This window comes from Quercus lobata, chromosome 6 (assembly GCF_001633185.2).
Source record: "Quercus lobata isolate SW786 chromosome 6, ValleyOak3.0 Primary Assembly, whole genome shotgun sequence".
Taxonomy (NCBI): Eukaryota; Viridiplantae; Streptophyta; class Magnoliopsida; order Fagales; family Fagaceae; genus Quercus; species Quercus lobata.
Window position 1 is genome coordinate 39,242,583 of NC_044909.1, and position 72,089 is coordinate 39,314,671.

Here is a 72,089-nt window from a genome sequence, read left to right on the forward strand (position 1 = left end):
CTACATATTTATGTGCTTTTTGCCATGTTTATGCCTAGATCCGCATGTTTATAGGCTCCTTGCCATGTCTATGCCTAGATCTTTATCTTTGAGTGCTCTATTTCTTGTTCATGTGTCTATATCTACATGTTGGTTGCTATGTCATGTGCTTCTAAAGCCTTTCTATCTCTTATTATCTCCTTTTACTTGTGTTATGGCCCTTTAGGTAGGGCGTAGATTTAGATCTTGTGGTCTAGGCCTACATCTATGCACCTAGGCCTATATCAAATGGTTTGGATCATTTCCTTTATGCATGTCTATGTTTGCTTGCTTGCTTCTATGCTTTATATCCATGTTTTCCTATCTAGATCTAGGCTTTGCCATGCTTTGTTCCCCCCATAGGATTGTATTTGTCAGTCTTTGAGGCCACTTGCTCATGTGGTTGCATTCGTCCTTGTTATGGATAGGTACTACTTGTGAGATACACCTTCGTGGTGTGGGTGTGCTTGATACACCCCTTTCTCCACCCTATACGGTGTTGATATGCTTGCTTGCTCACCTTGTGCCATCCATTTGGCTTTCTTTGCTTCTTTGCATCTTTGCACGCTTGCCTACATGTTCATGCATGAGTCTATGTGTCGTCCATACTCCAATTCAATGGAACTATGGATACTCGATCCAAACCTACATTTGTCCTCTTAGGACACCCTCTTTTATTTGATAACAGGCTTGTTTGCCCTTGTTTGGCATCTTTTGCTAGCTTTTCTTTTAGCATGCTTTCCTTCTATTTTGTTTCTTTGCTTGTCTACTGGGTTGTTTCTTTTGTCATTGCATGTACACGCATGGAGGATGGACACTTGGAGCAAAAGTGCGACCTCCTAGGCGCAAGCAAAAGGGAAAGGATGCAAGTAAGAGGACACAAGCCCACAAAAGGCAACATTCAGTAGATTATGGGGCCTAGCCCTTCTTAAGTGGTCTTCTCTCTCTCTCTCTCTTTATAAGCCTCTTCTTTTGAGAATGTATTAGGGTTCCCCCTTTCCTTGTACCATTTACTTTTCCTACTCTTTGCTTGGGTCGCATTCCCTGAGTATGGCAATGTCTGTTTTATATTTCCTGTACCTTGCTGGGCTATACCTTTAGAACGTTGGCAATGTCTATTTCACTTTCTTGCCCTGTGCGACGGCATTGTGCCTAATGTATGTATGTATGTATATATATATATATATATATGCCTGCGTGTGTGGGGTGATCATGTATTTTGTATAATGGACTCTCATGGTTATATGAGTGACCCTCTTTGGCCATGAGTGCACTTTGACCTTATGACATAAGTATGTGCTCAAGAAGATTGTTGTAGGTGCATATTCATGTCATACTGTGTGCATAGTCACCGTGGTGTGACCCTCTCGATCCATGTCATCAAGTGACATTAGTTTCCCCATGTATGTGACATGTATCAATGTGCTTAATGCTTTGAGGGGCTTCGGCTCGTTCTAACACGAGCTTGTTGGCACACACCATATACACAGGCATGGAACCCCGCCGATGCGCCATAGCGCACCAAACGCGAAACTCTATCGGATTTTCACCGTAAAAATGAGGCATCCCCATTGCCGTATTCTCACATCGAAAGCTTGGTGAGAATAGTGTGCTATGACGCATCTACGGCGAAGCGTTGCCAGATTTTTGCCACGAAAATAAGGCAAAATGCTACCGGATTTTCACATGGATATTTGGCAATGATCTAAAACACACTTGGGAAGCATTAATCGAGACCATACCCTTTTTGATTTCAAACCTCAAAGCCCAATTCGCTTAAAGCCCCGTAAGCTAATGCCAATAGCTTGCTTTCAACTGCCAATGTCTAAAAATTATAATTTTATTGAAACAAAGGATTGTCTACGGACAGGCGTTGTGGGGTGCCTAACACCTTCCCTACATGTAACTAGACTTTCGAATTCAAGAAGCAAGATTTTTTACCCATCCAAAATAGATTAGGAAAAAAAACATTTTTTTTCTTAGCCTAGGATTGGTAACAAAATCAAATAGAGTCAAATGATCAATCACACCTAAAAATACCCAATGATTGGTGGCGACTTCGCTTAGCCATGTACAGACATTGTTTTGGGTTTTTGATTCTTCATTGATTTCATGATTTAGTTATTAAAATAAATAAATAAAAAAATAAAAAATAAAAAAACCCAAAATAGTAGAATGGAAATGGATAATACTTTTAAAAATAGTTCAATTTTTAAGGAGAACAAATTATTTTCAATAATTTTTAGAGAATAAATTACACATTATACCACATTAGAAAATAATTATATATTTTCATGCATTGTGTGAGTCTGCGACTAGTTTAAATAATATGAAGATAATATCAATAACCATTACAATAAAAATACAAAACAGATCCAAAACAAACCCCCCCCCCCCAACCCCCACAAAAAAAAAAAAAGAAAAAAAAAGAAAAGAAAAAGAAAACCCCAATTACGCATTCAAAAATCCAAAAACTAGAATACGTAGGCATAAGCAAACACCAGTTATGCACATTACTACAAATTAGGGGTTGGCATATTAAGAATAAGAAATAGCTGGAGATGGAGGGACAGCTATATCCATTGTCCCCTCCAACATCAAGATTACATTCTTCATTGGAGGACGCAAAGCTGGATCTTCTTGAATGCACCACAAGCCCACCTTCACCATTCTTTCAAGTGTCTTCATGTCTACATTTTCCTCTTCCACAAGCTTATCTAACTCTCCAACCACAAAGCAATTATATACCCAGCTAGAAAGAAGTATTTCATCTGCTGTTGAAACATTTACTTCTATGTTGCTTCTGCAACATACAATCTCCAAAAGCATAACACCGAAACTGTAAATGTCAGCTTTGACTGATATTAGGGATTTTTTTTGCCATTCAGGTGCGGAGTACCCACTTGTCCCTTCAATGCCCATTGTAGTTCTTGTTTGATTAGGCACTGATAGCCTTGCCAATCCGAAATCTGAGATTTTTGCAGTCCAAGTATCATCCATGAGTATATTTTCGGGTTTAAGATTGCAATGGATGATATGGACTTCACACTCTTGATGTAGATAGTATATCCCTCTGGCCACTTCTAGTGCAATTCTCACTCTTTCTTTCCAAAGAGGGCGCTTCTTAGCCTTGAAGAGAAGGTCTGCAAGTGAACCATTGGTCATGTAATCATAAACAAGAAGCTTCCTCGTTCCCTCAATACAGAAACCAAGCAGCTGAACTAAGTTTTTGTGGTGAGTTCGTCCAATGGCAGTCATTTCACCTTGAAACTTCCTTTCCCCTTCTTCCTCAAATTTCTCTAGCCTCTTAACAGCAATAGTTCTGTCAGTCACAGATCCAATAGAGAGAGACCCTTTATAAACTGATCCAAAAGAACCCGTACTTAATGCTTGACTGAAGCCATCTGTTGCGCTCTCAAGCTCATTGTAAGAAAATGAACGCAAGGTAAAATCATTAGCAAATCCCACATTCACATTTTCCGACAGCTTTCTGTACCAATGAACTTGACGCCTATACTGGAAGAAACAAGATATAGCTATTACAGAACACAAGCATGCAATGGAACCCAAACTTAGAGAGAGAATCAAAATTATCTTTTTTTTGCCATCCATCAAGATTTTTGGATTTGAACGGTGATGGTCACCATTTCTCCGATCCTTAAAGAAAGCTATAGCTGATAAATTTTGACTTCTACCATATCTAAGTGGAAGCTTATATTTATTGCAAGTACCATTCATGTACAAAGCAGCCCCACAATTACAGTCATCAAGGCAAGAGCTTTCACAGTTTTCTTGCTTTGTACGTACCATTGAATAAGGGTAATCACCCCAGGATATGTTCGGTAAAGCAGTACTGTAGTGTGGTATCATCGGACCATTACTGCTGCTGCAACCATCGACACTGAATTTGTCGTTGCATCCCAAAAACTTATTTTTGTGGTTCACGAAATGAAATCCCGGAAAACAGAGACATTCAGCTAGGAAGCCCATGCCTAGGCAGTAACTGTTGAAGCCACAGAAACCTTTGACATCACATTGATCAACCAAAGATGACCACTCCATGATCATTTCTGAGCTTTTATTTCCGAAAAATCGGTGTGAATACAACTTTAAAATTCCATCAGAATCAAGTATCGCACGATAGATGATAGTAGTTTCTTTGTCGCCAGAGTAAGAATTATTCACCAAAACTGATATTATGGAGCTGTTACAATCTATTAAGCTTAGAAGACCCCTTTGGTTAAGACTGAGCCTTATAGAACCGCCACTAGTACCGCGACTCCCACCATAACCACCAGGTCTACCACAAGATCTAGTATACGAATTACTGCAGCCACCTCTTCCAACAGCTCCCCTTTCATAAGGGTCCGTAGTGACAGCGGCAACATTATCTGATATTTTATTCGCCGAACAATGTACCCCAGAGGCAAAATTATCTGATATTATAGTTGCCGAGGACCAATAAGCATTTTCTGAATTATCTGTATTGTTTACAGGGTAGGAAACAAGGTTTCCATCGCTCTGCATCCTGAGATAAAAACGACCACTTGAGTGGTCTGATCCAGACACGCTTGACACCAAATCCTTGCCATAAGACACATTCTGACCTCCTAAGATGGTGTCAGTTGGGTATTCAAAACTCTCCCAAATAACATCAGAAGAGTTATCATAGAGCACAAAATTACCAGAATCAAGCATAGAAGCTGAAGCTGCTGACACATCAGCTACAGGATTTTCTTCACCTTCCTCCGTGCGAAAGAGCAGCTTTCCATCCCTTGTTAAGTCCAATGTAGCTTTTGAGGTGACTGGTGAGTTATTTCGATATGCAGTCCAGACAATTGTGTTTTGTGGTTGATCAACCAGCCATATTCCAATAGCGAAGCCGTTGCCTTGTGGGTAGAAACCAAAGGCAAAAAGACCAGAAGGTGAGAGCCATGAAGTACGGTTAGCACTAGGGGAGAGCGAAGAACCTAAGGGTATCATCACATTAATGGAATTGTTTGGTTGGGCTTTTACATCAACGGCAAGTAGAAACGTGGATAGTAGGAAGAGAACATTTATAGATTCCATGGGAGAGTGAGGGAATTGAGATATGAAATAGAAATACCAAGCAATCTTACTTTCGGAATTAGAAAAAAAAAAAAAAAAAAAAAAAATCTCCCAAGTTCAAGTAGAATGAAAGAAATTTCCAAGCAACTTCATTAAATTAGTTACAGCAGCCCAATTATTACTCACTTTAGGAAAAAAAAAAAAGACTTTGACCTGGTCTCAGCGGTGTCAATGTCTCACAAAAGAACAAGCTAGTGGTGGTGGACCCAAATCGGATGGAAAGGAGAGAGACTTCGGAGTAAGGGGTTGAAGGTAAAAAAAACAATAATAAAATGGCTAATTTGTAATTACATTCTCTTCCTACATTATCAGATTTTCTGTTCATCCGGCCAGAAAGATAAAGCGGCAAGATGAGCTGGTCTCAGCGGTGTCAGTGTCTCGCAAAAGAACAAGCTAGTGGGGGTGGACCCAAATCTGATAGCAAGGAAAGAGCTAGCACTTCGAATTAAGAGCATCCACAATAAAAAATGCTATCACATTCTATTTTACTATTTCAAAAATTTACTTTATTAATTATATAATATCATTTTACAATACATCTAGCATCCCAATTTTTATTTTACTATTCTACATATTAAAATAATATAAAAATATTTATCACTTCTCTATGATCTCTATTTCTCTTACTCTCTCAACCACCCACCACCACCACCACCACCACCACCATCCAGCTTCTCAGTCACACCACCCACCTCCGCTAAGCAACATAGTTATGCCATCCACCCACCCACCCACCCACCTACCTAGAATCCTAGTCTCGTCACTCAACCAAAATCCATAGCAAAATCACCACCACCATGCCAACAAACCAAAATTAGAAAACCACCAATCACCAACAAACCAAACTCCAAAATCTAGAGAGAGAGAGAGAGAGAGAGGGTCATGCTTCATCGATGGCGACCAAGCCACTAGGCCCACGCCACCACAATCCCTTGCCCTTGCCACCGCTGCACCACCTGACCCACGACCACATCAATCACAAACCCATAATCCCTGCCGAATCTGTCTCAAAATTTTACCCAAAAAGACACGGAAGCTTGAGCTTGCACTGAATTAGGCTCTAGGCCCACGCCACCACAATCCCTTGCCCTTGCCACTGCTGCACCACCTGACCCACGACCACATCAATCACAAACCCATAATCCCTGCCGAATCTGTCTCAAAATTTTACCCAAAAAGACACGGAAGCTTGAGCTTGCACTGAATTAGGCTCTCTGAAGCTTGAGCTTGCACCGAAGCTTTGAGGTTGCTATCTAGTGTTTTGTCTCTGATGTGATTTTGTTTAGGTTTGATCATTGATGTGTGATGTTGGATTTAGGAGGAGGATGGTGTTTGGGTCTATAGAGAGGAGAGAGCAGACGAGAAAGAGAGAAGGTAGAGAGAGAAGAGAAGAGAAATAATGAGAGAGAGGAGAGAGAAATTTCGGAATAAAAAAATAATATCCGTACATACCATAGTGCTATAGTACCATCATATATTTACGATGGTACTGTAGCACTATGGCAAAAAATTTTACAAGTTTACATGTTTAACATTTGGGCTATTGAGCTATTTGGGCCAACTATGCTAAAATTTTCTTACATTTGGAATTTGACAGTTTCATTGTGGATGCTCTAAGGGGTTGAAGGTAAAATAATAATAATAATAATAATAAAATGGCTTAATTTTTTTTTTTATTTTTTTTTTTTGCTAAATAAGGCAATATATTAACACAAAAAAGAGAGCGTAGAAACAAATAGAAGCAAGAGAAGGGGAGAGATTTAGCCTACCCCTCTTGGTTTGATATGGTTGATGAACATGAATATGCAAGTTTGATATGGTTGATGAACATGAATATGCTTGGTTGATTGCCATGTGTTTAACGCTTGGATGTTTAGACATGCTTATCCTAATCTGCCTTGTAATGTTTCTGCCCTCGGAGATGTATGCTTACATGCCATGATAGATGAATGATTAGGTTTAGGATGATTATGCCATGTTGATTGCTTTAGATGCATGTTTGTGTGTGTGTGAAAGAGTTAGAATAACATGTTAAACATGCCTTTATTAAGATTAAGATCTGGAACACAATGAGTGGAAGCCGACCCATGGGTCGGGTGGGGTTGGGTGCCTAACACCTTCCCATCCCTATACCTAAATTACGGACACGTGCTCTGATAAAGATCAGTCCTTCCACTAACCTTCCCCGAAGGGTGCTATATTTATGGTTCTTAGACCTAAACTTGGTGGCAACTCCATTTACACCATTCACCGTGGCCCACCCTACGCCAAGGCATACTTACCCAAATGTGAGGATGACACCACCGTCATGGGTGCTTGCACCCACAATGTCCTTTTGAAAGAAAAAAAAAAAAAAAAAAAAAAAAAAAAAAAAAAAAGCCTTGGGGCCTTTTATAATGTTCAGAAAGGGGTACAAGGCTCTTCCTAAGCGATGTGGCGTTAGCTCTGCACACGTTTCTGTCAAAAAAATTTCCTTACATGGCTTTTACAAACCCTATATGTATATGCATGCATGAGAGTGCATATGTATGGTTGGTGCATGTGTACGCTAATAGTGTACCAGCACATACATGCTTAGGGTTTATGGAAGTTTTTTCTCTTCCAAAACATCCTTCAAGTTAAAAAGTTTCCTTAGTTAAGCCCTAGACCAGTCATAGACTATGATCATTGGAGAATAAGTCGTAAGGGGCACAAAATAAGGTGTTTACATAGGTTAATGCAATTTTCCCATAAATAGGCATACTTATCTTTTAAAAAAACTACTTATCATATGAAATAAAAATATTTTCAAAAGTACAAGTTTTTAAAAATTAAAAGTATAAAAGATATATCAAACATTTTCCATATTATACATGTAAAAAAATACTTTTAATTGACTAAATTTCAAAACGTCTATTGATGGTCTAATTATTTATTTTGTTATGGTATGTCGTTATACACCATGAAATTATTAAAACAAGTAAATTAGTAATGTAAGGACGCGATTCGTGGCGGACCGTAACAGTGTCGGGTTCGCACGTAAAAAGGCTCCTAACAATATCATTTGTAGAGCGTGGGTTTGGAAGGCTAGGCCCTGGTTGACAGGCGGTGGGTTTTTCACGGTGTTCGTACAAGTTTAAGTTTTCCTTCACCCCTGGAGTCTTTCTCCTGGAGGTGGGCTGGGAGGCTCTGGTTTTTGGCCATTTTTCCCAACCCCCTCTTTAGGTTACTTGTTTCTCCTTTTATCTTTTTCTGTGTTCATTGTCCTTCGTCCACGTATATGATCAACCTTTCCAAGATTGATACTTGTCCCATCAGCCCATATTCAAAGTCATTGGGGGTGGTTGTAAAAGCCAAAGAATGCGGCTCTGTCAGGTTCAGAGCATTGAATGGCAGTAAGGGCAGCTTTCCCTGGATATTTTAGATCTTTCTTCCTAGTTTCAGTCCTATACCGTTTTTACCCTTCTTTCAGGGGGGACTTTGGGTCTGCCGAGGACTGAGCTGTCCTCGGCGGTATCCAAAGGCTATTTTGTCGAGCTTGGGCCATAGCCCTCCTTGGCTTGGGCCTTCGGATTCTCCCCGGGTAGATGGGCCTGGCCCATAAATCATTTGGGCCCCACAAGTAATTATAAAAAAATCAATATTTGAGTTCTATGTTTTACTGTTTATATTAAACATTATATTTTAATTATAATTTATATAATTTGAATTTTTAGATTTTATTTCATGATTATATATATATATATATATATATATAAGATAAATATGTACATACATATATTTAATATATGTATGTATTAGATTTTGATTGAAAAATAAATAAATATTAAATTATAATAATGTGAGATGATAAATAACTTTTAATAATTTGTTATCTTTTTTCCTAAATAAATGTATGAAGGAATATGCATTAAACATGAAGTTTGGAATTCCATTCTGGAGACTATTTTAGATTGGTTACCAAAACATAATATTTCAATTCTAATATGTACCAGTGTACTATTTCGGGATTATACTACATATTAGTCACAAACTTGTGTTACGCATGGAATAGTTTAGCAAGCATTCTGGGAAAATTAAACAATTTTATATCAATTATCTCAAAAAATTGTAGAAGAATAAAAATTAACTCTATAATAGTAGTTGATTAACCATTCAATGCAAGAGAAAGTTTAAAGTAGTATAATTTTGCTTTTATTTTTTTGATTAAATATGAAATATGATCATTATTAATAGAAATTTATTATTATTATTATTATTATTATTATTATTATTATTATTATTATATTCTAAAATAAGTAACCATATTTATTTTATATATATATAATAAAAAATAAACAAACTAAAATCTAGGCTTTTTTTTTTTGGTAAATAAACTAACGAATAATACTACAATCACAAATTATTTTACAATATTTTTATAAATTATTTATATGATCAACTTCATACTAGTTTCCATCTAAATTTACTAATAACATTATTTTTTATTTACGAATTATTTATCCCTATCATTCTTCATAAACTAGCACGTTGGGCATTTGGAATGTAGGAAACTTTCAAAGATTCCTTTCAACTCACTTTTCCTATTCCCCACTCCCGCCCACGTGATTTCACTTTCTCATTTCTTTTTTTTTCTTTTTTTTTTGGGGTGGGGGAGGGGGATAAACAAAAAGCGTTTAGGAGGGTATAGTGACACCCATAGTTTTAAAAATCGGACCGGACCGGCCGGTTCGACCGGTTCAATCGGGAACTGGAGAGTAATCCGGTCCGGTTATGCTTAAAAACCGAAAATGGAAGAAAAACCGGATTTAACCGGTAACCGTTGGTTCAACCGGAAAAATCGGAAACCGAAAAGGTTAAACCGGTTTTACAAAATTGATGAAAGAGATCTGAAATGGAGCTTTATTTTGCAGAAAAATCTTTTTTTTTTTCTCAGATCTGTCGGTATAAGTGTGTAAGGACAGATTTTTTGCTCAAAAAATCTTCTTTTTTCTCAGATCTGCTAGGCTTGAGAGAGTGAGAAAATTACTGAATGCTCATGCTTGGGGTTGAAACCAGCCTTTTGGACTGGTATGAGGTACCCACGGCTCTTCGGTGAGACTGAATGAGAGGATTTTGTCTAACTTACAGAGAGAGAGGGGGACGGATGGAGGTACTGCCTGGAGGACAAAAGAGTGAAAGACAAAACACAAAACACTGAGAAGTGAGAACTGAAAAAATAAGACTTCTGAATCTTTTGATGGTAAACCGTGTGGGGTGGTAGATTTATGAGGGGAAAAAAAAAAAAAAAAGATTCTTAAAGAAAGGTAAACGTGTGGCTGGGAGTGAGATGGTGGGTGGAAAGGAGATAGATATGTCAGTGAGTTGTCTAATCACTTGACTTTGAGAGATTTTTTTATTTTTTATTATTTTAAATAGATGAATAGGTAAAGTTAAATTATTATTTATAAAAATAAATATATGAAACCTTACTGATAGATTATTCTTTTTTCTTTTTTTGTCAATAATTATTGACCAGAAAAAAAAAGGTAGTATGCAAAAAAAGAAAAAAAAATTCTATATTTTATATTTTCTTAAAATAAGTGATTAAAATTCAAAATTCATATAAAAATTATTTAAATATTTAAATTATATTAATTATGACATCATCGGTTCGACCATCGGTCCGATCCCGGTCCGACCATAAAACCGATAATCAACCTCTTTTTCGGTTCTTTGTCCGTTCCGGTTTTTAAAACCATGGTGACACCCACTACAATTTTTGGACCAAAATATAAACTTTTCTTGGAACACTAGAATCTTACCTTTTAACGCTGCCGCTAGTACAGGTTGGCATTTGGAGTGAGATGGAACATGGGAGGTTCTTTGCAGTTTGCACTGGTCTAAGCCCTAAAATAGAAAATTTCAGCCGAAATGAAACAACGTTCAAAACATTGGACTTGGTTTAGGTTCGTTGTATTCATTGCATTGGTCCTGGTTAAATGGTGGCACATGTCTAAAAGTGAACATATGTCACAATCTCAATAAATTCAGTATTACTGGATATTGGACCCAAGTTTGATCCCAAAATATTGATTAAACATCATCTATTTCATTTGCTTATTATATATATTTTTTTCTTTTTCAAAAACAAATAAAATTGAAAAAAAAAATCAAAATATTAAATCCTAAACTAGTTGATTATTTTTATAACATCTTATAAAATTATATTAAGATAGAATAAGTATACTACTAAATTGGAATAAAAAATAAATAAAAAATGAACATATATAACTGTTCTTTTAATCCCAACTTTCTTATTTAAAATCTTAATTTACGGATGTTTATGTCTATTTGTTTTTTAATACCTTTCTTATAACGAATCGAATAAAATGTGTACGTATTCTATATCATATATATATTTTGTCTTGTATATTACAAGAAAAATGGATATGAACTATCCAAAAAATAAATAAAAAATTATGAAAACAAAAAAATGTTATAGGGTCCTTTTGTATACCTTTGGCAAATTTTGAAAAATTTTAGACAACAAAAATCTTTTTTTTTTTTTAAATCATCATTCTCGTCAAACAAAGATTCCTTTTTAGTTTACAATTTTGCAAAAAAAAAAAAAAATATATATATATATATATATATATGCAGGGACAAGTTTTGCAGCCCAAGCCCAAGATGTATGGGATCTTAGCCTAGTGAGCCCAGTACAATAAATTTATAGAGAATGGGTCGAAGAACTAGGCCCTAATGAATTTGACAATGGCTAGTATGGATTTAAAAAATGATTAAGTAAGAACAAGGAAAATAGAGCTAAATGAATTCACTGTCTGAGAAGGAATTTTGTCATACAAATCAATAACAGTTTGATACAAATACAATTTTGATTGCTACAGTCTTCTTTATCTTGTTTTTCTGATCCCTTCCTCATGGAAGGTCCCTTACATTATATAATTCCCTTTGGATCATCTTGATCCTACACTTGTTAGTCATCTAAACCCTTACTTGAGTACCTGTCCCATCAGAAACTTTCTTTGGCTTTCTGTGAATTGTGGTGGCCAAGATAGCATTGTTCAGGGGTCTTCTCCACGTAAATGCAGCTAAAAAAGTAGCTACAGTGCATTCAATGCGGAGGTAGTAGCTTTCCCTTAGATATTTTTGGGTTCCCCTCCTTTTCGTATGTTCATGATGCATATCCCTATCAATGAAGATTCTTGAAAAGTCACCCTGATTATTGGAATACATATTTGAGTTGTACTTATTGTATCCGAGGAGTTATTCCTCCTCGGACCAACTTCCCATTCGTCTCTTGCTCTTTAAATCCTGAGCCTAAATCATTCATTACCATTTGTTCCTCCTTGGACTGCTCATGTTCTCGGCCAAGGCCCAAGGCCCAAGGCCCAATATATAATTCGCCCCCTTAACCCTACAATATATATATATATATATATAAAGAAGTTTTGTGACCTTATTAGATATGATGCATTTTCAAAATGCACTTAAAAAAAAAAAATTTAACCTCAAAATTCACCGAATTGATTCCCTTTATTTTTTGCCTATAATAATAAATTGTATAAAATAATGTTTCACCATAATCATCAAGAAAGGGAAAAAAAAAATTTTAAATCATTGTCTCTTTCATTCTACCATGATCAAAATCTAGATTTCCTCTTTGTGATATTCCTTTGTGTTAGAATCTCATTCTCTCTTTCTTGTGTGTATGTATGTATATATGTATGTTTTATTTATTTATTTATTTATTTATTTTTAACTTAATGGCTATATATATATATTTTTTTTTCTAAGGAACGATGTTAGGGATATTACCAAATTTTGCTATATTAGTTTTACAAATTAATGTGTCACTTTTTTTTTTATTTTTTTTTTATACAAGATAGAATTTCTACTCTAGTTTAATCTAAATGTATATGTGTGTGAAACTCCCTCCTAGAGACTTGAACCCCAGCCCTTGCCCCCTACACCCCACAAACACATATACTTGTGGAATGACCACAATACCAAAGGTGCACGGTGGTTAATGTGTCACTTATTACAAAATAGTAATTGAATATTTATTTATTATGTTGTTAATGTGACATCAATTACATTAATTACCATATTAGTTTGTAAATTTTTTTAAGGGTAAATTGAAAATTACACCCTTAAACTTTGACTGGATTTTACATCCCAAAATTTCAGAAAGAAACTACGTAGTTTTGTTTGTGCCAGCTCTTCACTTGGTCATCACTAAAACGACATAGTTTTGGGACTGATTTGGCAAAAATAAAACACATCAACATGATGATGATTGATGTGTTACTCAACAGCAGAAACTAACTGTACATAGGGGGTAAATTGCTAACGGAACCAAACTTCAGGATATAAAATCAAGTTTCTGAAATTTTGAAGTGTAAAATCTAGTCAATCCCAAACATTAGAGATGTAATTTGCAATTTTATATTTTTAAAATAACATTAATAGAAATTTTAGCATTTTCCTTCGTATCAAAGCAAAATATAGCACACCTAACCACGAACTGTTGCTTCCAGTAATGCTTTACAGTCTCCACCTCAGAAAACAGTTTATTATTGACTATTAAGAAAACTAGCAGCTGCACTTACGATCATATGAGTCCCTCATATGAATAGAAAAGCAAAAAAATACATAAAACAATACAAAAACTACATAAAACAAAAATAAAACTTCCCTTAGAGAGGAGAAAGTTTATGTGGAGGCACTATTTGGACATGGAGGAACAGCTACATCAGTAATCCCTTCTAACATCAATACAACACTTTTCATGGAAGGACGAAGAATCGGTTCGTCTTGAATGCACCACAATGCCACCTTAACCATATTCTCCAGGGTTCTCTTATCTACTTCTTCATTACCCACAATCCTATCCAATTCTCTAGCAACAAAGCAATTATATACCCAAGTTGAAAGAACAATCTCTTCGGGCTTTGATACGTTAACATCCATGTTTTTTCTGCAACATATAATCTCCAAAAGCACTATTCCATAACTGTAAATATCTGCCTTCACTGATATCGGGGTGTTCTTTTGCCACTCAAGTGCCATATACCCCCTAGTCCCTCTAACCATCGTGAAGGTCCTTGTTTGATCCGGCATTAACAACTTCGCCAAACCAAAATCAGAGATTTTAGCAGTCCAAAATTCATCCATCAAAATGTTTGAGGGCTTTATATCACAATGAATAATAGGGGTCTTGCACTCTTCATGTAGATAGAGAATTCCTCTTGCAACATCCAATGTTATTCTTACTCTTTCATCCCAGTCTGGACGCCTTACACCTTTAAAAAGAATATTGGCAAGGGAGCCATTGCTGATATATTCATAGACAAGAAGCCTCTTAGAACCCTCAGCACAATAACCCAGCAATCGAACCAAATTTTTGTGGTGAGTTCTCCCTATTGCTTGCATCTCTGCACGAAACTCCCTTTCACCTTCTTCCACCAATTTCTCTAGCTTCTTCACTGCAACAAATTTTTTACCTTTGTATAAATTACCTTTGTAAACTGTTCCGAAAGAACCCTTACCCAACTCATCTTTGAAGCCATTTGTTGCACTTTTGAGCTCATCATATGAAAAAATATTTAAAGTCATGCCCAGTGTTTCACTCTCTTTCAGTCTTTTATACCTTAGAACTCGAATTTTGAACATGAAAAGGCCAGAGATTCCAAGGGCCAGAAATGAGAACGCAGTAAAACCTAAAATTAAAACAAGAACTTGTACTAGAACCTTTTTACTTGTGAAAACGTGGACGGGTGGGATGTGATCACTTTCATTCCAACTTTTAATGCTTCTTAAGCCTACCTTGAAGAAAGCTGTGGTTTGCTTGTCTGAATCCCTTCTAACATATCTCAGTGGAAGCTTTTGCTTATGGCACTGCGAATAAATGAACAACGCTGCCCCACAGTTGCAGTCTTCCAAGCAAGAATTGCCGCATTCTTCCTTCGTGGACATGGGTACATCCATGTAAGGAATATCTTCCCAAATCATATTTTCTGTGGTATTAATGTTATAAGATGCAACATCTTCTCTTCCATCTTTGCACCCTACTTCTAAAAAGTCACTCTCACAGCCGAGAGATTTATGATTCGCATCAATAAAATCGGTTCCAGGAAGACAAAGACAGTACGGTTTGCCATCATTGAGTGTGCAATAGCTGTTGAAGCCACAAAATCCTTTCACTTTACAAAGATCATCCAATGCAGACCACTTAATTACTGATGAATTGAGTGTGCCAGTCTCGTCATAGGTGTGTGAATACAGCCGGAAAAATCCATTAATTTCTAGAGTTGCACGATAAATGGTGTTGATGTTATTGCTGGCCGATGATGAATACAAATCTTTAACACTGTTTCTAGTGCTATTGATGATTTGTAGAAGGCCTGTATCATTGAGATAAAGGCGATAATACACTACGCCATTTTTGTAAGTGTCAGAGCTCCAGTAAGCATCACTATAATCGTCTACAGTGTTTACCGGGTATAGAACAAGATTTCCATCGTACTGCATCTTCAGACGATACCATCCAGTGGACTGGTTGGTCTCCGATAAATTAGAGAATAATTGGCCACCAGAGGACAGAAACTGACCTCCTAAAATAGTGTCTGTAGGATAGCTGAAAGTCTCCCAAATGATGGAATAACTTTTGTTGTAGAGAACAAAATTGCCAGAATCAAGCATGTTGGCAGCAAAATAAGCAGAGTCTGACGTCCTAGCACTGATAAGCTTCTCCCATCCTTGCTCAGTTATCAAAACAAGTCCATCCTTTGTTAAATTCAGTGTTGCGTTTCTGGTGACCGGAGGATCATCACGGCTGGCTGTCCACACAACTGTTATATTGTTTATACCCACACCCACCAACCAGATACCAACCATAAAACCATTGCCTTGCTGATAGAATCCAAATTCAAAATGGCCAGAAGGGGAACGCCATGACATGGGGGGAGTTTCGGGATGAAGTGCAGAGCCCAGTTGTATATGGCTAAATTGCTTCTCTTCAGCTCTTCCACATGCAAAGAACATAGACAGTAGAATGAAAACAGTAAATATGGAGGCCATGAGATGAGAGAAAGAGGACTTCCAAATAGACTTTTAGACTTTCTTCTACGTTTTGGTTGGATATCACGCAGTTGTATCGGCACTATTGACTGGATCTGAACACTTCCTCTGAACCCAAACAACCACAAATCAAAAAAAAGGAAAAACAAATTATTCCATGACCACAACCAGTTTCATGCATCAGCCATCAGCTAAGGATAGTAAGAAATGCCAAATGAATTATTTGTGAAAAATTACATAATTAAAAATTATTTGTAAAAACATAGCAAATCAATTTTAAATTATTTAGTAAAACCATTTTTTATTTTGAAAATTTACGTTTCAAAATTTTATTTTGGTTAAATAGACAATATAACATTAAATAATATAACCAATTCTCTTTCCTCTCTTCATTTTTCTCTCTCTCTCCAGTAAACACACACAACCACCTGCCACCATCAGCCACAAACACCAATTCTTCACCAGAATCACCACCAAAATTACCAATAAAAAAATTGCCACAACAAACACACACAACCACCGAACCACCAACACTGAAACACCAGCCACCAAACCACAAACCCACCACCACCGAACCAACACCCACAACCCGACCCAAGTACCCAATACCCACCACTGAACCAACACACAACCAAGAAATTGCTTTCAGAGTGACCCATCCACCACAAACCCACATTTTGCCTAACCCACATCAAAACCCAGCCCACCACCGTGAACAACCACCAAAACCCACGACCCACGACTGAGAGCAAAACCCACCCCACCACCGTGAACAACCCCCAAAACCCACGAACAAGAGAGCAAACCCACGATTGACAGCAAACCCACGGTGAGCAAAACGCAGGCCCACAGCGGCAAACCCAGAAACGATCCGGCCACCACTCTCCACCACCCAGACACCGATTTCGTCTAAGCCCAGCCAGCCACCACTCCCAACCCACCTACCCAAAATCAAAACCCACCCACCACCACATACACCCCAGCAACCACCAACAATAAAAAAAATAAAAAAATAAAAGAAGAAAGAAAGAAAAAAAACCGCAAGTCAAAGAAGAACAAGCGCCGATCTTACCCGTAGCCCAATTTGATGGAGGTTGAAAGGTGAAAGAGGCATGAGATGGAGGTAGAATGGTGAAAAGGAAAGGAAAGAGAACAGTGAGAGAGGACTGAGGATTCTTTTGGCTAAAAATTGCAAAAAAGGGAGCTTATTGTTATTAGAGGTATCATTCAAAGTTATTTGACAAAACGAGAAGAAAGACTAAATTTCGGCAATGGAGTTGCCGAAATTGCCAGAGGGAGGAGGTTGGAATGAGCAGCTTGTGGATGACCTCTTTCTGCCCTTTGAAGCTCAAAGAATTAAGAGCATTCCTTTGTGTGTTACAGACCAAGATGACTGCTTATCATGGCCAAGGTGCAGGTCGGGGTCATACTCAGTCAAAACAGGGTACCAGCTGCTGTGCGAAAAGGAAATGAGCTCACTGCCTTCTAGCTCCGACTCTGATGGGGTAAGAGGTTTTTGGAAATTCATCTGGCATTTGAAGGTTCCTAACAAGGTGAAGGTGTTCACTTGGCGGGCTTGTTCAAGAGCGCTCCCAACAAAGGAAAATCTGAAAAAAAGGAAAGTGGTAGATTCCTCCGTGTGTGATCAGTGTGGATGTTTGAATGAAGATGAGGTCCATGCCATTTGGGACTGTGTGCAGGTCCGTGAGGTGTGGGCGTATTCCTGTGCTGATGTGAGGAACAAATACCGGTCTGTGAAGAATATGTGGGACCTCGTAAGTATTATGAGGGCTGAATGTAAAAATATGGAGGTGTTTGTGATGTCGGCTTGGCTTATTTGGATGCGGAGAAACAAGTTGCGCTCAAATGAAGCTACTCAGCCATGTTCAAAAATCGCTCAGTTAGCCTCAGCCCTGTTGGCTGAGTTTCAGCAAGGAAAACAGGGGCGGGTTGCAGAGAAGCAAGTTGGCCTGGTAAGATGGCAGCCTCCGGCAGTGAACTCCATTAAAGCTAACTTTGACGGGGCGGTATTCGGGGAGGAGCAGGCAGCCGGTATCGGGGTGGTGCTACGCGACAGTGAAGGGCAGGTGCTGGCAGCATTGTCGGAAAAGGTTAGGCTGCCAGCTTCAGTTGAGGTCCTTGAGATGATGGCGGCACGAAGAGCAGCTCTGTTTGCAAGGGAACTTGGCTTTAGCCGGGTTTGTTTTGAAGGGGATGCGGAGTTAGTGGTGAAATGCTTGCAGTCGGGGTCGGCATCAAATGCATTGACAGGCCACTTAGTAAAAGACTTTATGTCTATAAGGGGGTATTTTCAGTCCTCCTCTATCATCCATGTAAGGCGGCAGGGCAATCATGTAGCCCATGCGCTAGCTAGGGATGCTAGGTTTTCTTTTCCTTTAAGAGTTTGGATGGAGGAAGTGCCTCCAAATATTTTCAGCTTTGTTGTAAAAGATTTGCAGTAGTTATGTTATTCTCTCCCTTCCTGAGAAGGGAGGTTTCTCAAAAAAAAAAAAAAAAAAAAAAAAAGAGTTGCCGAAATTGCAAGAAAAAGTCCAAAATGGAAATCAATCATGGCAATGACATTGCCGAAATAGGAGCCGAAATTGGAGGGGAAATTTTTTTTTTTCCCTCCTATTTCGGCAATGCCATTGCTACATTTTACTTTTTTTTTTTTTTTTAAGAAATGATATGTTCACATAATTTTTACAATAATTTTACAATATTTTTACAACAAATCACAGGTAATTAGTTATTATTAGTTAAAATTTGAATTTAACACTGAGATTACTTTTTTAATCCAACAATAACAACCTGTCACTTAAAATTTGTTGTAAAAATATTGTAAAAATTGTGTGCATATATCATTTCTTAAAAAAAAAAAAAAAGTGAAATGTGGCAATGGCATTGCCGAAATAGAAGGGAAAAAAGAAATTTCCCCTCCTATTTTGGCAATGCCATTGCCACATTCCACTTTTTTTTTTTTTTTTTAAGAAATGATATGTGCACACAATTTTTACAATATTTTTATAACATTTTCACAACAAATTATAGGTAATTAGTTATTATTAGTTAAAATTTGAATTTAACATTGAGATTACTTTTTTAATCTAACAATAACAACCTACCACTTAAAATTTATTGTAAAAATTGTGTGCACATATCATTTCTTAAAAAAAAAAAAAAAAAAAAGTGGAATGTGGCAATGGCATTGCCAAAATAGGAGGGGAAATTTCCTTTTTCCCTTCTATTTCGGCAATGCCATTGCCACATTTCACTTTTTTTTTTTTTTTTAAGAAATGATATGTGCACACAATTTTTACAATATTTTTACAACAAATTTTAAGTGGCAAGTAGTTATTGTTGGATTAAAAAAGTAATCTCAGTATTAAATTCAAATTTTAACTAATAATAACTAATTACCTGTTGTAAGGACGCGATTCATGGCGGACCATAACAGTGTCGGGTTCGCACGTAAAAAGGCCCCTAACAATATCATTTGTAGAGCGTGGGTTTGGAAGGCTAGGCCTTGATTGACAGGCGGCGGGTTTTCGCGTTGTTCGTACGAGTTTAAGTTTTCCTTCACCCCTGGAGACTTTCTCCTGGAGGTGGGCTGGGAGGCTCTGGTTTTTGGCCATTTCCCCCCCCCTCTATAGATTACTTACTTTTCCTTTTATACTGGCTCGCGTCCACTGTCCTTCGTCCACGCGTAGGGTTAAACTTTCCAAGATTGATACTTGTCCCATCAGTCCATACTCAAAGTCGTTAGGGATGGTTGTAAAAGCCAAAGAATGCGGCTCTGTCAGGTTCAGAGCATTAAATGGCAGTAACAGCAGCTTTCCCTGGATATTTTAGATCTTTCTTCCAAGTTTCAGTCCTATACCGTCTTTACCTCTCTTTCAGGGGGGGAACTTTGGGTCTGCCGAGGACTGAGCTGTCCTCGGCAGTATCCATAGGCTATTTTGTCGAGCTTGGGCCATAACCCTCCTCGGCTTGGGCCTTCGGATTCTCCCCGGGTAGATAGGCCTGGCCCATAAATCATTTGGGCCCCACAATAGCCCCTCAAAACCCGGCTGTCCAACTTCTTGATTGGAAAGGGGGGTTTTGGTGATGCCGAACCTCTTCTTACGGCCCAATCAATTTGGCCCATTAATAATGCTGGCGGCTCTTCATCTGTCCAAGAAATGCGCTGGTCTATGAGACAGTTTTTGACTTCGCGCTTGATGCGCTCTTATCGTTTGGGTTTCCCAAAACGTGCTTTTAATGACCACTATTTACGAGACCACTTTAATTCGACGGTTTGTTTTGGTAGGGTGGAGAAACAGAACCGGCATGTTGGTGTTGGCAGATTCCTTTGGAGATCTGAACCTATAAAATGTCTCCCGCTCCACCCTCTGTATAAGAAGGAAAGGAGGAGGTTATTGTTTTCGTAAAGAATTCCTTCTCATCCTTCTGAGATTCGAAATACTTGGCCTCCCCTAGGGTTCATTTTACCCACTGGTTCACAAACTAAATCGTGATATTCTTTATCATAACAACGAGTGATGCGGAAGCCAGACCCCTCCCATAAACGCCATGTTCCAGTAAAGCTCATTATGGCTCGATCGGGACAGGGATGGCGAAGACTCAAAATCAACCTCATCCTTCTTTCAATCAAAATCCGAAGCAGGGACTCGTCACGTCAAACTTTTGGCGTGACCAAGTCGAGGACACCCATCATCAGTACCAACCGCTCTCCTATGAGCATACCTAGTATGGCTCCAATGTGTTGGGAGTCAGGATCGAGGCAGGGACTAAGTGTCTCTACTTCTTCCTCTCTTCCTTCACTGGTGCTATCCTCTGTCTCCCTTTCTTAGTCTTCCCAGCACCAGATCCATCCTGGTGCTTTCACTTCTCCCTCTTTTGCTCCTTTTTCTTTCTTTTCATCTCTTCTCTCTTCTTCTCCTCCTTCTTTACTCATGTCCTCCATCTTCTTCATTCATCTCCTCCATCTTCTTCATTGATTTCTTCCTTACTATTTCCTTCTCCTTCATTTTTTCCCAAAGAAGGTTCTTATCGTAATATGAGCAGTATTGAGGCAGAGATTGGAGAGACTTTGAAGACGAGTTTAAAAGACGCCTGACAGTTTACTTATCTGTACTACGGATGTAATTGTTGCTTAGGCAGTTCACATTTTGTATAGGCTCGTTTGAGCCCCTCTTTGTACATTGTAATAATTTTTCGTATTAATAAAAATTGTTGTTATTTTATTTCGCATGTTTTGTCTCTATGCCTTTTTTTTTAAATTTACAAACGCTGCTCGGCACCATAATATAGCATCTAAATCAATGACGACTAAGACCAAAATACTTGATAATAAAAAGATGTCGCCATAACTTTAATAGAAATGCTTGGCACAATAAGGCCGACCAGTGAAAAGTAATACTTACCCCATGCTAGCCGAGGAGTAAAACGAAGGTTTGATGCCGTGTGAGGAATAACCCTTTGAAGATATATCACCCACCAAATGAACAGCCTTCTTATACGACTAAATGCTGGGGCGTTCCACCACCTTCCTTACAACGTTGTTAGTCTTAACCTTTTATGGTGTTTAAACCGTGGATGAAGTGACCTGACATTTTTATCAAGTAACTCATCTTACGAAATTCAAACCCTTTCTTATCCAAGTATTTGGTTTCCCCATTGGCTTGGGTCCGAGGACCATACAAGGCCTTGGTTCTGTCTAAAACTTGTTATAATTATAATTTTTGTACTTGGTTTCCCCATAGGCTTGAGTCCGAGGACCATGCAAGGCCTTGGTTCTGTCCAAAACTTGTAATAATTATAATTTTTGTACTTGGTTTCCCTATAGGCTTGAGTCCGAGGACCATGCAAGGCCTTGGTTCTGTCCAAAACTTGTAATAATTATAATTTTTGTACTTGGTTTCCCCATAGGCTTGAGTCCGAGGACCATGCAAGGCCTTGGTTCTGTCCAAAACTTGTGATTTTTTCTTTTTTGTACTTGGTTTCCCCATTGGCTTGGGTCCGAGGACCATACAAGGCCTTGGTTCTGTCCCTGGGCCCATATGCTGAACGGGCCTGGGCCGCGAATTTACTGGGCCCACGAATTGAAAGGTATTTCCGTAGTCTTAGATCACGCGGTACTTTTTGGCGTCCCAGTGTTCGAGGTGCGCCTTCTCGAGACTCCTTTAACCTCAGGGTTGCAGACGACGTGGGAAATCGAGTCAGAGACGTTTTGTCTGTAGCGTTCCTTGGGACACTGCGTGAATTAAATGCCACCGGTTTACTTCTGGGTATAAATGGGATAGAGGATCACTTCCCTTGCACATGACCTCTCCTGTTCCCTTCAGAACCATATTTCTTCCATATCCGTGATCTCTCTTTCTAGTGCCACTGCCTCAAAGCAAGATGTTTGAGGCGCGGATGGGGATGAAAGGTCTCCGCACGCTCCAAAGGCACCGAATCCTCAAGGTGATATGGTACGGACAAGGATGGCACAGATTCAAGCCAGTCCTCCGTCTTGACAGGAGGAAGATGGTATTCCTCTTTCTTTTAGTCAAAATCCGAAGCAGGTTCTGGTCACGCCAGATTTTTGGTAGGTCAGAAAAAGGAATTTCCGCGATCAGCGCCGTCTGCCCTGTGGCAGGCAAATTTTTGCGGGGGCTCCCCAACTTCCGGCTCCCTGCACCCTTTCTGTAGATGGTGTTAGCCTGAGGTCAGGTTCCCTGCACCTTTTCTCCACCGGTGCAGGCCCCGAGTTGGGTTCTTTTGCTGCCTGAGTTATGGGCGTGCAAAGGCATTGAGGAGGAATAAGGTCTCGAGGCAGTAGCCAACTTCTCCTCTGTGCTACCTCCTCGGCTTTATCTTCACTCTCTTGTATTTTTCGTTACATACGTAGTTAGCTTCAGTGTAGGCTTTGTTTCAGCTTTTCATTGTACACTGTACTATTCCTTTGTCTTAATAAAATATGTATCTACTTCTCTATACATATCTTTCTTCTCCGTAACAACTACTTTATGCATGAATATTAAATATAAGCTTGCCCTTAATGATACTCCGGGCAGAAAAATGCTTTAACACAGATTCCTATTGGTTTAAACTCACAAGTATTATCAAGTATAACAATGGTAATCCTCAGTAAATTAAACTCTTAGAACTAACCGGGATAACTGCTGAGTGCTGCGCGTTGCACGCTAGACCAATGTCCAAAACTTAGCTTTCCTCCTCCAAGTAGTTGGTTTCCCCATAGGCTTGAGTCCGTGGACCATACAATGCCCTGGTTCTGTCCAAAACCTAGTTTTCCATCATCCAGGTAGTTGGTTTCCCCATAGGCTTGAGTCCGAGGACTTTACAATGCCCTGGTTCTGTCCAAAACCTAGTTTTCCTCATCTAGGTAGTTGGTTTCCCCATAGGCTTGAGTCCGTGGACCAGTACAATGCCCTGGTTCTGTGGTTCTGTCAAAACCCATCAGTAGTTGGTTTCCATCAGTCCAGGTAGTTTTCCATCATCCAGGTAGTTGGTTTCCCCATAGGCTTGAGTCCGTGGACTTTACAATGCCCTGGTTCTGTCCAAAACCTAGTTTTCCATCATCCAGGTAGTTGGTTTCCCCATAGGCTTGAGTCCGAGGACTTTACAATGCCCTGGTTCTGTCCAAAACCTAGTTTTCCATCATCCAGGTAGTTGGTTTCCCCATAGGCTTGAGTCCGTGGACTTTACAATGCCCTGGTTCTGTCCAAAACCTAGTTTTCCATCATCCAGGTAGTTGGTTTCCCCATAGGCTTGAGTCCGTGGACTTTACAATGCCCTGGTTCTGTCCAAAACCTAGTTTTCCATCATCCAGGTAGTTGGTTTCCCCATAGGCTTGAGTCCGTGGACCATACAATGCCCTGGTTCTGTCCAAAACCTAGTTTTCCATCATCCAAGTAGTTGGTTTCCCCATAGGCTTGAGTCCATAGACCATGCAATGCCCTGGTTCTGTCCAAAACCTAGTTTTCCATCATCCAGGTAGTTGGTTTCCCCATAGGCTTGAGTCCGTGGACTTTACAATGCTCTGGTTCTGTCCAAAACCTAGTTTTCTCATCGTGTGAGATCTTGGCTTTAGGGGAGTTAGCTCCTCAACCAAGCCCCTAGAGTTTATCCATACGATTAACGCTATCAAGTGTCTAGTTTGCTCTTTACGGGAGACCTTGGCTTTAAGGGAGTTAGCTCCTCAGCCAAGCCCCTAGTCAAGAAACGTAGCCCCTAGCAGAACTTTATACTAGAACTCTATAACCAACGTTTAGAAATAACGAAGAAACTCTATCGACCCACATCCTATACCAACACACAAGCCTTCCCCACAGACGGCGCCAATTGTAAGGACGCGATTCGTGGCGAACCATAACAGTGTCGGGTTCGCACATAAAAAGGCTCCTAACAATATCATTTGTAGAGCGTGGGTTTGGAAGACTAGGCCTTGATTGACAGGCGGCGGGTTTTCGCGTTGTTCGTACGAGTTTAAGTTTTCCTTCACCCCTGGAGACTTTCTCCTGGAGGTGGGCTGGGAGGCTCTGGTTTTTGGCCATTTCCCCCCCCTCTATAGATTACTTACTTTTCCTTTTATACTAGCTCGCGTCCACTGTCCTTCGTCCACGCGTAGGGTTAAACTTTTCAAGATTGATACTTGTCCCATCAGTCCATACTCAAAGTCGTTAGGGATGGTTGTAAAAGCCAAAGAATGCGGCTCTGTCAGGTTCAGAGCATTAAATGGCAGTAACAGCAGCTTTCCCTGGATATTTTAGATCTTTCTTCCAAGTTTCAGTCCTATACCGTCTTTACCTCTCTTTCAGGGGGGGAACTTTGGGTCTTCCGAGGACTGAGCTGTCCTCGGCGGTATCCATAGGCTATTTTGTCGAGCTTGGGCCATAACTCTCCTCGGCTTGGGCCTTCGGATTCTCCCCGGGTAGATAGGCCTGGCCCATAAATCATTTGGGCCCCACACCTGTGATTTGTTGTGAAAATATTGTAAAAATATTGTAAAAATTATGTGCACATATCATTTCTTAAAAAAAAAAAAAAAAAAAAGAAGTGAAATGTGGCAATGGCATTGCCAAAATAGGAGGGGAAAAAAATAGGAGGGGGAAAAAAAATTTCCCCTCCTATTTTGGCAATGCCATTGCCACATTTGGTTTTCCTTGCGCGCACTCATACTTCTAGCACCCACTCGGGCAGCAGGTATGGGCAAAAGGAATTTCGGTGATGGTGTTGCCGAAAATCAAAAATTTCTCTCTCCCACTTTTTTTCTTTCTCTCCTATTTTTGTTGAATTTCGGCAATGGTATTGCCGAAATTCACTCTCTTTCCTCAGATTTCTAAATAAGTTGGAACAGTACCTATAACACAAATTAACTTCGAATTTAACAATATTCAGCCAAAAGACTCCTAAATTTCGGCAATGGAGTTGCCGAAATTGCAAGAAAATGTCCAAAATGGAAATCAATCGTGGCAATGACATTGCCAAAAATGGAAGAATAAAAAATTGTGGCAATTAAGTTGTCAGAAATGGAGGAAAAAAAAAAATTTATGTGCGTAATATTTTTCATATCAAATTATACGTGGTTAGTTGTTATTGGTTTAAATTTGAACCTAATACTAAGATTATTTTTTATCCTTAATAATAACAATCAATAATAACTTACCACTTAAAATTTGTTATAAAAATGTTATAGATATACTATTTCTAAAAAAATTTATAGTGCCGAAATAAAGGAAAAAAAGAAAAAGGCAAATTGGTTTTTTTTTCGTTTATTTCGGCAATGCCATTAAAGAAAAAAGTACACTCTTTTGATAACGTGTCAAGCACCTTTGAAAAAAAAAAATTTGCACGCTTAACACGATTTCCTATCTTTTCTACCAGGAGCACTTTGGCTTTTTACACCAAAAAAAATTTCCCACACCATACACGATTCCCTCTCTTTTATTAGTCTTGTGATCTTATCCACTAACCTCACATTTTGTTTAGTTTATCAAAAAAAAAAAAAACCTCACTTTTGTTTTCTTTACAGTCTTAAAATCTACTTTTTAACCCACTTTCTAATCGGGCCCTCTCGTTTTGTTTCTTCTTTGCTTTTTTTTTTTTTTATCATAAAAAAATAAAAAGAAAGATAACAAAGCGAATTTTAAGAGGATAAACAAGAAGAGAAAGTGAGAGAGCAGGACACTTTTAAAGGCAGGGGCATTAGGCAGGGGATCCTTTGTCTTTGTATATTTTTATTCTATGCATAGAGTATTTAGGGCATCTCATTGAGCAGAAGTGTGTAAGAGAAGAGTGGACATCTTTAAAGGCTTCAAAGAACAATGTAGGCTTTTCATCCTTTTTAGCAAGGCTGATACTATTGGATGTGAAGCAATTTCAGATGTGCTTGAAAAATTTTGTAGAAAATCTAGCCAAAAGATTAGCCATGACAAGTCTAGAATTTATTTTTCTCCTAATGTAAGTGATGAGTTGAAGGAAGAAATAAGTGAAAGATTGGGTGTTAGGGTGACCAATAACATAGGAAAATACCTTAGGTTTCCTCTTAAACACCGGCAGACCAGGAAATTGGATAAAATCAACCGAGATTTTTTATGGGGGTCAACAAATGAGAAAAGAAGAATGCACATGGTGGGTTGGAGTAAGATTGTTAATGTTGGGGAGATAAACACCTTGGAGAGCTTCCTTGAGTAATTAATATAACATATAGAGACACACTTTAACTCAAAAGGCCTAAGTCCAATGGGTATATGCTTAATTATGTTATATTAATCACTCATTCTTCTCATTTTTATTCAATGTGGAACTTCACTCACACGTGTAACCCAACAATCTCCCCCTCATGTATGAGTCTGCCTCTTTATGGGCTTCAAGACCTTTTTGTGGGCCATGAACAAGTCCTACTCACTCCCCCTTGCCTAATGGGCTTTTCACTTCATCAACGCGTCATCCATGGGTCTCTCGTACGCCATCCATGGGAACCACGTGTCAACCCCACACGCACATCCATAGGAACCCCATACGTCCATGTCTATGGGAATCTTGTACCACACCATTATTTAGCACCATTAGCAATATTCCTTTGTTGGGTTTTTTTTTTTTTTTTTCTAGGATCTTTGTGTGTGGGCCGTTTAGGCTTTCTCTGTCCCTGCTGGGTAGGGACCATGAACACCTCACCACCTTTGCCGCACACAACCTAGCTTTGATACCACTTGTTGGGGATATAAACACCTTGGAGAGTTTCCTTGAGTAATTAATATAACATATAGAGACACACTTTAACCTAAAAGGCCTAAGCCTAATGGATATGTGCTCAATTATGTTATATTAACCACTCATTCTTCTCATCTTTATCCAATGTAGGACTTCACTCACACGTGTAACCCAACAGTTAAGTCTAAAGAAAAAGGAGGATTGGGAATATAAGAGGCAAGAGCTAAGAACATAGCCTTGTTATCCAAATTGAATTGGAGGATGTATCATGAAAAAGATGCTTTGTGGGCGAAGGTAATCCTGAATAAATATTGCTCACATTCAAGAATTGCGTCGAAAGATCCTGAAAAACTCCCATTGTCTCCTAATTGGAAAGCCATTAGCTTAGGTTTCCCTATCTTCCAAAAAGGGATTTCTTGGGGGATTGGGAATGGATCCGGGGTAAAGGTGTGGATGGATAATTGGGTTAATGGTGATTCTCTTAGGGGTATGATTGAAGGGCCTCTTAGGCAAGGAGAACAAAACTTGACAGTTGCAGATTTGTGTTGTGGCCAAAATTGGAAATGGGAGCTGATTTCTTTTGATCTCCCTCAACCCATTAAAGAAAAAATTAAAGTAGTCCCAATTCAATTACATGGAAGTGGGAGAGATATAGTGTTGTGGAAATTCTCAAAGAATGGAGAATTCACTGTTAGTTCAGCTTACCGATTGGCAAATCAAGGGGAGGAACCTGCCACGCCATTCCATGGACAATGGATCTGGAAATTAGATATTTTGCTGAGAATTACATGTTTCCTTTGGCTGTGTTTGCATGGTAGTGTTCCTGTGAAGGAAGTACTTACAGTAAGAGGCGTAAATTGTGACAAGGTAAGTCCTTTGTGTAGAGATCAGGATGAAACTATAGTCCATCTCCTCCTTGAATGTGTATTTGCTTGTAATTTATGGAGGAAATTGGAGGTTCCTCCGTCTCTTGTTAATTCCTTTACTGATAATGTTGAAGTTTGGCTAAAACATAATTGTTGGAGTGAAGTAAGGCATAAAGGGTCCATTACTTGGTGCTTTCTTTTTCTATTTGCTGTTTGGAATTTGTGGAAAAACAAGAATAAAGTTGTGTTTAAAAACACTATTCCAAACACCATGCTTGATAAGGTGTGTCTCGGCCAAGCTAAGGAGTATTTTTACTGTGTAAGTAAAGCCAAGCAAGTTACATCAAGGGCTGTTATTCCTATTAAATGGTACAAGCCTAATCCGGGTTAGTACAAGCTTAACACGGATGGAGCTTCGCTTGCGAACCCAGGTAAAGCTGGTGGTGGAGGATTAATTAGGAATAGTGATGGGGTGTGGATTAGGGGGTACTCGAGATCTATTGGGTACACCACAAGTGTTATGGCTGAATTGTGGGCTTTAAGGGATGGGTTGTCTCTTGCTATTCAACTGGGAATTAGAAATTTGGAAGTGGAACTTGATGCCAAGGTAATTGTGGAGATGTTAAATAATGCTGACAGCTCTAATAAAAAATTTTCTCCATTGCTTCTTGACTACAGATCACTCATAGCAAGTCTCTCACAGGTTCAAGTAGCTCATGTGTTTAGAGAGGCGAATAGGTGTGCTGACTATTTGGCCAAGAATGGATGCTATATGAGGGAGGATTTTGTTATTTTTAATGTTTTCCCCTTTAATGAATTAGATAACTTACTTGCATTTGATAGTAATGATTTGTACTGTTATAGGCGGGTAGCCTTTACTTTGGCCTCTATGGCCAATTTGTAGCTTCAATTGTAACTTCTTTTGTTCTTTAATATAAAGCCTTTTAACCCATTAAAAAAAAAAAGTAGTGAGAGAGCAGGACCGATTGAGATATAAAGATAAGAAAAAGTAGATTCCATGAAAAAGAGTAGGGCCAGTAAAAAAAGAAGGGGAGAGTGAGACAAGAAAAAGCAGATTCCATAAAATAAAGTAGGGCCAGTAAAAAAAGAAGGGGAGAGTGAGATAAGAAAAAGCAGATTCCATAAAATAAAGTAGGGCCTATCAAAGAAAAAAAAAAAAGGAAGTATGAAACAAGAAAAAGTAGATTCCACAAAAATAATAGAACTTCTTATTTTATGTAATGCGATATCACGCTCAGATCGCAAGACAAGAGTGTGGTTAATAGGTAACTTATATATCCTATCATATTATATTATATATATATATATATATACACTATTAACCTATATATCCTATCATATTACATTATATATATATATATATATATCATATTATATATAATAAAAGTTGGGTTTAAACGTTGTAGTTGCGCCAAGTGGTGACACTAAATTACAGAATTTTTTCTTAAATTTTTAGATTTTAAGAAAAAAAAAATATAAGTTTTCTTCAACTATAATTTCTAAATGGATAAAAATCTTAATTTGATTAAAATTGAATTACACTTGCTATATTTCGAAGTGGATAAAAACAAAAATCATAACAATTAAAAGCTGTGCATCAGGTCTTTCACTGAAACAAAATAATTTTTAAATGTGTGAAAAGTGCCATGAGACTCATTTTTAATGAAAGTTTTGTTGAAAAAATAAATTTGTGAGTTCCGTGAACAGTACATGGGACCCACTGAAAAAACTACCAGCCACAGAAACACGCTTCAAAAAGATAAAATAAAATAAAACAAAAAATGCAGATGCAGACGCTAATAATCACTATCCAAACGGTCACTTAATCTGAAGATGAAGGTTACGTATAAAAAATAGTGTTGTGCTTCCTTAGCCAATAAGACCCGAAATGTAGCTTTCAAAGATAGTGTTGTGCTTCCTTGGCCAATAAGACCCGAAATGTAGCTCTCAAAGATAAAGTTACAAGGCATATACTTTTCCTCAAATGCAGATGCAGACGCTAATAATCACTATCCAAACGGTCACTTAATCTGAAGATGAAGGTTACGTATAAAAAATAGTGTTGTGCTTCCTTGGCCAATAAGACCCGAAATGTAGCTCTCAAAGATAGAGTTACAAGGCATATACTTTTCCTCTCTAACATATGTGGCATCTTAGTTTTAAGGATATAAAAGTATATACTTCACGTGGTGTTAAAAAAACCCAGCCATAGTTGGGTCACAAGAGCTAAATATTAAATCAAATCAAAACAAAATTAAATATTTGCTGAATAATAAAAGTTGAACTTAGACGCCGTGGTTGCGACACGTGACTTCACCAAATTATAGAAATTTTATTAAATTTTTAGATTTTTAAAGAACTAAAAAAGAATAGTATACTACCACAACTGTAATTTATTCTTATCATTAAATAATATTAGATTAACATTATTTTTTTATTTGTTAGGATATATTTCTTAAATTAGGGGATAATATTTAACATACAAAAATTTAATTTAGATAATATTTATCATTTAAATTTTCAAAATTTTAATATTATTAAATTAATATTATTTTATCAGAATATCAAGCTACAAAACTTGATTATTAAGGGATAAACACAATCCAAATTCTTCAAGAGGTGATTAATATAAATCTATCCCAAGAAACGATATATATCTCCAATAATTTGATAATATCTATCTATCCCAAAAAATAGTATATATCTCCATTAATTTGATAATTTCTACATTGATGACATTTAATATATATATATATATATATATATATCAAAATTCCTTATAGCTATCAACCACGTTCTCTTTCTCTTTTTTTTTTTTAATTTTTAATTTTTTATATGTTACGTTATGTTGAATCAGCTTTTTTTTTTTTTTTTCATTCTATTCATATGACCTTTTTTTTTTTTTTTTTTTAATTCCAATTTTTATGGGATAAAAACAAACACATTGATTAGATATCTTTAATTTCAATAAGATTTAAATGAATTATATTTCAAATGGAACTCTACCAATATATATAACCCTATATATCATTTTTGGAGTGAAGCTTATTTCAATATGTGAATGCCTAAACCCCATGACAATGCAGGTGTGCATTCTTTCTTCTTTTATTATTATTATTATTATTTTCATTTTGTTTATTTTCTTTAGTGTTATTATTGGTTTTCCGTCTTCATGTGATTTTAATTAATAAATTCAAAACATTCAAAAACATTGTCAAGTTTCTAAAGGCTCCTTTCTTCTTCTTCTTTTTTTTTTTTTTTTTTTTTTTTGTATTTTGCTTTTATTAAATTGATTAGGTTTTGTGTATTGGTTGCCTTTTGTTTAAACTAATTTTCTTAGCTTTGATCTATTAAATATGGTTAGAATTAATAGATAAATTTTAACAATTTTCTTATTTGATTTTTATGTTACATCAAATTATCAAGATGTTCTACACCTGTATTCTTGAATTATCAACTTTAATTTTAATTTATAATATTATCAAGATTATATTAATTTTAGATTTATCAATTGTTTAGTACATTTTTTAAAAATAATTATCAATTTAAAATTCAATTTGGAATTATCAATTTAATTTAGTTTTAGGAAGAAATCTTACCCTTTATTTTAGTGAGATAATTATTTACACTTGATAATTTTTTTCTTTTATCTTTATTGAATCTATTAAAATATATAATTATTTATACATTTATTTTATAAGCTTTTTCATAAAACCGTGCAACGCACGGGCCTATAACTAGTATATAATAAAATTTGGGTTTAAACGCTGTAGTTACGCCATATGGCTTCACCAAATTACAGAAATTTTAATAGATTTTAGAAAAATAAATATAATTTTTTTATGCTCTTATCTTTTTCTCCTATAATTTCTAAGTTGATAAAAATTTTAATTTAAAATCACTTTCTGAGAGTGCCTTTTTTCTTAGCACACAAGCCCAAGTGGAAACAAGGATCCTGGGCCCTTTACTTGTTGTTTGGTGGACTGGGCTTGGTTCACCGTAGCTAAATGGGGGCTGATTACAAACCAAGTTGTGCGCAAGTCACATAAATCTCCTCAAAACAAAAATGCGATTCCTTCTAAGTAATAAAATACCATTATAAGTGTTTTAATGTCATAAAATGACCATTTAATAAGTAAAATAAGTATTCATAATATTCACAACGAGAAAGAGATTGAAATAGAATATTTAAGACTTATCTTTTATTGTATAAACATTTAAAAGAGTTTCTTTACTTGGTACCCTGGGCGTATTGTTGTGGGATCCCGGGCATACTGTCATGGGATCCCAAGGCGTACTAGGCCTGTAAGAACCCAAAATGCTGATTCTCTGAACTATATGATCTTTCTCCATGTTTATTATGCAATAGAGTTTTGTCATTTCCCTTTACCTTTATAGGTGCTACATAAAACACACTATACAATACACATATCTTCAAATAATTGTTTGTTTCCTAAATTAAGATATATATTTGTAAGGACAGGATTTCGTAACGAACCGTAACAGTTTGGGTTCGCACGTAGAAAGGCCCAAACAATATCATTTGTAGAGCGTGGGTTTGAAAGGCCAGGCCTTGGTCACCAGGCGGTGGGTTTTCTGTGGTGTTCATACATGGTAAAGTTTTCTTCACCCCTGGAGTCTTACTCCTAGAGGTGGGCTGGGAGGCTCTGGTTTTTGGCCATTTTTCCCAGCCTCCTGCTTGGTGCACCTACCTTTTTATTATATAGTCCGTCTTGGTTAATCCCGGCCCTCCACTTGTTGGTCAGGAAGGGGCTTATTTCTGTATCCATCCCATCAACCGTCCCTTCTAACTTTCTATTAGTTGCGAAGATCGAAGTTTACACCGTCCAAACATCTTTTGTCATTAATCGGATCTGGGCGTTGGCAGATACATTTAATGCGGAGGGGACGCATTTTCCTTGAGTCAATCCTACACCCTGCTTCCCTATGGGCCCCCCTTCCACTCACATCCCCTTCAGGGGGCTGTTTGGGGATAGCCCCCACCAAGATGTAGGTCTTCCCATTGAAGCTCTGAAATGCCGAGGACAAGGTAGTTTCTCAGCCGTTCCCCTTGGCACCCCGGCCATCGATTATTCGTCCTCGGCAAAATACCTCCTCGGCATGTGCCCTGGGCCCAGATAGAGCTTGGCCCGGATTGTAGACCTCCCGGACCCACAATAGCCCCTCAAAATCCTGCTATCCATCTCCTCGGACGGATAGGAGGGTTTTAATGACATCAGAGATCTACCAAAACCTGTCAATCCTTGTCACCTATCGATTCCCGAGGTTTTTCATCTGCCCAAGGTATGTTCCTAGAGCCATTGGAAGGCTAAACGTGGCCTCATTAAATACGGGCGGCTTTGTGCTTCCCACGTTCTACGGTATGATGGAAATCGAACGGTGGTGATCTTCTGGTCTCTTTGGGCGGGAAAAGGTGTGCAGTTACCCTAGAAAGTATAAAAGATTTTTTGGAGATGGATCCGTCTCTTCAGTTCTGCACTTAAGAGTTTTAGTGCGTGTATTCTGGGTTCATCTGAACTTCCGCCCAAATTCAAGTCTATCTCAAGCACATAAAGCCTATCCAAAGCGTAATTCTTCTCTTATGTAAGTTCCCTACCTCCATTAACTCGTGCTTTTTCTTTTCTGAGTTTATTTCTCTTTGACTCCCTTTCTTTCCCGTCGCGGGTCGGGTTTGTTTTAGTAAATCACAAAGATGACTAAATTGAGATTGAGGAAGTTAGTCGATACTAAAGAGGCGATGAATAAGTTCATCGTTGATTATAGGATTCCCCCCAACGTAAGTCTGGAGCACTGTAAGATGGGGGAATGGCACTATAAGAGGGGAACGGGCGCGGTGGTAATTCCCGTCCTCGCCTTCGTTGAGGGAGGCATGAGAATCCCTATGGGGCTAGTGATGAGGGGTTACCTCAGACATTTCCGTTTAGCCCCCATCCAGTGTGCCGGCAACGTTTTTAGGATTCTGGGGTGCGTGAACGCTTTAAATGAGAAGATGGGTTTAAGACTGACCCATCATGACGTGAACTGGTGCTATAACCTCCAAAAATTGAAGGGGAAATCATACTACATGAAGTCGAGGGACGAGAGGGTTCGGTTAATCCAGTGCCTCCCTGACTCCAACAAGGGATTGAATAAGGACTTTCTTATTGTCTCTGGAGAATGGCATGATGGCGATCCGTGCCCCATAGTAGAAGGAGAACCAGGTGGGGTACTAGGAACGGAAGGGGGACGACCCCTTACGCCATTCTAATATAATGTTGTTTGGTGACTAACTATGCATACATGTTTGTCTTTTTGTAGATCCAAATGCCCACACGCGGCATTTTCACTTAGTCAACCGGGCAGACTTGGAGACCGTTTTACAAGCGGCAGTTTTCGTGAATGAAAGAGATGGTCAAGTCCGAGCAGCTCACAAAATACTAAGGTACCCTCCTGTTCAGAAGTCATTTGGGGACGCAAGGCACGTGATCAGTGCCCGCCGTCCTTGGCTTCCAAAAATTACCGTAGTTGAGACGGGATTTTTAATCTCCCAGGAGCTAGCTGTCCCCGAGAACATCCCACAGGTGGGCCCCTCTTCGTCTCATCAAGCAGCAGAGGACGAGGGCGAGCCAGATCAGCCTGAGGAAGGGTTCGGGGTATTTGACCTAGCCTACCAATCCGAGGACCCTCCTGGTGACATAGGTGACCCAGCCTTGTTCGAGGCGGAATTGTCATCGATAGGCACCTCTTCTCAAGCCGAGATGGGACTCAAGAGAATACCTTTGACCCCCTTTCTCCAACTCCTCGAGGGCCAACCAGGGAAAGATACACCGGAAACACCACAACCCGATGCTCCTCCTCCACCACCTCGGCCCCTTACTATCCAAACCAGGTCATCCTCCACCAAGTCTCAGCCACAATCCACCCGCCCTGAACTTCCCACTTCCTCCCAACCAGCTCGGCCTCCTCGACCTAAAGGCGTTGATTCCAAGAGAAAGAGGAGCCCCAAGGGCAAGGACGTCATGGATGAGGGAAAATCCCAACCTTCTAAGGAGAAGGTTGAGGCTCCGCGCACAAAACAACTGAAGATTGGATACCAAGGCAAGGGCAAAGAAACTGAAGTCCAACCTTCTCAAGGCAAGGGAAAGGGGATTGAGTCCCAGTCCCTACCGAGTGCCTAGCTTCCTGCCCTAATGCTTCACGGGGGTCCACTACTGGAGACGGCCTCTCAGAGGGACTTTGGAGATGGCGAGGGTGGCTACGTGGTGGATGCATTAGGGAGAACCATGTTACTCCCTAATGACATGAATGAACTGAGGAGAATGAGGATGCAAGAGGTTTTTCTCAGCATTAAGAAGTACTTGGGCATGGTAAGATTTCTTGAAACCTAAAACTTTATTAACTCTTGTCACGGGTTTGTAACTAACTACAGGCTCATCTTTCTTGACAGGCTCTCCAGGCAACCTATAGGATGGAGGAGGAGGTGAATGACAAGAGTAAGACGGCCGAGAACGAACGCAAGAAGCACATAACGACCTCAAAGACTCTCGAAGCTTCTGAGGATGAACTTGCCAAAGTCAAGGCTGACTTAACAATAACTACCCGCGAGAGGGATAACGTCTCGGCGGGCCTAGTTAGCGCCCAAAAACAGGCCAAGGACCAAACAAAGCGTGCACTTGAAGTCGAGGATCAGTTGCGAATAGCCAAAGATCTGATCGAGGGTTTAAATAAGCAGCTGGCTGCGGCTGTGTATAAAAAAGGAGTGGCAGAATATGCCCGTAATGAAGCCCTAAGGGCAAAGCAGGAGGCCGAGTTTGCCAGGAACGATGCAGAGGCTACTAAAAATACGGCCGAGGATGACGGTTACAACATGGGAGTGGCCGAAACCCAAGCCACCCTTAAGGCGCAGATTTCTGGAGTGTGCAGATTTTACTGCTCCCAGGTTTGGGAAGAAGCATTGAAGCAAGCTAGGGTGGATGCTTCATCTGATTTGTGGAAGGCGGATAACATATTCTACCCTGCGGCCATCCGCGAGGCCACTTCTACCAGCTCCGCGGCTACGGACGACCAACCCGAGGAAGAGGTCACCCCGTCGGAAGACTTACAGGCCAGCGGTTCTTCTAGCAAGGCGCCCAAAAAGGGAGAACTTCAGGATGTGATAGTGATATCCCAGCATATGGATCCTGAGGCACCTAAAGAGGCAACTGAGCCCGTGGTTGGCATTCAGGTGTCTAGTACGGAGGAGCCAGCCATACTTGCCCAGCCGCCACAGGCAATTCCCCTTACTATGGTCCCTCAGAATACTAGTGCTGACCCTGTTCAGCCTTCCCCAGAAGGGACCATTCTTCCGGGCATCGAAGCTGATCCCGTTCCTTCCTCTCAGAACGTGACCGACGAAAAAGCAAATAAGTAGAGGTCCTGGCTAGGCTTTTGTATTCGTTTCTATTTTAACGATTAACTTGTTTCTTTTTATTTCAAAAACTTCCTAATCTATTGACGATTTGCAAGCATTTGAACATGTATATATGAAACCTTGTTTTTCCTTTTTCCTTCTGGTTACATCATTAGCTGCCCTCGCTGATGCGCAATATTGTTTATGAATTCTGTGTTGATTCATTTTAACATGTATGAATATTTATGCATGTAATACATTTAGTATCATGTTCCCCAAACCCTAGCTTACTTACACCCGCAGAGCCTTTAGACTCATTTCTAACCCTCGTTCAACGAAGACCATACAATGCCTTGGTTCTGTCCAAAACCTAGTTTTCCTCATCCAAGTAGTTGGTTTCCCCATAGGCTTGAGTCCGAGGACCATGCAATGCCTTGGTTCTGTCCAAAACCTAGTTTTCTTTTTGCGTTGGACCTTGGCTTTAGGGGAGTTAGATCCTCGGCCAAGCCCCTAGAATTATCCGTGCGATTAACGCTACCAAGCGTAGCCCCTAGACAAGAAGCATAGACCCTACCGTCTATGCCAACACACAAGCCTTTCCCACAGACGGCGCCAATTGTAAGGACACGATTTCGTAACGAACCGTAATAGTTTGGGTTCGCACGTAGAAAGGCCCAAACAATATCATTTGTAGAGCGTGGGTTTGAAAGGCTAGGCCTTGGTCACCAGGCGGTGGGTTTTCTGTGGTGTTTATACATGATAAAGTTTTCTTCACCCCTAGAGTCTTACTCCTAGAGGTGGGTTGGGAGGCTCTGGTTTTTAGCCATTTTTCCCAGCCTCCTGCTTGGTGCACTTACCTTTTTATTATATAGTCTGTATTGGTTAATCCCGGCCCTCCACTTGTTGGTCAGGCAGGGGCTTATTTCTGTATCCATCCCATCAACCGTCCCCTCTAACTTTCTATTAGTTGCGAAGATCGAAGTTTACACCGTCCAAACATCTTTTCTCATTAATCGGATCTGGGCGTTGGTAGATGCATTTAATGCGGAGGGGACGCATTTTCCTTGAGTCAATCCTACACCCTGCTTCCCTATGGGCCCCCCTTCCACTCACATCCCCTTCAGGGGGCTGTTTGGGGATAGCCCCCACCAAAATGTAGGTCTTCCCATTGAAGCTCTGAAATGCCAAGGACAAGGTAGTTTCTCAGCCGTTCCCCTTGGCACCCCGGCCATCGATTATTCGTCCTCGGTAAAATACCTCCTCGGCATGGGTCCTGGGCCCAGATAGAGCTTGGGCCGGATTGTAGACCTCCCGGACTCACAATATTTTAATACATATACATATATGTAAATGAATTTCATGAGAATGATTCAGCCATGAGGATCCTGACCCCAATTCTCACAGATTTAGTGCTTTTGCACAAGACTTGTGGGATTTGGAACTCAAGTCCGAGTGACTTTGCTTGGGCATTACTTTTCAAGATGGTTAGGTGAGAAGGATTTTTATGGGAGAGAAAGATATCTGATATGTGTATGTTTTGGCATATGTTTCTTTGGAGGCTAAGTGTGTCCAAGACCCAAATTGAAGTGAGGACCCTGGTAAAATGACTCAGCTTTTGGCTGAGTAAAAGGAAAAACTAACAAGCAAGAATATATGTATTGAGTAGCAAGAAGCAGTAAAGGAAGACAATATAATAAAGAAATATGCGAAGTAATTGTTAGAGATCCTCAAATCAATATGAGATATTTCATTATTTTTCTTAATTGTGGATTACAATGTGCTCACTAAGACATCTTACAAGGTCCAAATAAGCTCAAAAATTACAGACTTAGATGGCTATCTAAGCCTCTAAGACTTGCAAAATTTGAATCCTATTGAATCCAAGTATGTTCTATAGTGGCTGTTTCTGGGATACCGGGTGTTGTTTTCTGCTTTCTTTAAGTTTTTGACAGAGTTTTTTCAACGATTCTTGTTTTGATTCTCTATTACTGAATCCCCTTTCAATGTTGGCTGCCTTCCCCTTTTATAGTGTCATTTTAGGGTTCAAGATACCATTGATTTCCCCTCTTTGGCTCCCTGGGTACCAGTGCCTCTATTATGCCAGCCATTTTTGATAGCTGATTCTTTCTCTATTTCTCATAGTTTTCTTCTTTTAAATCTGTTTTCCTAAAAGCAACTTGCTGACCTTCCATTCCGGGTTGTCCTTGGAGAGCTAACCTTTACCCTCTCTTCTTTCAAGGCTTTTTACTTTTCAGATTCAACTTTTGGTTGTCTTTCCTTGCTGTCATTTTTCCCAAGTGAGCAGAATCCATTTCTGCTGGGCTGAAGGTTTTCCCAACCACTTCCCTTTATAGTTCTTCATTCTGGGTTTCCCGATGTACCAGCTTTTTGTTCATGAATCGTCACTTTCCAAGCTTTCTGGTTCTTTGCTACACCACTGGGTACTTGAGAAGGACATATCTATTCTTCATTTCTTGTATTTCGTGGTACCCCTCTTGAGCTGTTTCAATCCCACATTAGCTGTGCTGCACGTCCTGAGGATCCCCAGCCTTTAGCAGCCTCTGGGTATCCCAGTCCAGTTCTTTCACTAGATTTTGCTGGATTTTTTAATAGCCTTTTTTGCTAGAAATCTGAACATACATAAGGCCTTGATATTGATTCTTCTTACTACACGAATTGGGCCTTCTTTACTTTTCATGGAATGAGCTTTCTTGTAAAATTTTGGACCTGAACACACTTCTTTAGATAAAGTTTGATAGACACAAAAACTCAATAATTTAATATCAACTTAACTTCTTCTCATCCATTAAGAAAAAAAAAAAATTCTTAAGCTTCACACTTTCATAAATTATATATATATTTGCAAGATTTTTTTTTTTTTTAGATTTTAAAAAAATAGATATATTTTTATTTGTTCTTATCTTCTTCTCCTATAATTTTCTATTTTTTTTTTAGAAAAAAAAAAAATTCAACTTCACACTTTCATAAATTTTTACTACACGTAAAAAAATTGAAGAATTTTGTATAGATTTTCAAAATTGCAATATTTTGGATAAAATAGAAGTTTAGTTATTATTATCAACTTAAACTCCAATCCTTAATCAATATTTAGGTTGTACACAAAATCTTAATCAATCATTGAATGTTTATCAATTTTATTTAAATTACCATTCATTTGTAGTTTTGCACTTTAATTCATTAAAATAAAAATGTCTATCCTTATTAGTACTTTCTTTCTTTATACTAATATGAAATTCTATCCATATTTATCCAATAAAAATGATCGAAGGAGATCGATTTAGTTTAAGTATAAATCATCTAAATTCAAACTTTATCGGATTAAGAAGTTACCTCCTTATAAAAACAAAGATTTATACTTAAGATATATATTACATTTGATTAAGTGTTTATACCCATGAGTTTAATAAATCATCTATGTAATACTAATATGTTTATTTAGATTAAGTGAGTTTAATTTGAAGTTACCTCCTTATTTTATTAGAATCTACATTATTTCGATTCTCAAAAAAAAAAAAAAAAAAGAATCTACATTATTTCACAGTATTATTTTGCTTAGCCGTGTTTTTCTCTTTACTTTTTGTTTTTTGTTTTTTTTGGCTTTAACAATGTTGGTATGGTAATGCTTTTCATGAGTACTTACTTTTGATGTTGCAGCTTTCATAATAGAAAAGTGATACGTTTCTCCTCTCTGCCCTACCTACAACCTTGCAGGTAATTTTTTTTTCTTTCATCAAATTGAATAGATTTTGTGTATTTGTTGCCTTTTTATTATATATAATATGATTTTTATCAACAAGTTTTATAGATAGGCTGAAATTCTATGTTTGATCACACATTTTAGTGTTTTTTTTAGAAGTCAATATAACAAGTAATATATTTGTATTTTTTAATTTCTTATTACATGATTATTTGTTGTTGACATCAATATTTTATAATGGATTTAATTTGTTATGACTGTTGTTTGGTGCTTTGTTCCATGTAATCTACATTCTTTAATTAAAAGAAAAATTTGCTGTCAAACATGAAATTGGATACAAGAGAATCTATCTGTCCAAATTTCTATGTAAGTCTATATTTACTTAACTCTGGTTTTTTTTTTTTTTTTTTTTTTTTTTTTTTTTTTTTTTTTTTTTTTTTAAGCTAAAAAATTTGGATATTTTTTCATTAATGAATTGAGGTTTTGGCTTAATTTTTTTTTTTCAACCGCTTAAATTATTGAATTCATTACTTTTTCATGTGTAATATTAATATCTGTGTTTTTTTTTATGATAAAAAAAAATAATATATGTGTTCTTAAAGGCTAAAACACAATACGATTACAAATATTACTTTAAGTTAGGGTGTTATATTTATTTATTAGTAAGTTGGAATGTTACATTAAGTTAGAGTATTATATTTTTATTTATTATTAATTTAGAATGTTACATATGGATACATATGCTAGTTTAGGGTTGATATAACTTATAACCATTTGAATGAAATCAACACTAAAACAAATGATTTAAATATCAAAATAAGAAATAAAAAATAAATTTCTTTTAAGTGTACAAGTCCAATTTATTTTTTAATCTTAAATTTTAAATTAATTCTTTTTCCATTTTATTTGTTATTAAATTTAATTATATTATCAAAATATTTTTTATTAAGTCGTGCATCGCACGGTCATAATACTAGTATATATATATAAATATACACTAATCCCATTATACGCATTTCACGCATGCATAAGACCTTTTTATTACGAGATTTAGTGTCATAATTTTTTATTTATCACAATTTGAAAGAAAAAAAAAAGAATAAAGATAAACGTAAAAAGAAAAAAAAAATTAAGACTTCTTCTTTTTGAAAGAAAAAAAAAATCTAAAATTTAGGGAAAATAAAAAGATCAACGTGAAGGGGGAGATGAATTAAAAAAAGCTAAACTTTAGGGCAAAAAAATGACTGTGAAAGAAATTTTAGGAAAAAAAATGAATGTGAAAATAAAAAAAAAAAAACTAAAATTTAGGACTTTCCTTTTTTGCGTTATTGACCCAATTCTTAAAACATTTATAACTTATTACCAGAACGGACAAAGAACCGAAAAAGAGACTAATTATCGATTTTATGGTCCAACCGGGGTCAAACCGATGATGTCATAATTAATATAATTTAAATATTTAAATAATTTTTATATGAATTTTGAATTTTAATAACTTATTTTAAGAAAATATAAAATATAGAATTTTTTTTTTCTTTTTTTGCATACTACCTCTTCTTCTTCTTTCTTTCTTTTTTTTTTTTTTTTGGTAGTTAGTAATTATTGACAAAAAATAATAATCTACTATTAAGGTTTCATTTTTTTATTTTTATAAATAATAGTCTAACTTTAACTATTTATCTATTCAATTAAAAAAAAAAAAAAAAAAAAAAAAAAAAAAACTCTCACCATAGTCAGGTGTCTAGACAACTCACTGACTTACCAATTATTATGACCAATCCACTATCCCACTCCCAGCCACACACGTATGCCCTTCTTTAATGATTTTTTCCCCCTCATAAATCTAGCACCCCACATGGTTTACTATCAAAAACTTTTATTTTTCAGTTCTCAGTGTTTTATCCTCTGGTACCTCCATCTCTCTCTCTCTCTCTCTCTCTCTCTCTCTCTCTCTCTCTCTGTCTCTGTGAAAGTTAGATCTCCATCAGATCCTCTCATTCCTTGTCTCACCGAAGAGCTGTGGATACCTCATACCAGTCCAAGAGACTGGTTTCAACACCAATGATGAGCATTCATTAATTTTCTCACTCTCTCAAGCCTAGTAGATCTGAGAAAAAAAAAGATTTTTATAGCAAAAAATCTATCCTTACCCACTTAGATCGGTAGATCTGAAAAAAAAAAAAAAAAAAAAAAAAAAAAAGATTTTTCTACAAAATAAAGCTCCATTTCAGATCTCTTTCATCAATTTGGCAAAACCGGTTCAACCATTCCGGTTTCTGGTTTTTTGGTTGAATCGACGGTTATTGGTTAAATCTGAGTTTTCTTACATTTTCGATTTTTAAGCATAACAAGACCGAATTACTGTCCGGTTTTCAATTGAATTGGCCGGTCTGGTTTGGTTTTTAAAACTATCTTTATAGGAGAAGTTATTGGATGAGTTGATGAGTTCAAGAAAAAAAATTGAAATTGTAGAATTGTTCAAAATTGTTAATTCCATTCTAGTGACTGTTTTGATTTGTTTATAGAAATAAAATATTTCAGCATCAGTTTATTTTAGCTGCTTCACCAACTAAAATGGAAATTTTCAATCATTTTGGAAAAATAGAAAAAAGAAAAAAGAGTGGAATTGATAATATTGGGACTGATGAAAGGAAACAAGGAGAGAGAGAAAAAAGAGGGAAAAACTAGCTTTGTTTTATTCAATCCTCCCATTTAATTCCATTAGGGATTACTATTAAGTCTCTTACAATCACCCCGTTTTTGTTTTCTTTGGATTTTTAAAATTAAAAAAAATCCTGGTAACTAATAAAATTTATTTCTATAAAAAAAAAATAGTATATATCAAAACTACATCTAAGGGGAAAAAAAATACCAGACTACATTTACAATAAATAATATTTATAAAATTAAATATAACAATATTACTATAAGCAACCATAAAATAAATAGAATTTAAATTCAACCAAAAGAAGAAGAAGAAGAAGTTGGTATCTCTTAATATTTGCTTTGCTTTAAATAAGAAAACTCTTTGTTAAGGAAGAGCGGGGAACTAATGAAAATATGATTATGTAAGAGCATTCTAAGGAAGAATTAATGAAGATAAACTAAAGAGAGAGCACTAGGTGATGAGGAGAGTCCTTTGGGTGGTTGTAAAGTGGAATGGGATACTGCAATAGTTTTGAAAAAGTGCAAAAATTAAGTACAATTCCTTAAGTGTAATACATTAGGTTATTCAATTAAATTCAACCACATGTTTAGTATGACCAATAAAATACAAACAATATTATTATTTTTAAGCAGGGGTGGCTTCATGTGTAATTCAGAGTGATCACAAGACCACTCTGACTTGCCAAAAAAATGCATATATATCTTCCAAATATATATATCACACTAAACTAACCTATTTTAACCATCCTAATAAAAACAATGACCACACTGACTTAAGAATTACAAGAATTTTAGTTCAATAAAGATAAGATTACTGCTACATTCACAGAATTTTTACAATAATTTCACCACAAATCTTGTGTGATAAGAAAAAATGGTTATTAAAATTCTGATTTGGGCCTAATATTAACATCACTTTTTAACTTACTAATAACAAATTGTTACATAAGATTTGTTTTAAAAATGTTGTAGATGTAGCACTACTCCAAAAATAATTTAGGCATCAAACATAATCCTTAACCCCTGATGATGCTAAAAATCACCAGTAAGCTACACAATTCTCACGTGCTCTAGATAAAACTTGCGCAACAAAGAAGAAGAAAACCTTAAAGAAAGTACCGGTGTGGAACCGGCCAAATACCCTCCGAAAGTTAAGTTAGAGAATGTTTACAACTCTAGAGTGCCAGAACTGGGTAAATTATGCATATCTTGATTTTTGAGGGATTTGGGCTTTTATAGTAGTATAGAATTGACCTTTGTTTTCTTGGCAAAGAAGATCTTTCCTTATGGGGCATCCCCATTATCGTATTCTCACGCTGAAAGCTTGGAGAGAATAGCATTTTGTGTGCTATGATGCATATGAGGCGAAGTGTTGCCAGATTTTTGCCATGAAAATAAGGCGAAATGCTGTTGAATTTTCACGTGGAAATTTGGCAATGATCCAAAACACACTTGGGAAGCATCAATCAAGACCACACCCTTTCTGATTTCAAACCTCAAAACCCAGTTCATTTAAAGCCCTGAAAGCTAATGTCAATAGCTCGTTTTCAATTGCCAATGTCTGAAAATTATGATTTTATCAATACAAAGGACTATCTACGGAAATTATACATTATACCATATTACAAAATAATTATATATTCTCATCTATTGTGTGGGTTTGCAACTAGTTTAAATAAATATGAAGCTAATATCAATAACCATTACAATTAAAATACAAAACAGATCCAAAACAAACCAATCACCCCCCCCCCCAAAAAAAAAAGAAAAAGAAAACCCCAATTACGCATTCAAAAATCCAAAAACTAGAATATGTAGGCATAAGCAAACACCAGTTAGCAAACTTATGCACATTATTACAAATTAGGGGTTGGCATATTAAGAATAAGAAATAGCTGGAGATGGAGGGACAGCTATATCCATTGTTCCCTCCAACATCAAGATTACATTCTTCATTGGAGGACGCAAAGCTGGATCTTCTTGAATGCACCACAAGCCCACCTTCACCATTCTTTCAAGCGTCTTCATGTCTACATTTTCCTCTTCCACAAGCTTATCTAACTCTCCAACCACAAAGCAATTATATACCCAGCTAGAAAGATGTATTTCATCTGCTGTTGAAACATTTAGTTCTATGTTGCTTCTGCAACATACAATCTCCAAAAGCATAACACCGAAACTGTAAATGTCAGCTTTGACTGATATTAGGGCATTTTTTTGCCATTCAGGTGCGGAGTACCCACTTGTCCCTTCAATGCCCATTGTGGTTCTTGTTTGATTAGGCACCGATAGCCTTGCTAATCCGAATTTGAGATTTTTGCAGTCCAAGTTGTTGGGAATTTAACCAAAATTCCTAACCTATGAGGAACAAAATAAATAGAGAAAACACACGCCAAAGAAAAATAATCACACGCACAAGACAATATTTACGTGGTTCGGCAATTTGCCTACGTCCACGAAGTTGCAGGGATTTTACTATTATCAGGGAAAAATACAATAGTGCACAAGAACACTCTCAAGAAACCCAAATCCCAATTAGACCCTAGCACTCTCTCACAGAAAAAATAAGAATAGAAGCTGACTGCCTCTCTTTTCTCTCATGTGGCTTGCTCACTAGGTTAATTGAAATTTTTTCTTGAATCAATTCTCTTCTTCCTTTTTTTAATCTCACGGCAGCCCTTGGAATAATATATATATATATATATATATATATATATTACTTTATGTAAAGTCGGCTGAAGTAGGATTCCTAATACAACTTGTATTAGGTCAATCTATAGCCGGATTGGGCTTTATGGGCTTGTGGCAAATTCAAGCCACACTAACAAATTTAAGGCTTTCTCTGTCCCCGCTGGGTAGGGACCATGAACACCTCACCACCTTCGCCGCACATCACCATGGGCTCTGATACCACTTGTCGGGGGAGATAAACACCTTGGGGAGCTTCCTTGAGTAATTAATATAACATATAGAGACACACTTTAACCCAAAAGGCCTAAGCCCAATGGGTATGTGCTCAATTATGTTATATTAACCACTCATTCTTCTCATCTTTATTCAATATGGGACTTCACTCACACGTGTAACCCAACAATCTCCCCCGACACAAGTATCATCCATGAGTATATTTTCGGGTTTAAGATTGCAATGGATGATATGGACTTCACACTCTTGATGTAGATAGTATATCCCTCTAGCCACTTCTAGTGCAATTCTCACTCTTTCTTTCCAAAGAGGGCGCTTCTTAGCCTTGAAGAGAAGGTCTGCAAGTGAACCATTGGTCATGTAATCATAAACAAGAAGCTTCCTCGTTCCCTCAATACAGAAACCAAGCAGCTGAACTAGGTTTCTGTGATGAGTTCGTCCAATGGCAGTCATTTCAGCTTGAAACTTCCTTTCCCCTTCTTCCCCAAATTTCTCTAGCCTCTTAACAGCAATAGTTCTGTCAGTCACAGATCCAATAGAGAGAGACCCTTTATAAACTGATCCAAAAGAACCCGTACTTAATGCTTGACTGAAGCCATCTGTTGCGCTCTCAAGCTCATTGTAAGAAAATGAACGCAAGGTAAAATCATCAGCAAATCCCACATTCACATTTTCCGACAGCTTTCTGTACCAATGAACTTGACGCCTATACTTGAAGAAACAAGATATTGCTATTACAAAACACAAGCATGCAATGGAACCCAAACTTAGAGAGAGAATCAAAATTATCTTCTTTTTACTATCCATCAAGATTTTTGGATTTGAACGGTGATGGTCACCATTTCTCCGATCCTTAAAGAAAGCTATAGCTGATAAATTTTGCCTTCTACCATATCTAAGTGGAAGCTTATATTTATTGCAAGTACCATTCAAGTACAAAGCAGCCCCACAATTACAGTCATCAAGGCAAGAGTTTTCACAGTTTTCTTGCTTTGTACGTACCATTGAATAAGGATAATCACCCCAGGATATGTTCGGTAAAGCGGTACTGTAGTGTGGTATCATCGGACCATTACTGCTGCTGCAACCATCGACACTGAATTTGTCGTAGCATCCCAAAAACTTATTTTCGTGGTTCACGAAATGAAATCCCGGAAAACAGAGACATTCAGCTTGGAAGCCCATGCCTAGGCAGTAACTGTTGAAGCCACAGAAACCTTTGACATCACATTGATCACCCAAAGATGACCACTCCATGATCATTTCTGAGCTTTTATTTCCGAAAAATCGGTGTGAATACAACTTTAAAATTCCATCAGAATCAAGTATCGCACGGTAGATGATAGTTGTTTCTTTGTCGCCAGAGTAAGAATTATTCACCAAAACTGATATTATGGAGCTGCTATAATCTATTAAGCTTAGAAGACCCCTTTGGTTAAGACTGAGCCTTACAGAAGCGCCACTAGTCCCACGGCTCCCAACATAACCAGACTCACCAGATCTAGCACAAAATCTACTATACATAGTTCGCTTACTGCAGCTTTCTCCTCCAACAGGTCCCCTTCCATAAGGGTACCCAGTGCCAGCGGCAACATTATCTGATATTTTATTTGCCGAATAAGGTACCCCAGAGGCAAAATTATCTGATATTATAGTTGCCGAGGACCAATAAGCATTTTCTGAATTATCTGTAATGTTTACAGGTTAGGAAACAAGGTTTCCATCGCTCTGCATCCTGAGATAAAAACGACCACTTGATTGGTTTGATCTAGACACGCTTGACACCAAATCGTTGCCATTAGACACATTCTGACCTCCTAAGATGGTGTCAGTTGGGTATTCAAAACTCTCCCAAATAACATTAGAAGAGTTATCATAGAGCACAAAATTACCAGAATCAAGCATAGAAGCTGAAGCTGCAAGGCGTGACACGTCAGCTACAGGATTTTCTTCACCTTCCTCCCTGCGAAAGAGCAGCTTTCCATCCCTTGTTAAGTCCAATGTAGCTTTGGAGGTGACTGGTGAGTTATTTCGAAATGCAGTCCAGACAGTTGTGTTTTGTGGTTGGTCAACCAGCCATATTCCAATAGCGAAGCCGTTGCCTTGTGGGTAGAAACCAAAGGCAAAATGGCCAGAAGGTGAGAGCCATGAACGGTTAGCACTAGGGGAGAGCGAAGAACCCAAGGGTATCATCACATTAATGGAATTGTTTGGTTGGGCTATTACATCAACGGCAAGTAGAAACGTGGATAGTAGGAAGAGAACATTTATAGATTCCATGGGAGAGAGAGGGAATTGAGATATGAAATAGAAATACCAAGCAATCCTACTTTAGGAATTAGGAAAAAAAAATCCCCACAAGTTCAAGTAGAATGAAAGAAATTTCCAAGCAACTTCATTAAATTAGTTACAGCTGCCCAAGTACTACTCACTTTAGGAAAAAAAAAAAAAAAAAGACTCTCTAAAGCAATTCTCTGTTTAGTTGACTCTCAAAAAAAAAAAAAAAAACTCTGTTTAGTCCCAACTTTCAACTCCTACATTAACATCAGATTTTCTGTTCATCCGGCCAGAAAGATAAAGCGGCAAGATAAGCTGTCTTCTCATCTAAAGCAATTCATTATGATCAATGACCTGGTCTCAGTGGTGTCAGTGTCCAAATTTATCGTAATTCTCTGAATAACTAAATTCCCGAGTGTTAAGGAACAAAAAGAAACAACCCAAGCAATTACAGGGACTTGACTTAGCTTGACTTGACTTAGCTTCATCATTACAGGGAGTTGATTGCTGCCTAAACTAGACGTGACTTGTTGACTTGACTTAGCTTCATCTGTTGCTGTTAAGTCCCAAACCCAAAAAAACAAGCTTTTAGTTGGTGCTGCTGGGTCCGAAACAAAAACATACCAAAAGATTTATCATCTTTCTCAGCCAGTCTTCAACAACTGATATGTATGGCAATTTCCTAAAAGAAGACAAAACTGATTGACCTAACCCAACCTCTATAAAGTTTTCCACATGGCATCTTTAAGTTTTTCAACTCTAGAAAATGTAAATTCAAGAAGATCCAGGGACGCAATACCAAATTATTGAACTCCAAAGACTTTTTTTTTTTTTGGAATAAACACAATAAAATGTTACTATATTTTTACAACCGTTGTATAATATTTTATTATCTTTATTTAATTTTTGTTTGACCTATGAGAGATTGACACTTTAGTTATTGTAAAAATATTTTGAAAATTTATTGTATTCTTAATACAACTTGTTTATACATAAAAAAGAAAAAAGAAAAGTGAAAAACAAGAAGGATGATCATGCCGTGTTGGGTTCTAGACTTCTAGTTTGCTAAACTAGTCAAATTTTTAGTTTTCGAACAAGCTAGAGATCTAAGATTCAAACTCAGTCTATACTAAGGCTGTATTTGGTAACATGTAAAATATTTTTCGAGTGTAAAATATTTTTAGTTGAAAATATTTTATGAAAAGCAAAATATTTTCAGATGTTTGTTTTGGGTTCTAGAAAATACACCGGAAAAGTATTTTCAATTTTTGGTCATGCATGTTGTAAGGACACGATTCGTAGCGGACTGTAACAGTGTCGGGTTCGCACGTAAAAAGGGCCCAAACAATATCATTTGTAGAGCATGGGTTTGAAAGGCTAGGCCTTAGTCACCAGGCGGTGGGTTTTTCGGGGTGTTCGTATATAGTTATGTTTCCTTCACCCCTGGAGTCTTTCTCCTGAAGGTGGGCTGGGAGGCTCTGGTTTTTGGCCATTTTTCCCAGCCCCTTGGTTGGTGCACCTTCCTTTTTATTATATAGTCCGTCTTGGTTGATCCTGACCCTCCACTTGTAGGTCAGGCAGGAGCTTATTTCTGTATCCATCCCATCAATCGTCCCGTCTAACTTTCTATTAGTTGCATGGATCGAAATTTACACCGTCCAAACGTCTTTTCTCATTAATCAGTTCTGGGTATTGGCAGGTGCATTTACTGAAGAGGGGACGCATTTTCCTTGGTCCAACTTCACACCCTGCTTCCCTATGGGCCCCATTCCGTTCACATCCCCTTGAGGGGGCTGTTTGGGGATTGCCTCCACCATGATGTTGGTCTTCCCATTGAAACTCTGGAATGCCGAGGACAGGGTAAGTTCTCAGCCGTTCCCCTTGCTACCCCGGCCATTAATCATTCGTCCTCGGCAAGATACCTCCTCGGCACGGGCCCTGGGCCCAGATAGAGTTTGGGCCGGATTGCAGACCTCTCAGACCCACAATAGCCCCTCAAAATCCTGCTATCTGTCTCCTCGGACGGATAGGAGGGTTTTGATGACATCAGAGATCTGCTAATGCCTATCAATCCTTGTCATCTATCGATTCCCGAGGTTTTTCACCTGCCCAAGGCACGTTCCTAGTGCCCCTGGAAGGAGAAATGTGGCCTCATTAAATACGGGTGGCTCTGTGCTTCTCACGTTCAACGGTGTGATGGAAATCGAACGGTGGTGATCTCCTGGCCTCTTTGGGCGGGAAAAGGGCGTGCAGTTACCCTAGAAAGTATAAAAGATTTTTTGGAGATGGATCTGTCTCTTCAATTTTGCACTTAAGAGTTTTAGTGCGTGTATCCTGGGTTCATCTGAACTTCCGCCCTAATTCAAGTCTCTCTCAAGCACATAAAGCCTATCCGAAGCGTAATTCTTCTTTTATGTAAGTTTCCTACCTCCATTAACTCGTGCTTTTTCTTTTCTGAGTTTATTTCTTTATACATACTTTTCTTCTCTGCAACAACTACTTGGTGCATGAATATTAAATGTAAGCTTGCCCTTAATGATATTCCGGGCAAAAAAATGCCTTAACACAGATTCCTACTGGTTTAAACTCACAGATATTATCAAGTATAACAAGGGTAATCCTCAATAAATTAAACTCTTGGAACTAACCGGGATAACCGCTGAGTGCTGCGCGATGCATGCTAGACCAATGTCCGAGAACGATAAACTCTAAATAATTCGTCCGAGAGGGTAGCCGAGTAGCGAGGGACTTTGATTGTGCTTTTGGGTAATATATTGCACCGAATCGCATCAACCCCTTTGGTACTGGGGATCCGAAGGTAGACCGGGGAATCCGTGCAATTAAGGGATTAACCCAACCGCTAACGAGGAGTTCTCTTCGGATGGATTTTGAGGTTTATGTGCCATAGTTTTTTTTTTTTTTTTTTTTAAATAGTTGGTTTCCCCATAGGCTTGGGTCTGAGGACCATGCAAGGCCTTGATTCTGTCCAAAACCTAGTTTTCCTCATCCAGGTAGTTGGTTTCCCCATAGGCTTGAGTCCGAGGACTATGCAATGCCTTGGTTCTGTCCAAAACCTAGTTTTCCTCATCCAGGTAGTTGGTTTCCCCATAGGCTTGAGTCCGAGGACTATGCAATGCCTTGGTTCTGTCCAAAAGTTTTCCTCAGTAGTTGGTTTCCCCATAGGCTTGAGTCCGAGGACTATGCAATGCCTTGGTTCTGTCCAAAACCTAGTATCCAGTAGTTGGTTTCCCCATAGGCTTGAGTCCGTGGACTATGCAATGCCTTGGTTCTGTCCAAAACCTAGTTTTCCACATCCAGGTAGTTGGTTTCCCCATAGGCTTGAGTCCGTGGACCATGCAATGCCTTGGTTCTGTCCAAAACCTAGTTTTCCACATCCAGGTAGTTGGTTTCCCCATAGGCTTGAGTCCGTGGACCATGCAATGCCTTGGTTCTGTCCAAAACCTAGTTTTCCACATCCAGGTAGTTGGTTTCCCCATAGGCTTGAGTCCGTGGACCATGCAATGCCTTGGTTCTGTCCAAAACCTAGTTTTCCACATCCAGGTAGTTGGTTTCCCATAGGCTTGAGTCCGAGGACCATGCAATGCCTTGATTCTGTCCAAAACCTAGTTTTCCACATCCAGGTAGTTGGTTTCCCCATAGGCTTGAGTCTGAGGACTATGCAATGCCTTGGTTCTGTCCAAAACCTAGTTTTCCACATCCAGGTAGTTGGTTTCCCCATAGGCTTGAGTTCAAGGACTATGCAATGCCTTGGTTCTGTCCAAAACCTAGTTTTCCACATCCAGGTAGTTGGTTTCCCCATAGGCTTGAGTCCGAGGACTATGCAATGCCTTAGTTCTGTCCAAAACCTAGTTTTCTCTTTGTGTGGGATCTTGGCTTTAGGGGAGTTAGCTCCTCAGCCAAGCCCCTAGAGTTTATCTATACGATTAACGCTACCAAGTGCCTAGTTTGCTCTTTACGGGGGACCTTGGCTTTAAGGGAGTTAGCTCCTTAGCCAAGCCCCTAGTCAAGAAACGTAGCCCCTAGCAGAACTTTATACTAGAACTCTATAACCAACGGTTAGAAATAACAAAGAAACTCTCTCGACCCACCTTCCATACCAACACACAAGCCTTCCCCACAGACGGCGCCAATTGTAAGGACACGATTCGTGGCGGACCGTAACAGTGTCGGGTTCGCACGTAAAAAGGGCCCAAACAATATCATTTGTAGAGCGTGGGTTTGAAAGGCTAGGCCTTAGTCACCAGGCGGTGGGTTTTTCGGGGTGTTCGTATATAGTTATGTTTCCTTCACCCCTGGAGTCTTTCTCCTGGAAGTGGGCTGGGAGGCTCTGGTTTTTGGCCATTTTTCCCAGCCCCTTGGTTGGTGCACCTTCCTTTTTATTATATAGTCCGTCTTGGTTGATCCTGACCCTCCACTTGTAGGTCAGGCAGGAGCTTATTTCTGTATCCATCCCATCAACCGTCCCGTCTAACTTTCTATTAGTTGCATGGATCGAAGTTTACACCGTCCAAATGTCTTTTCTCATTAATTAGTTCTAGGTATTGGCAGGTGCATTTACTGAAGAGGGGACGCATTTTCCTTGGTCCAACTTCACACCCTACTTCCCTATGGGCCCCATTCCGTTCACATCCCCTTGAGGGGGCTGTTTGGGGATTGCCTCCACCATGATGTTGGTCTTCCCATTGAAACTCTGGAATGTCGAGGACAGGGTAAGTTCTCAGCCGTTCCCCTTGCTACCCCGGCCATTGATCATTCGTCCTCGGCAAGATACCTCCTCGGCACGGGCCCTGGGCCCAGATAGAGTTTGGGCCGGATTGCAGACCTCTCGGACCCACACATGTAAAAGCATTTTTCCAGAAAATATTTTCCTGCGTTTGGCCCCCCAATTAATATAAAACATTTTACAGGAAAAATTCCAAAAACAAATACCAATAATACAATTGAGCATCTCAAAATACATATACACATCATATATGCACATCCATAAATTCCAATCACAAAAAATATGAACATATACACATCCAAGTTTTACATAAAAATGACAGAGGTACCCACATACAAAAATCACAACCCAAACACAATTTTCATGGTCATTCACCCAAGTTTAGATGTGCCATTTTATTCATCATCGGGCAGGACTTGAGATGCCACTGTGTTTAGCATTCTTGCATTCAACTTTGCAATCTTCATTGCATGGTTCCGCTGCTTAATTGCAATATCTAATTGATATTTCAATAAATTGTATTTAACATCTCCTGTGCTATAGGGACTCTCTTCAATTGAGGGAGTACTGGAACTTGAGTTGGAATGAGTAGAATATGTACCGGATGAAGAACCTTGTTGCACATTCCGGCCATCAATTTGCCAAAACTTCATAAAAGCAACTTTTGCATCCAACTCCGGTGTGACAACAATGCGTGTACCTCGAACGCGAGTAGAAAAGAGAGGTACTGAAGAATCAATTCCATGCATGTTGGAGTAAAATTCCTGAATCAACACGGATGGACATGTGGCTGGGATGTCACATAGTGACTCCAAACCCCAATTGTGAATGACATCAGGTAGGTCAATGTCGGCGAAGTTCGCTAAAATGACTCGGCATTCCGAATGAACACCTCGTCGAGAAAAGTTCTCCAAGAAGTCCTTTCGGGCATCCTCATCATGGAACCGAATATGAGAAGGAGTAGGATCAAAAGAAGACGATGCCCCGGAACAAAGAGGATTTCGGGACGGAGCTAACTTACGCTTAGGTGCCATAGACACAACTAACGTAAACAGAAGAGAGAGGGAAAGAAAGAGACAATCAAAAAAGTCCCAAAACAATTCAAATATAACAAGTATATTGAAAAGAGAGTACGTATGCATGGGGAATGCATGAACATGTGATATGCAAAAGAAATTGCACCATGGGCTTAGCCCAATCCAATCCTATTAGCACACAAATAGTTTAACATGTATAGCTCACAAATAAATGCATGAAAATACAGTTATAATGCACATGAAATGCAATGTATGAGGTTTTAAAACTCATTCAAGCAAAAACCCATCCCAAATTTCAACAAACACTCATTAATTTTGAAAAACCCCAAAATTTTCAAAAACCCCCAAAACCTAGGTTTCAAAACATGAAAATGCATGTAAATGAGAGAAAAGAAACATACCAAGTGAAGAGAAAACTTGAAAAGCTAGAAAATCACTTGGGAAGAAGATCTATAGTGAGGAGAGAGGTTTGGGAGGTGAAAAGACACTTCTGTCAAGAGAGAGATCGAGAAAAGTGAGAATCGGATCGCGCTTGTCCTTTATATAAATCCTCAGTAATTCTTAATAGATAGAGGTGTCGAGAGGTGTTGAGCCATCCGTCGAGAGAGGTGTCAAGAAAAACAACGTCGACAGATGCAGCTGTCAAGAAGGTGTCGAGAAACAACGCAAAGACACAAGAATAGAAGCTTGATCAATACACCAGCTGTCTAAAAGCTATCGAGGATCCAGGAACTTTCTCGATCGATCCACCTAACTGTCGAGGATTTGTCTAGATTGCGATAAGAAACAGCTTAAGATCTCGACAGATAGCCAGGTGTCGAGGAGGTGTCGAGATTGCTTAAAATCAGTTTTTCAAGAAAGGAAAAACACAGATATGAATGCAATCAAGCATGCAACTCAACCAAGGATCCAATCAACATTTTAAGCTCTCAAAATCATCTCTCAACAACAATTTTAAGCACAATGATCCCAAACACACACACACATACACACACACACATACTAAACAAGTCTAATCAATTTTATATTTCAAAAACAAGTTAAGACAGATTAGTGAGCATACATTAACACATGTAAAACCTTGTGATGGCCAAATCACATTGTACCTGCACATGTATCAAAAGTAGCAAAGAATATTGCGTGTTATGTGTGAAAAACCTCGCAAGATTGCATAAATGTATACATGTTATGACGATTTGAGATATGAGAAAATCACTTTAAGTCACACACAATCATAACTGTTTGATGGGGACTATCACCTTCAAGGTACATCTTATAACTCTCACATCTCCTAGAATACACACTTGCAATCATATTTAAAGCATTTTGATCATTTTGCTTTTTATTTTTCTTTGCATATTTTTTTTAAGCAAATCATGCATGGGTATATAAGAGAGAGAGAAAAAAATACTCAATAATGTTAAGCATTTGACATTCCAATTTTGTTATGCCGAAACACACAAATGTCATTGACATTGAACTTTTGCTATGCCAAAGCATACAGATATCATATAATGATTGGCAGGCAACAATGGTGAGATGGTTATTTATGCCTTTCTCTTAGGATTTTCTAGTCCTTCCTGTCAAAAAGAGTGATACGAGTATTAAGTACAAGAGATCACTTAATCTTACTCATCACAAATAAGAGCCACAAAGCTCACTTGCTTAGTTGTGCATAGAGATGCTCATCTAAGCTACAAAAGATACAAAGTTTAGAAAACTTTGTTTCAATGGCCATCCAAGGTACACAAGTACCAATGTACACAAACACCCATTGTTTTTTTGTATTTTTATGATTTTTCAATTTTTTATATCAAAAACAAAATAAACAAAACTGAAAACAAGTTAAACAAAACAAAGCATAAAACTAGACTGACTCAAAACTTGAAAGCAAAACACACAAGTAATACACACACAAAAACAAGAAGAGAAAAAGAGAAAAGTGATAGAATTACTTGGAGCCATTTTCCTTCCACTCCTTGGAAGAACCTTTCCTTTGAGTGAACCTTTGAACCAGCGGTGAGGGGGAAGAATTGAAACCGTTCAAGTTAAAAAGGAACATGAGGGCTTTTAGAAGATCTCCAAGGGAAGCAAGAGAGGATTGAAGCTGATTCTGGCTTCCAGATGCTATCATGCTGTTATCCTGTTAAGTGGCTAACCACTTATAGCAATTTGGTCGAGTATGACCGGCAACTCCACAATGATGACAGAGATGTTGCTTCTTCTATTTAGGCTTTTGAGAGTTAGCCTTCTTAGCCCTAAGGTTTTTATCTTCCTTCTTATCTTGCTTAGGGGGTGCTCTTAAGATAGATTTATTTTTGTCTGAGTTCTCACTAGCTAAATCAGTTTTAACATTATTGTTTTCAGTTTCAATATTATTGCTAGAAGGAACAAAAACAGTAGTACTAGTAGAAGCAATATTAGAAGAAGAGAAACCATTCCCCAAACTTGTTCGATCAAAAGCAAATTTCTGAAGATTGAGCATCTCATCAAGCTTTGCACTTGAAGTCCTCTATAATTGAGCTTTGACTTGAAACAACTCCGCTTCAAGCTTCTTGGTCTTCTTAGCCAAGAAATTATTTTTGAACCTCAGTGCTCCAATAGTCTAATTAGCCTCATCAAACTTTGTGGAAAGCTCTTCATGATCAAGTTCCACATCACTGAGCTTCTTGGGGTCAGCCTATAAAGTTTCTCATGTTTCTCAGAAATCTTGTATAATTTCTCATAGGCTGTATGGATGCTATCTTAATCATCCATCTTCTCAAACCTGGACTCCACCAATTCCCCTTCTTCATCTACATCTTCAACAATTCCATCAGTAGGATTGATAGTGGCAGTGAAGGCATTCAAGATTCCGTCATCCTCATTGTCGGAATCATCCTCAGGCTCAGTGTCGCTCAAAGTAGCAGTAAGTGCATTGCTCTTGAGATATGTAGGACACTCCTGTTTCATGTGACCGAAACCTTGACACCTAAAGCACTTAGGTCCTGTGGGAACAGTGTACTGATTTCCATCCCTAGCATCCTTCTTCCCTTTGTCATGGCTTTTGAACTGAGAAGAACTAGATTACCTACGGTCCTTATCGAAGCCCTTCCCATTGGTATTCTTCATGAACTTCTTGAATTTCCTGGTGATGTAGGACTTCATCTTAGAATCCTCATCATCTGAAGACTTAAGACTTATCAGTGTCACTGCTCCTAGCCTTCAATGCCATGCTCTTGCCCTTACCCGACTTGCTAATTCTTGTTAACCCTAGCTCGTAGGTCTACAAATTACCAACTAGCCCTGTCAAAGGAATTTTGTCAATATCCTTTGATTCCTCGATCATTGTAATCTTGGCATGGAATCTCTCGGGCAAAGACTTGAGCATTTTCCTCACAATCTTGGGTTCAGAAATGGTTTCCCCAAGATTGAAGGCTAAGTTCACTATGTCCTTGAGTTTGGCATAGAACTCATCGAACGACTTATCCTCCTCCATCTTAATCTCTTCGAAGCTTGTAGTGAGCCTCTAAAACTTCGAGTTTTTGACACCCTTAGTTCCTTCATAAGTTGTCTAGAGGATGGTCCATGCCTCCTTAGCAGTTTCAGTAGAGAATATCTTCTTGAACTCCTCATTGGTGACTGCACTGAATAAAACATTCAATGCCCTACTGTTGAAGTTTGCCGCCTTGATCTTGGCATTATCCTAATCAGCCGACGCTTCCTTTGGCTTGGTCCAGCCAATCTCTACAGCTTGCCACACCTTTCATCTAGAGACTGCATAAAAACTCTCATGCGTACTTTCTAGTATGCATAGTTAGTGCCATCAAATAAAGGAGGTATAATTAATGACTAACCTCTATCCATGACAAACAGGGGTCAATGAATCAACACAACAAAGATTAACCCTAATTAGAGTGTGCTTACTCTGATACCACTTGATAGGCCAAAAACGTATTGACCCATTGTGATAAATTAACCAATTAATTTAGCCAAGTGAATTAATTAAGTTAATTAACATGCAAATGTGTGGTAGCACAAACAAATCACCAATAAACTAGATATGCAGTGGAAAATAAATTTGACACAATGATTTGTTTACGAATGGGGAAAACCTACACGGTAAAAACCCCATCGGGTGATTTTCAGGTCACCACTCCCGAAATTCCACTATTATCACAACAAGCAGTTACAAGTAAAGGAATCTCAGTACCTTATACCAACCTACAGTTGAACCCTTATCCTAATAACCAATTGGACTTATTCTATAGTGACAATTTCTCCTTTTGATACACGGCTCCCAAGTACGTGACTAACCAATTGCGCGGATTCCAGTACGCGACTTCAATCACCAACTAGAGAAGGTTGTTAGTTGCAAAGTTCTTCAGTTCATCCCAACGATGAAAATCAAGAAGATACTTGGTCACAAAACCCTACCATGCACAAACATAGCAACTTCTTCCCAAGAAAGATGAACTAGGGCAAAACTGTCTCCGGTCACAAATTGCTTGAATAAACTTTACTCAACACTTGTGCAACTTGTAAACACTTTGACGGCCCTTAAAATAATCATTTTATATGTCTAGAGTTATGAGAAAAGAAAACTCAAACACATAATCAAAGATTAAAGTCAAAACAGAACTGGAATTCTTTTTTTCATAAATCTCGACAAATACCTTATTTGTCGAGCTGTTGTCGAGCCACGGGGCTGAACAGCTCTACAGGTCTCGATGGATAGCTAGCTGTTAAGCTAGCTGTCAAGTTTTAATGAACAACACTTCTTCAGCTTGAATCTTGGACAGACTTGCATGACTTTAACACTTGATCTTGAAACATAGTTTCTTGAAGTATTAAACACATCCTAGATCTACCCAAATACAAGTAAAATGCGTTTTGTCAAAGGATTAGCCAATTACATAAAATAGTGACATATGTTCCTAACGAGTGAATCACATATGTCCTAACATGAGTCATCGAAAGACTTGAGTTTGCTCGTGAAAGAGCTTAGGAAGCATAGTGAGGTGGAGTCAATAGGAGTTGTAGAAGAATCAGATGTTGAAGAAGATGAAAGTTCAGCGGGCCTTCAAGAGAACTACAATTCCCTTCTTGAAAAGTCTGGAGAATATGCAAGGGTGGCTAAGGCAGCCGTTAAAAAGATGAAGAAGACAGAGGAGGACTATAGGAGTCTTTTAGTGCGTTATAAGGAGGCCAAGTGTGAAATAGAGACGCTGAATGGTGAGCTGACTGAAGCTTACACAAAGGTCAAATTCCTTGAGCTTGAAGTGATTTAAGTGAATGCCAAAGTAGAGCAAGTCTCCTTTAAGAAGCTTGATGAAGTCCTTTCTAATCAAAAACCTTTCTCCGACAAAACCGGATTGGGATACACTGGAGAAAGCAGTTCAGCTGTAAATGTATCCAAGGAAGTAAAGTTTGTGAAAGCCAAAGAACCGATTGTAGCTCCCACTACTGCTGAGAAAGTAAAGGAAGAGAAGAATAAGAATGTGGCTGACCAACGGGTGTTGATAAAGCCTCATAATCAATCGATGGTCAAATCTAAAGCTAAAGGGAAATCACTTCCAAAGTCACAAAGAAGTCCGAGAACACAACACTTCTGCCATCACTGTGGACTTCAAGGATACACCAGACCAAATTGTCATAAGCTTAGAGCATTAAAAAATGCAAGTGATCAGAGGTCAAGAGGACCAAGAGATGACAAAAGGAATTGGGCTGTTGAACAATCAAGAGGCCGAGATGGTGATTCCAAAGTGATGGATGTGATGAAGATGATTGATGCATTCACCACTTGTTTGGCAAACTTCAACAGAAGGTTTGAAGGTCACAACTCTCATACCCAATCCTATAGGGATATCACCCCAAATGCACGTGAAGTGTGGGTGAAGAAGGGTACTCATACATGATCACCTCCTATGTTCATGCATTAATACTTCCATTATTTAGGTTCATAGGTTCATGCATCATATCATGCATTGTTTTTTGTTTAGCGCATGTTTCTTTTACAAGTTCTGATTTGTACTTGTTTTTATTGATCTTACTTTTCTTGTTCTGTTTTTGAGTGTGTTCAAAAATTCAAAAACAATAAAAATTGAAAAATTTTCAAAAAGTTTGATCGTTTGTGTTGTGTATATCACATGTGAGTTTGGCCTAGTACCTTCGTACTAATGGCGTAGTGCATTTACAAGCTTAGCTTGTTATGTATGCACATATATCTGTGTGGGAAAAATCTTGAAAACTATGGGTGACTGTTGTAAATAGATATTCAAGCTTGTTATGAATGATTAGTCAATTGTTTTGATGGTCTTAATACTTGCATAGACTTGTGCCTATATATCTTCCCATCTTTACTTTTATGTTTTTTGCAAAAGAGCTCACCAAATGTAAATCTCAAAATGAAAAGAGATTATGAGCTACAAAAGCTTGTCGCACATACTAATATTTGACTAGGAAAAAGGGAAAGCGACTCTTATATTGAAATTTATGGTGCTCAAAAAGGCCAAAGGCTAACTCTCAATGTTGAAATATCAAAAATTTCAAGCACCGATCTCAAAAAGAGATGTTTTATCCAAAAAAGGATCAAATGTTATGATTTATGTAGAAACCGAATGAAAAGCTTCTGAGTTTTGTAATCATTCTCTTGTGGGAGGTCATATATGCTCATTTCTATAATTGAGATAGTCCACTTGACTGAGTACCAGTTGTGTATGACTTGATCGAATTGATTATTGAAGCTTCACTTTGGTCTAAGGACTATTCCACGTTTGATACTCACCCACAACACACAAGACTTTGATTCAATTAATGTGTATGCTCAATTAATTGCTAATCAAACCCAAAAATATTTTTGAGTGTGTTATATGTTTTTGAAAGTGATTTTATACTTTCGTGTTTTTAGTTTTTGGTCAAAATGCATTTTTGTGTTTTTCTTCAAAAACTGGTTCAGAGGCTGTTTCGCGAGAAGCTGGCAACTTAGAGCTTCTCGCTACTAAACTCTTCTCGCGAAATGTTTTTAGGCAAAAACTGGAAATTTTTCATTTCATACCAAGGCTATCGCAACTGTCTTGCGACTGTTTCGCAACTAAATGCTTCTCGTGAAAGCTTTAGTGTGTCTCGTGACTAATCTCGTGACTCCCTAACCCGCGAAAAATGCGTGTTTTCAGTTTTTATGTAGCAGATGTGACATGTTTTCAAACACTCTTAACTTCCCTCGCTTTGCTTCTCTTAAACCCCCCTCAACCCTAAACCACTTTTCACTAAAACCCCATCACTCTCAAGCTTATTTTCTGCATTTCCAACTTCAAGGTATGTTTTCTAAAACATTTTCTTCACGTTTTTCTGAGTTTACGCAGAAATTTAGGTTAGGGTTCTAAAATTTTGGGGACTTTTCGAAAATGGGTTGGGGTTCTTAAATTTGTGAAAATTTTTCCAAAATTTTGATTGGGCTGAGTCCCATTTGTTGTGTTTGTTCTTGTGTTGGCCCTATGTGGCAGTTTAAGCATGTATTGAGGTAGCTTTTCACTATGTTCGTGCATTTTTCATAAGTTGTGTACTCTGTTGCATGTTAGGTGCTTAACAGAATGTCTTAGTGACATTTCTGTGTTGAATTGGACTCAACTGAGTTCCTTGGCTTGGATTTAGTCATGATTGATCATGTTTACCATGTTTTGGTCAGTGTTTGTGTGTTTTACACACTTTGCCCATTTTGTGCCTCAATGCCATGCCATACACACACTGGGCACACACTAGGCCCCTCTAGGCACACCTCATGCATCTCATGCTGCATCCTCATGCATCAGCACATGCACAACCCTGGCACATACAGTCATAGTTACTTAATTCATGCACTATGTTTTTGTTTACATGGTTAAACACTTATAGCATGCTGTTTTGTGTCTGTTTGCTCTGTTTTGAGTTTGTTATGCTCTGTTGTGCGCTGCTTTACTTATGATTTGAACTAACTTGAATCTAATCAAGTTTTGTGTTTTGTTTTGTGGTTGTGCACATGTTTCTTGTCTGTTCTGTGTTCCTATATGCAAATGTCTTCGTTTAAAAGCTCAGTTGTGAAAGGAGACAGCAGCAAAAGGAAAGAGCCGGTGATTGATGTTGATGACCCTTCACCAAGGTCAGAGAGGACACGTTTTTCAATAGGAGTGTATGACCCTGACTTGTTCAGATCTTATGCTGCATTCTAGACCTACACGAACTACTTTTAAGATGCACCATTGCTGGTTGAAAAGGCCGTTGATCAACCATCTCTCCTAGACACTAATATTCCAATATGGTTTACCACCAAGGATTGGAACTTTCTTCTCTCAAATCTTGAGGATGTATACGAAAACTTGGTTAAAGAATTTTATGCCAATGCCATTGTTGAAGGAGAGGAAATCAAGTGCTAGGTGAGAGGAAAGCGGTTCTCAGTTACACCTGTTTAATTGGCCGAAATTCTACACATTAACAAGCCAATATTACCTATCCCACCGGTATATGATGAACTGAATTCGGATGAGGAGGTTCTTCGAGAAGCTTTAGGAGCCAATTTGGAATTCTCCTCCAATGGGAAGTCAATAAGTGTGGCATCTCTTTCTCCCGAATTAAGGCTGCTCATTATGATCATGTTTAGCAACCTCTATCCTCTGTCCAGCACCAGTTAGATGAATCTTGGTCAAGCATTATTCTTGCATGATCTGATCACTGACGTGGAGATTGATGTGTGCTCTCATATTTTCCACATTGTGGCAAAAACGGTTGACCAGACTGCTTCAAGGAATTGTATTCCTTTCTGTCGCCTTATCTCAAGGATTTTGAAGCTCAAAGGTGTGCATCCCTTGCAAGATGAGCGCCCATATCCAAGGCCAAGTCCAATTAATATCCACACTCTCTATGCAAGCATGAATCACACTAAGAAGAATACCGAGCAAGAAAGTCATGCTACTCAGGGAAGCTCAAGCTCTACATCCCATGTTTATGATGAATAGCTAGACAACATCATGGCTACTCTCCAAGAGATTACAACCAAAATATCTGGACTAGCTACCATCATGTACTCCCAACACATTCGTTTCAACACCAAGTTCACATCTCTCCAAACTCAAATGGACCAAATTCAGAGGAAGCTAGAGGAACATGAAGACTAGTAATTCAATGACAAAAAGGGGGAGATGGTGTCATTGTTAGGGGGAGTGTAGTGATAGGGGGAATGCAGCGATAGGGGGAGGAGAAGATAGTAACTACTGTTTTTTCTGCTTTCGTTTAAAGCTTTAGTACTTCGTTTTAATTTCAGTTTATATTCAGTAATCGGTGTTTACCTTATTGCTTTGTACCATTTTTTTTTTTTTTTGTACTTTTAAGATATTGCTAATATGTCTTAAGTATCTCACACTTGTACCCTAGTAGGATCTTGTATCCTAAATGCATATACTTCGTGTATTTTGCATTGATTGTGTGTTGGACATGCAATTGATCCTTGTAAGTGATCTTCATTACATTGCATGTTTGGATGAGCATTTACTTGTTAAATGTTCATTGTAGTCATTTTTAATGACTGTTCCTGTATGATCAAGATATGCTTACATGTTTATATTGTATTTACAAACTTGATCGCATTTTACTTGCTCATATGCGTATCATGTATTCAACTTGTCATAAGCTTAATTAAAGTTTTGTTTGTGTGCAAGTGTTTCAGGTTATAGGTATATACGTGCAAGTGCTTCACAGATTCTAGATTAGGTGTGAGTGAGTTTTGCCACTGTTCCCAAACTCACGCTTAAGTCTAGAGTCTGTTTTTAGGGGTTTTGTCACGGAATAGCCAAAGGGGGAGATTGTAAAGTTGTAATTTACAACTATGTGTTTATTGGCTTTTATTCCATACCAAATTTTATTGTAATTTTATTCAATCTTTTATACCTTGTATTTATTGTGAGATTTAATTGTAAGGGTTGTGTGATAGAGAGAGAGAGTGTGAAGACTCAAGTAATTGAAGACAAAATAATTTTCACAGGTAGCTCGTGACTAAATATCCCGTGAAATGATGCATGTGCCCTGCACATGACTGGAATATGAAGAGTCAGGACAAATAAAGACAACTGTGTTTTGCGAGTAACTCGCGAGTAAGACCTTCCAGCGAGACACTCACAAAACATTCTATTTTGCCAGACTGTGCTACCTGATACACACTTTCTGTACCCACACTATATATACCCACATTACCCACAAAAGTTAAGGAGCGCTTCAGAGAGAAAACGCTAGCCACAAACCTTGAGAGTTAGAGATTGTTATACCTACAATCCTCTACACAATTGCTTGTGGATTTTCCTCAACTCGTACCTCTCCATTTCCATATCATTGAGAGGTTGATAGCCCAAACACATACCACACCCTTTCAGAGTGTCAAGTGAGGTTTTGGTGCTGCTGGGAAGTATTGGAAGAAACCAAGGATGGCAGATGCAACATGGAGCCTGTTGCGGGATCCGGAGTGCTAAACAAAACACGGTTCCGAGAAGCCTTGTTGGAGTAGGAGCTTGGAGGGTTTAGGTACATTAGGTAGATTAGGCTTGGAGGGTCTCTTGTTAACCCATGTATCCCAACTGATTGTTTAGTGGATCGATTACCGCTTGGAGGGCGGCAGAGAGATTTTTCGCCGAGTTCTTCGGTTTCCTTTTCGATAACACATCGGCGTGTTATCTTGTATTTGCATTCTTCTTCCCTACTCTTTTATCTTTCATTTTACTACTGTGTTATAATGTTTATGGATTAGAGTAGCTTGTTTGTTTATTTGCTCGCATTTACTCTATTTCGCACTTAGTATTAAGTTAGAGTAAAATCAATCGAACTGTAACTTTAATTTGGGGGTCTAAATAGCTCTTGTGTTTTCACACATTTTTGAGCATTCATACTTTCCTCTGCTACTATCTCTCTCTCTCTCTCTTTCTCTCTCTCTCTCTCTCTCTCTCTCTGTTTTTCAGTCCGTAATACTCGGTTTGAAGGTAAAGGAATATGTAAATGATTTTACACTTGAAGGGCTTGAATTTTACGGTCAAAGGAATTGATTTTTCGTTTGACCGAGTTTTACATGTGCTCCCAAACACACATGATGGTGTAAAATGTTTTCCAAATTTCATTCTCACCTGAAACAAACATAGCCTAAAAATCAATTGGTGTCTTGGTTTAATAATAGAGAGAGTAATTATTTATTGTATCTAGAAAATATATAAAAATTCAAGCCATGGGTCTCGAACCTTGACCCATAAAAGATGGGTTAGATCGACTTTTTATTTATTTATTTATTTAATTTATATATATATATATATATATATTTATTTATTTTTAATTTGTTTTGATTTCGCTAGTTTTATGGGAAAAAAAACAAATTTATGATTCGATTGCATTTTGTGTTTTGTTGTCCTTTGTAGCTGTTGAGATAAAGACAGAAATTTTAATCTATTGTGCACAATTTTTTATTCAAATTTATTCAAGTGTAAATTATTTTAAGAAATACAAACGTTTTGAAGTTGCTATAGTGCTCACTTGGTAAAGAGAGCTACCATAGTAACTTTAAAATAAAGTTGCGTTATGGAAATGCTGTTTAAGCCGACATTTTGTGGGTTTGCTCTCCAAAAATGGGTTTGGACTTTGGAGAGGCTGTTGGAGTTGCTCTTTTACTTTTAGCCCCTTAGAACACAAAAGGGAAAATTTGATATGGGGAGCGGCCCAGTGCTATTACAAAAAAGGCCCTTAGAGCATCTCCAATTGGTTTTGCCATCCTATCTTAATTTACCATCCCAAAAAGCTACTTTATCAATTATATCATACCATTTTACAACACACCCAACATCCCAAAATTCTATTTTTTCCCCATTTTATTTAAATATTCTATTTTATTCTTTTTTTACTATTTCTCTTTTTCTATATCTTTTCCTCTCTTTCTCCCTCAACCTCTAGCAAACTAGCACCGGTTTCAACACAGAGCCACACACACACACACACCCATGATACACCGATCCACCTATCCAACCCATCACCACACACACAGTGCCACACACACATAAACACAGGTAATCACTCTTTTGAAACAAACTGTTTCATTCTTGAAAAACCACAACAAAAAAGATTAAGAATCAAGATTCATAAGTTTCATTTTCTCTCTGTTCTTCCTCAACTTTCTAGGAAACCAAACAGTTCACAAACAACAACAAAACCCAAAACCTTCTCTTATTTTCTTTCATCTTCACACCAAACAAAAACATAACACAATCCAAGAGTTTCAAACCCAAAAAAAAAAAAAAAAATGGACTAATCAAATATGCAAAAGAAACCCACCATTGATGCCTCGTCGGAATCACGATTGGAGCCATCGGAGCTCCGATTCAAACCCATTCAAACCCATCGGAGCCCTCACACCGATCCAACCCAACCCACCAACCCACCGTCATCAAAACCCACGATCTCCACCGTTGTGAAAACCCACACCTCCAAAGAAACCCACCATCAATGCCTCGTCGGAATCATTATCGGAGCCATCGGAGCTCTGATTCAAACCCATCGAAGCCATCAAAGCCCTCACGTCGACCCATCTAATTCCACCTTAAGGAAGCCACAGGGTCTTAGGTCTGAAGAGAGCAGATGAGAAAGAGAGAGAAAAGAAGAGAAATAATGAGAGAGAAGAGAGAAATTCTCAAGTTAAAAAGGAGAGAGAGAGTATTAAATTTTTTTTTTTTTTATCCAATTCAGCTACAGTACCATCTTACATTTAAGATGGTACTATAGCACTATCTCAAAAAAATTTAACCTTTCCCAAGTTTAGCCTTCCAATTGTTGAGCATTTTTTGGGCCTGCATGTCAAATATACCTTACATTTGGCATATGGCAGGCCCACTACTAATGCTCTTATTAGACGAAAAGCAATGGTCTGCTTCATACATTTCTTTTATGTACAAAAGAAAATGCGATCCTCTGTAAACCCACGAACCAAGTCTATAATGTTTATTCTTCTCAAATAAAAATAAATAAATAAATAAGTCTATAATGTTTACCGTAACTACATTTGTTCGAGTAGTTTTCGGTTTAAGTTTTCAGTTTCTTCATAGGATTATCATTTCCTACGCTGTCAGCCTGTCATTAGCAAAGAACCAAGTCTATACTGTCTTCTACAAGTACAACTGTTGAGATTTGCAGCCTAGGAGTACTAATTGCACTGGCTTGTAGAGCTCGCATGAAATCTGTGAATCTGCTTCAAAGACAACTCTAGCAAATATTTATATTCTTTTGTACACAGCATGCAGATGAGCCCATCCCCCTCCTTTTTTATTATTATTTATTGTACAGCATTTAAAAGGAGCCGAAGAAATGAGAATACAATGAATGACCAAGTAACAAAACTAAAAAATTACACTAATGAGAAATTATAGTTAGCTTTAGCTGAGGATGTTCCTTAAAAAAAAAAAATCATTAGTTGAGGATGAGATGAGATGATAGGATGAGGTGATATGGTTTAACCAATGAAATTGCACCGCGACCGCATGGTAAAAAATAGATTTCAACAACGGTCATATGTATAAAAAAAGAAAAAGAAAAAGAAAAGGGTGTTGACGCAGCATGTGGCTTGAATTGCTGATGACTCTTTTGAAAGTTGGTGGGCTTCCCAAATCAATAGTATTAGAAAGATTATTCTGATGACTCTTTTGTTGGTTTTGCCAGATTCGGCCCATTAGTTCGAAAAATAAGAAATTGTCGTGTGTTTTGTGAGAGAGAACCTCTTACGTACATGCCCCTAGTCTAGTATGATCTCTCCCCGTGTTAGAAGCTTCGCCAGAAGCAAGTAAGACAAGGTCGCTATGCTTTGTAGACAAGGCTCATTCCATACTTGACTTACGAGCTCATGCACCATTTTAATTGTGAAACTTTTACCTTGTTGCCATCAGGGGCGGAGCCAAGGGGGGGCGAGGGGGGTCAAGTGCCCCCCCTGACTCCTCTTTAAAAAGTTTATGAGTACTGGCATGTAGAAGTCAGTAGAACTCCATCTTAAATGCTTTGCTAGTTTGCCCGTTCTGGTTTAAGAAAAAAAAGCAGAAAACAGTCTCTAAAATAGCTTTGATGCCGAATAGAAAGGATAACAGTTTCACAGCATTGAGAGATTTACGGTACTATTTAACCAACTACATCACTTTTGTTTAAAACATAAACTTTTATCATTTTCATTTTAAAAAAAAAAAAAAAAAAACTTTATCATTTCCCAGATTTTAGCATGTCACTATTCACAAAATTTTGATTGTTTATCCTTTTTTTTTTTTTTTTTTAATTTCATTGAATTTCAATTGGTAGTGGGGGTTTTATATTTTATGCAATATATATATATATATATATATATATTAAAGCCTAACTAATTAATGTCCTTGTACCGTACTCAAATTCAAACTCTGGGTCTAGGTTTCTACTATAAAGTATAAACCCAATTTAAATACTTTGAAGAATTAATATAAAGCAAAAAGACAGAATTCTATATATTTTTTTTAAAGTAATCAAGACAATATACGTATATTGTATACAACTTTAAAGGTATTAACACTTTTACATTGATTATTTTTTCAATTTACTACAAGGAACTAAATTAGATATCTAAATTTATGTATTTAGATTAATATATCTTGCTTTGATTGTTACTAACTACTGTATAAATTAGTTATTTTTGTTTTGATATAAAATATATATTTGTAGTTAATTGAAATTATGGAGAATACATAGTATAATAATAAATCTTGCCCCCCCTGAATTGAAATTCTGGCTCCGCCACTGGTTGCCATCCATGGACGTAGGAATCTTGTTGACTACTTAAATTCTTATGTTTTTTTGTATGTGTGCTTGTTGATTTATTATTGACTTTTCTTTTGTTAGTTTGAATCTTGAAAGTTCTATTGTACAACATGCATGTGATATATCATAGCAATGTTAGGATTTGATCTCTTGATAACACTAAATATAACAGGGACCAAGTATGAAGGTGGAGAAATTTGGTGGTAATAAAAATTCTTGTCTTTGGTAACGGCTAATGTAGGATCTGTTAATCCAATTAGGAGTTTATAAGGCATTGCAAGGGAAAGTAAGGACTAAGAGCACTCACAGCAGTGGTGCTAAAAATTTATATAGGTATATTTTAGCTCCTCACACACAAAAAGCAAGCTCTAGCAGTGGAGCTATACTTATTTTTTTGAGCTGATTTGCTACGGTGCACATCTATAGATAGATGTGCACTGTAACTGAGAGCCAAAAAAAAAAAAATTATTCTGCCGGTGATTAAAATAATACACTTGCTCCATTTTTTTTTTTCACACCGTGCCTCTCTCTCTCTCTCTCATTCACTCTCATCTCATCTCTGAAGCTCATCTCTCTCAAGCTCACTCTCTCAACTCTGGTCTCACTCTCTCAACTCCGGTCACCAACCCACGAAGCTCGACTCATCCTCATCCACGATGTCACCAAAGCTCCCTCGTTCACCGCCGCTGATCGCCTTAGACCCACGCCGCCAGCCGCAAGCCACCGCTGCCGCCCATCTCTCTATTCTTTTTGCTGTGATTGAGTTTTTTTTTTTTTTTTTTTTTTTTTTAATGTATTTTCATATGGGTTTGGTGGCTGTGGTGGTGGTGGATGATTTTGACAATGGGTTTGTGGATTTTGGTTGTGGTGGTAGTGGATGATTTTGGCTTTGGCAATGGGTTTTGTGGATTTTGGCTATGAGTTTTGTGGTTTATGGTTGTGGTTGTGGTTGTGGCAGTGGCAGTGGCAGTGGCAGTGGGTTGTGGTTGTGGTTGTCATGGTTGGTGGTTTGTGGTAACTAGTGGCGATGGGGTTGTGGTTTTGTTTTGTTTTGTGTATTTTTTTTTCTATGTTGTGTTGTGGTTGCCAAAGTAGAGTGGTGGTTGTGGCTGGTGGTGGTGGTTTTCGGTGTGGTTGTGGCTGTGGCTGATGGTAGAGGTGGTTGTGGTTGGTGCTGTGGATTTTTTTTGGGTAGTGGGATATATTATTTTATTGCAGTGGTTATATTATTTTATTGTGATGTTTATATTATTTTATTGTGTTGAAGGCTAAAATAAATCCACTACTGCAGCATGCGTATAGATAAAATAGATAAAGTAACTTTTATTGGTGCTAAATAGCTAAAATTATAGATCCATTGCTGTGGATGCTCTAAGGAAGGCCGAAAAGTTGAGTGATAAAGAATGAGAAGTCAACCAGTGCAATTCCTTTGAACCTAGGTGATGAGGTCATTCACAACATCCTAAGAATACAAACAATAGAGCATATTTAGAATAAATTAAAATGTCTTTATATGAGAATATCTAAGAAACAATTTTTACATGGATAAGCCTCATGGCTTCTAGATGAACAAAGGTTTAGATGTGTTGGAGCATCTTAACATGTAGAAAACTCAATTGTCACATTTTAGGGTGTAAAGTTTAAGAAGTAAGATAAAGCAATACTACTATTGGCATTGCTCCCTACATCCTTTAATCATTTGGTGACTACTTTGATGTATGGGAATGAGAATTTAGAACTCAAAGAGATGGTTGGTGTTATCCTACCATGCATGAAGGTAAAGAAGGGTGGTGATGATTCTCAAGTTGATGGACATGTTTCAAAGACAGAGTTGGACAATGGCAATAGAAGCATGTCAAAACAAAGGAGATCCAATAGAAAGAGATCTCAATCTAGATCACATTTGAAGGAAGATGTAGAGTGCTATTATTGTCAAAAGGATTTGTCAAAAGGATAAATAAAAGTATTAGAGGAAAGAGTTGAAAAAGGAATGAAAAGAAGCCCTTAGAATCAACTAGTGTCGTTGAAGAGAAATAAGAGGACAGTACGGTTGATGTAGATCTAATTGTAGTCTCATCAAGTAGAGATGTTCTATTAGAATCACAGATTTGGATTTTGCATGCTGTTCCATGTGCCAAAAGAAAAAATTGTTTGACACATATAGATCTTGTAATGGATGTATGATCATAGTGGCCAATGATGTTGCATGCTTGGTTATTAGGGTTGGTACTATGAAGATTAAGATGTTTTTTGACGAAGTTGTGAGAGTTCTTAGATTTGCTAGACATGTTTCGAATTCAATGAATAATTTATATATTTAAGTATTAGTTGAAGGGGTAAAAAGTGGAAAGTGTATATAGGATGGTTGGAACTTGGGATATCAAATGGGTGGGTTTAGGGTGAATATAATTAGTTTGGGTACATAAAACCCATTTATTCATTATTATCCATTTAACTAATTACTTCTAACCCAAACCCAACCCAACCTAATTATTATGGGTAAACCCCAACCACCCAATTACTTAATAATTAAAATCACCAAAATATTCTTAAAACTTGAAAATGACCAAAGTACTCCTAAAATCCTCTAAAAAAAACCAAAGTACCCCCTAAACCTATTAAATGACCGAAATACCCTCAAAACCTAAAAAATCCCCAAATATGCTCAGAAACCACTAAAAATGACCAAATACACCCTAAACCTAAAAAATGATCAAAATACCTCTGAAACCTAAAAAATCACCAAATATGCTAAAAAAAACTACTAAAAATTATAAAAATACCCCCTAAATCTAAAAAATGACGAAATACCCAAAACACCAGAAAATGACCAAAATAGCCCCCTAAAACCTAAAAATGACCAAAATACCCCTAAAATCTAAAAAATGACCAAAATTCCCCCTAAACCTATAAAATGACCAAAATTCCCCTAAAACCTAAAAATGACCAAAACAACCCCTTGAAACCTAAAAATTACCAAAATACCCCTAAACATTTAAAATGATTGAAATACCTCCGAAACCTTAAAATGACCAAAATACCCCGAAACCTTAAAATTACCAAAATACCCTCTAAATCTCTAAAATGACTGAAATACCCCTGAAACCTATAAAATGACCAAAATACCTCCTGAAACCTAAAAATGACAAATTACACCCTAAACCTAAAAATGACTAAAATACCCTTGAAACCTATAAAATGACAAAAATACACCCCAAACCTAAAAAAAATGACCGAA

At 38.0% G+C, this 72,089-nt stretch overlaps 3 protein-coding genes across 3 annotated transcripts; all 3 read right to left on the bottom strand.

Annotated features, from left to right (window-relative positions):
- Nucleotides 1-2,446: 2,446 nt before the first annotated feature.
- LOC115993853 (G-type lectin S-receptor-like serine/threonine-protein kinase LECRK2) lies at nt 2,447-5,152 on the bottom strand. The gene has a single exon (XM_031117830.1). The coding sequence runs from the start codon at nt 5,086-5,088 to the stop codon at nt 2,557-2,559; it is 2,532 nt and encodes an 843-aa protein (XP_030973690.1). The 5' UTR covers nt 5,089-5,152; the 3' UTR covers nt 2,447-2,556.
- Nucleotides 5,153-13,599: 8,447 nt separating this feature from the next.
- LOC115949646 (G-type lectin S-receptor-like serine/threonine-protein kinase LECRK3) lies at nt 13,600-17,989 on the bottom strand. The gene is made up of 2 exons (XM_031066934.1): nt 17,261-17,989; nt 13,600-16,296 (listed from the first exon to the last, which is right to left on the bottom strand). Exon 2 carries the CDS (start codon nt 16,186-16,188, stop codon nt 13,822-13,824), a length of 2,367 nt encoding a protein of 788 aa, XP_030922794.1. The 5' UTR covers nt 16,189-16,296; nt 17,261-17,989; the 3' UTR covers nt 13,600-13,821.
- Nucleotides 17,990-45,409: 27,420 nt separating this feature from the next.
- Nucleotides 45,410-48,236, bottom strand: LOC115950263 (G-type lectin S-receptor-like serine/threonine-protein kinase LECRK4). Its single transcript, XM_031067489.1, has 2 exons — nt 46,157-48,236; nt 45,410-45,427 (listed from the first exon to the last, which is right to left on the bottom strand). Exons 1-2 carry the CDS (start codon nt 47,516-47,518, stop codon nt 45,410-45,412), a joined length of 1,380 nt encoding a protein of 459 aa, XP_030923349.1. The 5' UTR covers nt 47,519-48,236.
- Nucleotides 48,237-72,089: the final 23,853 nt, after the last annotated feature.

What these genes read in the sequence shown, in the direction of transcription:
- LOC115993853 (XM_031117830.1), bottom strand. Translation starts at nt 5,088, where the DNA reads ATGGAATCTATAAATGTTCTCTTCCTACTATCCACGTTTCTACTTGCC.
- LOC115949646 (XM_031066934.1), bottom strand. Translation starts at nt 16,188, where the DNA reads ATGGCCTCCATATTTACTGTTTTCATTCTACTGTCTATGTTCTTTGCA.
- LOC115950263 (XM_031067489.1), bottom strand. Translation starts at nt 47,518, where the DNA reads ATGTATAGTAGATTTTGTGCTAGATCTGGTGAGTCTGGTTATGTTGGG.